Source organism: Anguilla anguilla, chromosome 6 (genome assembly GCF_013347855.1).
Source record: "Anguilla anguilla isolate fAngAng1 chromosome 6, fAngAng1.pri, whole genome shotgun sequence".
NCBI classification, from domain to species: Eukaryota; Metazoa; Chordata; class Actinopteri; order Anguilliformes; family Anguillidae; genus Anguilla; species Anguilla anguilla.
In genome coordinates this window covers 15,022,177-15,094,265 of record NC_049206.1, presented here as the reverse complement: position 1 = coordinate 15,094,265, position 72,089 = coordinate 15,022,177, and the positions used below count along the sequence as shown (strand labels likewise).

The window sequence follows — 72,089 nt, the reverse complement described above, 5'->3', positions numbered from 1 at the left end:
TCCCCCGCTGTAAATTTATCCCGTCTCAGCATGTACTTCAGAAAGTCGTTTGGATATTGTATGTACCAGAAAAGATCAATTTGTGTACCGATTGTGCTGTAAGTACAGCGAAGTGTCACAGATTGTCCTTCAATAGCAATCACATCTTGTGTGGATTGGGTAACTGTGTCTTCAGCTCTGCATTCTGTTAAAAGAATAAATACATATCTGAAACGCAAATCAGGAGTAATAAGCAGGAGGATAAATGAGGAAAAGACTCACAACATACCGAAGGAAGTGGCACACATAACAAGTAAAATCTTCAACCCAGTGTCCATGACTGTCCTCTAAAATTAAAATTATTGGTACAGCAGGCCAGTCTGTGCAGTATGGGAGCTGCAGCAGTGAACTCTCACTAAAAGCTGTTTCCACTCGTTGTGTTTCTAACAGTGTCAGGCTTTAAGGGGAGGGGCTTATGAGACTGTAGAACAATGAGAATTGGTGCCTGTATCACAATGTGACCCGTCTGTGGAATTATTTGTGACTGCATCTTTTTCTCATATCCAGTGGCCATTTTGCATATTAATTAGTGATCCAGTCATTCACATAAAAATTCAGCACAATTTGGCATAACTTTAATAATAAATAAATAAATAAATAAATAAATAAATAAATAAATAAATAAATAGTTATTATTATTATTATTATTATTATTATTATTATTATTGTTATTGTTATTGTTATTATTATTATTATTATTATTATTATTATTATGTCCATGTAGTGAAGCACTGAAAATCATTCAAACATCTATCTCTAATGGAGAGGTCCACTCAACTTCATCACTCACTGAAACCGGAGAAAGAACTACATAGTGAAATGATGACATCTAGTGGAAAAATGAATACACTACAGTCTGTTGGGGCAAAGCAGTGACTGTAGCTAATAGAAGCACACCTGAGTGAGTAAAGAAAATATTTTAAGGTTCTTCGTTTATTAAATATTTTCTTTTTTTTTTGTTTGTTTTTTTTAAGTGCCATTTAGATATTCTTCAGGATGTTTATGTATTTTGGTATGAGGGGCCACTACATTACAAATTAAATGAGTAACCTGACATATTTATACACTGCAAACTTTTTTTACTTAACTTAACTGCAGACTATTACACTTCAAATTCAAGTTTATCTTGGTAGAATTACATACAAATCTATTTGTATTGTATTACTGATGACAATATCCCACATGAGATAAAGATTTACCCAAGAAAATGACAAATTGCTCCAATATATTCATATAAGGTAACCTACCACAGAATGTTGTCCACAATATGATCACATGGAGGTAACTAAATTCTCAAATTAAATCAATTCCTCTGCAGGACTGGACTTTAATTGTCAAAATATAACATGGTACATGATACTGTAATTCACGGAAATATATGACTGGAAATGGGCAGCACAGTGGTGGAGTGGGGAGCATTATATTCTCATATAAGATCTGATTTTCATTTGTCCTTTGTGCAGCTCTTGTCTTTCATGTATCCAATTTCCAAAAAATCGAATAGCTGTTGCATTTTATGGTTGTGGTGGGAAATACATGAAATTATATATGGATCAGATTTTGAATTGACTGGCAGCCTGTTGCATAAATTCTGTTATATGGCATAGAATGCAGATGAGCCAAAGCATCACAGGATGTTGTATGAATTCTGCCTGCTTTTAGTTTTTTACTGAAGAAATTAAATAGGAGTGTGTGATCTGCAAAAAACCAAAGCAAAGCAAGGTAATACATACTTGCCTAGTGATGGAAACATTGCTCTGTTTATGCATTTTGTTTTTCAATGTTGTCTCAGGCAGTGTCAGGTTTTTGTACAGAGAAAATGTGTTTCCTGTCACTGTGGGCTGCAGGGCACAGTAGTACAGAGCAGAGTCTGTCACTTCAGCAGAGGAGAGCTTCAGTTGTACAGTGTTTTTGTTTTCATCAAGTTTAATAGTGAACTGTCCGACTGTCTTTTCTCCGCTTATAGCCATGAGGATGAGGAATTCAGGCTTGGATTCGGGGTATCGCCGATACCAGTGTAGACTGTTAGCGCTACCGGAATAGTTGCATGACAGTGTAGCATTGCCACCCTCCATGAGATGAAATTCCTTGGTTGCTGATGTAATTATGTTTTCAAAACTGTCACCTGCAGTGAAAACATATTTGTATTTACACTCAGTACATACTTAATCAGTTGCTTTAAAACAACATAATTAAAGCAAATTCAGCTTTCACACGAAGGCTCTCAAACTTACCCACCATTGTTGAAACCAGAAGAAATAAACAGTGTAACATCATGATAGCTGTTAGAAAGAAACATTGACTTTAAGCACAGCTAGAACAGAAGAAGTCCTCCACTCTAAAGCCCTCTGCAGTTTTAACAGGAAACTCCTCCCACTCACTGAATATTAAGCACGTCTGGGCACAACCGAGCATCAGACTCTCTACTGCCATATAAAGCAAATTTTGTATTGATGCCCTCATTTGTGTAAACATTAGTGGTAATAGCTATTGTAAAAGATTCTTTGGTCTGATATTTTCAAAAATATAGAAAACAGCTTTTTTATCACTTATTTTGTGATTCAAACCCAGGACCTCTTTGCTGTGAGGTGACATTATTATTATTATTATTATTATTATTATTATTATTATTATTATTATTATTATTATAGTTGTCAGTGAATCCAAATTAATTGGCAGCAGGTAAAATAATTTACAATATTATTGATTGAGTAGAATATTTCTCTTAATGATATCACAACAATTAAATTAGTGGGGATAAATTCTTGCCATTTGTAACAGTTGAGCATTTAAGGAATAACATTACAGAGAGAGGAAGATGAATATTATGATTCATTTCATATCGCAAAACACATCACTTTCAGCACAAACACACTGCATGTGCGTTGGAACAGGGCCAGATTTATGAACAATATGCTGAGAGGTATTTCCTGTTGAGGTTATCTCAAAACTCTTCAAAGCAGTGGAAGTTATTAGGTATTTTTTGCAGCTTAGTGGGTTTTTGTATGAGTCCTGTCATTAAAATATCACTGTGGGTCTCAGAGCACAGTAATAAACAGCAGTGTCTTCTGGGGTTAATTTTGAAATAGTTAAAAATGCTTCACTGCTGGAAACTGTTGACTCAAATTTCTCTTTAGCAAAATCTGCTGCGTGGCTGTATCCTTGGGATCCTCTTTGCAGTATATACTGCAGGGCTGACTGCGGGTACTGGCGGTACCAGTAGATGTAATAAGCACTGCTCGTGCTCTTGAAGGAACATTTCAAGGAGACTTCTTCTTTTTCTGTCTTTTGTACAGATGGCTGCTCCTGTGTGACTTCATCTCCAGAGGAAAAACCTAAAAAAAGAAAAGAAGGTAAACAAATAAACGTAGATAGTAAATTATACAAATTATGGATTTATGAGTGAATTTCCAGGAAATTCACTAATGAAAACTTACAGAAGAATATAGCCAACACCAGCCCTGCAAAAAAGTGCATCTTGTTAATAGGTGAACATTCAGGTTATCTGGGGAGACTGAACCTGAGGCAGGAAACGGTACTCTATGTGTCTTTTTTTGTGATTAGTGGGAGGTGCTATGTTGCTGCGATGATAATTTAAGAGAGACTAAAACAGTTAAACTATACACTTTTGGTTGTGCTTTTCCAACAGATAAATGATGCTGGCATATAATTATTTTACAATACAGCGAACTTGATTATGATTTTTATCCCTTTTTAAGAAAGATTTATCCAAATTATGAAATTCATTTTGTCACTGTCTTGGGTTGTCTTTTGATCTTTGGTTTTTATTACTTTTTTTTAATTATTTTATTGTCCTAAAATTTTGTGATTTTGTTTCCAAATGCCATCCCATTGACTATAACAATCAAGAAAAAAAATGCATCTGGATTGTTAGAAACAAATATTTGAAAGTCATCCTGTTATTCACATCATCAGGGAATTGTCATTTAGTTTCATTGAGTTTCATTTTATGGCTGTTTTTGTACCAGAAACCAAAAAGCATTGCACAACGTCTGGCTGCTGGATGGCTCATTTGGTTAATCTTCATTGAAAAACTCATATTTGTGAACCTAGGATCATTTTCTTTTTTTTTTTGTTTTTTGTTATGCGGTGGTGAATGCATCTGATTGACTGACAATAAAACCAGATTTGTATTTGAAAAGCACTGCTACTTTTTGCTAAATTTCGGCTGTTTCATCACCGACAGTAATAGCTGCTGCTGAAAGCACACAGGGAGCACGGAGCACGGAGCACTGCAGCTCTAATTCTTCAGAAACATGCCTCACAAAGAAATGTTATCAGTAGAACTTCAACTTCAGGTAGTTCTTCATTCTAATGATGAAGATAATGGTTCAGGAGGTGAAAGTGAAAGTGCACTCACTCGATTCCTGTTAATTGTTTTAGTCACAGTTGCAGGGCACACTATTGGAAACAGTTCAACTTGTCCCTTAGATTATATGACAGATTATATGAAAGATAACTATGTAAACCAGACTGCACTAGTTAATGATAAAAAGCTACATTTCAAAATCTTCAAAATAATGTATGATATGGTATTGGCACATTATCCCAAAAATATAGACTAAAACATTGCATCATAATCAATTTAAGATTATATAATAACTAATAATATGAGTGTCTACTGTATAATAGACTGCAATAGTTGATAATAAAAAAGTCACAATCTAATTGTAGATTTCATAATCTTAAAAAGTATCCTGTGAATTATACAACATTGCATAAGAAGACAGCAAACAGACCCCTGTATGTTCCCTTTTGTACTCAGTGTTTTTGTAAGTGAGGTGAATACTTCATCATCACTGTGGGCCTCAGTGCACAGTAATATACAGCAGAGTCAGACAGCTGCACCTTCTGTATTGTTAAAGGTACGCTGCTTGAGGTTTTGTTGAGGTGAGCATCAAATCTCTCGAACCCTGGCACAGTTTCCCCAGCTGTAACTGTGTCTCGTCTCAGGATGTACTTAGGAAATCCATTTGGATATTGTATGTACCAGAAGAGATACTTTTGTGTACTCATTGCGCTGTAAGTACAGCCAAGTGTCACTGATTGTCCTTCAATAGCAATCACATCTTGTGTGGATTGGGTAACTTTGTCTTCAGCTCTGCATTCTGTAAAAAGAATAAAGATATATCTGTAGCATGAAGCAGGGGTCAGACAAAAACAATGAATAAATGAGGAAAAAAATCACAACATACCGAAGCAACTGGCACACATAATAAGTAAAATCTTCAGCCCAGTGTCCATAACTGCACTCTTAAATTAGTTTAAAGTACAGGAGCCCAGTCTATACAGTAGGGGGGCTGCAGCAGTGAACTCTCACTAAAACCTGTTTCCATTCTTTGTGTCTGTAACTAACCAATGCGTCAGGATTTAAGGGGAGGTGCTTATAAAACTGTAGACCTATGAGAATTGGTGCCTGTATCACAATGTGGCCTCTCTGTGTAAAAATTTGTAAAATAAAAAATTCTCATATCCAGTGGGCTTTTTGCTTAATTAATTAGTGATCCAGTCATTCGCGTATAAATTCTGACCATTTTGGTTTGACTTAAGTTTTATATATATATATATATAATGGTTAAGTTAGTTGTCTTATCACATAAATAATGTTTAAAAGCATTACCAATTAGTGCCTAGCACATTGTAGACATTGTACCAGAACACTTAAATTGTTTCAGTTGCTATGATAATGTATGATTCAAATTCCATAATATTTTCTAGTACTTTAATTGTCCATAATATATATTCATTTGCATTTAAAATATACAGGAATTTGCAATCTCACCGTACATTTTTGTACAGAAATAAATAATACAGATCTTGTTTGTAAGACAGATACATTGTCTGTGCACACCCCTACTAGCAACAGTCCAACACGTATGAATATTCAAGCACTGAAAATCATCCAAATGCCTATCCCTAATGGAGAGGCCCACTCAACTTCATCACACACAAAAAGTGGAGAAAGTACGACATAGTTAAATGATGACATCTTGTGGAAAAATGAATGCACTACAGTCTTCTGAGGCAAAGCAGTGACTGTGGCTATTAGAAGCACAGTCTTTTTATTTCATTTTTTTAGTCTTTTAGGGACAATTTCATTGCAAATATGTGAATAACCTGATATATTTATACATGGAAAACTCTTTTTTAACTGAACTTAAAAATGTAACTGCACACTCTTACAGTTTTACAAATTCCAGTTTATATTGACAGCCTTATATCTGTTTGTATTCTATTTGTGATGACAGTATTCAACATGAGGTGAAGATTTACTCCAGTAAATGGTATATGGCTCCAATCTAATTATATAATGTAATCAACCACTGAATGTTGGCCAAATTATGATTCCACTGCCATTCCTCTGCAGGACTGGATTTTAATTTCCAAAATAAATTTTAGGACATGCTAATATAATTCATGGAATTATATAGCTGGATATTATCAGAGCATCAAAACAATATTTATGAATTTATTTTGTAATTTTTGTGTTTTTGCTTAGAGCAAATATCACTCAACACTGTACTACTGGCACCAGGTAACAGTAGTACAGTACACAGTCTGTCACTTCAGACGAGGAAATCTCCAGATTCATATTTTTTCATGTTTAACTGTGAACTAACTGTATCTTTCTCCACCTGCATGTGAAAATATGTATAAGAAATTCACATTAGAGTCTGTGATATTAACAGCACTATTGTAGGCAGTTTTTGGCATTGGTTCAGCATATGTCCCTTCCTCACCACCGTCTCTGCTCCAATCCAAGTACGGGCCCTTGTTCTCCTTCATCTGCACCAGTTCAATTCTCTCCATGCCAGTGGCAGCAAACCACTGCAGCTTATCCACAATTCTGAGTCAGAACTTACCTGAAACCTTTCTAAAAACTCTTGATACTAGCCTAGAGGTCAGATCTACAATAGCTTCAGTCTCTCTTTAATCCTTATATGACAGACAGGCCGCTCCAGTCTGCAACCTCAGGCCAATGCATTGTAATCTAATGTAGGTGCGGTTACCTATGGCTGAATGATTGTAGTTCATGTTCACTAGGAGAAGATCCCATTTACACTTGTTTTTCATGCAGCTCTTCTCTTTAATGTATCCACTTTCCTGAGAAATCTGATATTGCATTTTATGATTTTGGTAAGAACACAAGAAATTGTATATGGATCAGATTTTGATTTGATTGGTAGGCTGTTGCATAAATTCTGTTTTGTGGTAGAGAACCAAGACGAGACAAAACATCACAGGATATTGTTTGAATTACGCCTGCTTTTAGTTCTTTACTGGAGAAACTGCATAGGAGTGTGTGGCCTGCAAAAAACCAAAGCAAATCAAGGTGATACAAACTTGCCTAGTGATGGAAACATTGCTCTGCTTATAAATGTAGTTTTTTCTATCATGTCTCAGGTGCTTTCGGGTTTTTGTACAGAGTAAATGGGTTTCCTGTCACTGTGGGCTGCAAGGCACAGTAGTACAGAGCAGAGTCTGTCACTTCAGCAGAGGAGAGCTTCAGTTGTACAGTGTTTTTGTTTTCATCAAGTTTAATAGTGAACTGTCCGACTGTCTTTTCTCCGCTTATAGCCATAAGGGTGAGGAATTCAGGCTTGGATCTGGGGTATTGCCGATACCAGTGTAGACTGCCAGCTCTACCAGTATAGTTGCAAGAGAGTGTAGCATTGCCACCCTCCATGAGATGGAATTCCTTAGTTGCTGATGTAATTATGTTTTCAAAACTGTCACCTGCAGTGAAAACATATTTGTATTTACAGTCAGTACATACTTAATCAGTTGCTTTAAAACAACATAATTAAAGCAAATTCAGCTTTCACATGAAGGCTCTCAAACTTACCCACCATTGTTGAAACCAGAAGAAATAAACAGTGTAACATCATGATAGCTGTTCGAAAGAAACACTGACTTTAAGCACAGCTAGAACAGAATAAGTCCTCCACTCTAAAGCCCTCTGCAGTTTTAACAGGAAACTCCTCCCACTCACTGAATATTACACGTCTGGGCACAACCGAGCATCAGACTCTCTACTGACATATAAAGCAAATTTTGTATTGATGCCCTCATTTGTGTAAACATTAGTGGTAATAGCTATTGTAAAAGATTCTTTGGTCTGATATTTTCAAAAATATAGAAAACAGCTTTTTTATCACTTATTTTGTGATTCAAACCCAGGACCTCTTTGCTGTGAGGTGACATTATTATTATTATTATTATTATTATTATTATTATTATAGTTATTATTATAGTTGTCAGTGAATCCAAAAAAATTGGCAGCAGGTAAAATAATTTACATTTATTATTGATTGAGTAGAATATTTATCTTAATGATATCACAGCAATTAAATTAGTGGGGAAAAATTCTTGCCATTTGTAACAGTTGAGCATTTAAGGAATAACATTACAGAGAGAGGAAGATGAATATTATGATTCATTTCATATCGCAAAACACATCATTTTCAACACAAACACACTGCATGTGCGTTGGAACAGGGCCAGATTTATGAACAATAGGCTGAGAGGTATTTCCTGTTGTGGTTATCTCAAAACGCTTCAAAGCTGTGAAAGTTATTAGGTATTTTTTGCAGCTTAGTGGGTTTTTGTATGAGACCTGTCATTAATATATCACTGTGGGACTCAGAGCACAGTAATAAACAGCAGTGTCTTCTGGGGTTAATTTTGAAATAGTTAAAAGTGTTTCACTGTTGGTAACTGTTGAATCAAATTTCCCTTTGGCAAAATCTGCTGTGCGGCTGTATGCTGCACTGGATCCTCTTCGCAGTATATACTGAAGCGCCGACTGCGGGTACTGGCGGTACCAGAAGATGTAATAAGCACTGCTCGTGCTCTTGAAGGAACATTTCAAGGAGACTTCTTCTTCTTCTGTCTTTTGTACAGATGGCTGCTCCTGTGTGACTTCATCTCCAGAGGAAAAACCTAAAAAAAAAAAGAAAAGAAGGTAAACAAATAAACGTAGATAGTAAATTATACAAATTATGGATTTATGAGTGAATTTCCAGGAAATTCACTAATGAAAACTTACAGAAGAAAATAGCCAACACCAGCCCTGCAAAAAAGTGCATCTTGTTAATAGGTGAACATTCAGGTTATCTGGGGAGACTGAACCTGAGGCAGGAAACGGTACTCTATGTGTCTTTTTTGTGATTAGTGGGAGGTGCTATGTTGCTGCGATGATAATTTAAGAGAGACTAAAGCGGTTAAACTATACACTTTCGGTTGTGCTTTTCCAACAGATTAATGATGCTGGCATATAATTATTTTACAATACAGCAAACTTGATTGTGATTTTTATCCCTTTTTAAGAAAGATTTATCCAAATTATGAAATTCATTTTGTCACTGTCTTGGGTTGTCTTTTGATCTTTGGTTTTATTTACTTTTTTAAAATTATTTTATTGTCCTACAATTTTGTGATTTTGTTTCCAAATGCCAGCCCATTGACTATAACAATCAAGAAAAAAAATGCATCTGGATTGTTAGAAACAAATATTTGAAAGTCATCCTGTTATTCACATCATCAGGAAATAATAGAGTGTATAATAGAGTGCAATAGTTGATAATAAAAAAGTCACAATCTAATTGTAGATTTCATAATCTTAAAAAGTATCCTGTGAATTATACATCATTGCATAAGAAGACAGCAAACAGACCTCTGTATGTTCCCTTTTGTACTCAGTGTTTTTGTAAGTGAGGTGAACACTTCATCATCACTGTGGGCCTCAGTGCACAGTAATACACAGCAGAGTCAGACAGCTGCACCTTCTGTATTGTTAAAGGTACGCTGCTTGAGGTTTTGTTGAGGTGAGCATCAAATCTCTCGAACCCTGGCGCAGTTTCCCCAGCTGTAACTGTGTCTCGTCTCAGGATGTACTTAGGAAATCCATTTGGATATTGTATGTACCAGAAGAGATACTTTTGTGCACTCATTGTGCTGTAAGTACAGCCAAGTGTCACTGATTGTCCTTCAATAGCAATCACATCTTGTGTGGATTGAGTTACTTTGTCTTGAGCTCTGCATTCTGCAAAAAGAATAAAGACATATCTGTAGCATGAAGCAGGGGTCAAACAAAAACAATGAATACATGAGGAAAAAAATCACAACATACCGAAGCAACTGGCACACATAATAAGTAAAATCTTCAGCCCAGTGTCCATAACTGCACTCTTAAATTAGTTTAAAGTACAGGAGCCCAGTCTATACAGTAGGGGGGCTGCAGCAGTGAACTCTCACTAAAACCTGTTTCCATTCTTTGTGTCTGTAACTAACCAATGTGCCAGGCTTTAAGGGGAGGTGCTTATAAGACTGTAGACCTATGAGAATTGGTGCCTGTATCACAATGTGGCCTCTCTGTATAAAAATTTGTAAAAATAAATATTTATCATATCCAGTGGGCTTTTTGTTTAATTAATTAGTGATCCAGTAATTCGCTTAAAAATTCTGACCATTTTTGTTTGACTTTCATTAAAAAAAATAATAATAATAAAAAAAAAAAATAAAAAATAAAAAAAAATATATATATATATATATATATATATATATATATATATATATAAGTTAGTTGTCTTATCACATAAATAATGTTAAAAAGCATTACCAATTAGTGTCTAGCACATTGTAGACATTGTACCAGAATACTTAAATTGTTTCAGTTGCTATGATAATGTATGATTCAAATTCCATAATTCTTTCCAGTACTTTAATTGTCCATAACATATATTAATTTGCATTTAAAATATACAGGAATTTGCAATCCCACTGTAAATTTTTGTACAGAAAAAAATTATACAGATCTTGCTTGTTAGACAGATACATTGTCTGTGCACACCCCTACTAGCAACAGTCCAACACGTATGAATATTCAAACACTGAAAATCATCCAAATGCCTATTCCTAATCGAGAGGTCCACTCAACTTCATCACACACGAAAAGTGGAGAAAGTACTACATAGTTAAATGGTGACATCTTGTGGAAAAATGAATGCACTACAGTCTTCTGAGGCAAATCAGTGACTGTGGCTATTAGAAGCACAGTCTTTTTTTTTTTTTTCTTTTAGTGTTTTAGGGACCATTTCATTGCAAATAAGTGAATAACCTGACATATTTATACATGGAAAACTCTTTTTTAACTGAACTTAAAAATGTAACTTCACACTCTTACAGTTTTACAAATTCCAGTTTATATTGACAGCCTTATATCTGTTTATATTCTTTTTGTGATGACAGTATTCAACATGAGGTGAAGATTTACTCCAGTAAATGATATATGGCTCCAATCTAATTATATAATGTAATCAACGACTGAATGTTAGCCAAATTATGATTCCACTGCCATTCCTCTGCAGGACTGGATTTTAATTGCCAAAATAAATTATGGGACATGCTAATATAATTCATGGAAGTATATAGCTGGATATTATCAGAGCATCAGAACAATATTTCTGAATTTATTTTGTAATTCTTGTGTTTTTGTTTAGAGTAAATATCACTCAACACTGTACTACTGGCACCAGGTAACAGTAGTACAGTACACAGTCTGTCACTTCAGATGAGGAAATCTCCAGATTCATATTTTTCATGTTTAACAGTGAACTAACTGTATCTTTCTACACCTGCATGTGAAAATATGTATAAGAAATTCACATTAGAGTCTGTGATATTGACAGCACTATTGTAGGCAGTTTTTGGCATTGGTTCAGCATATGTCCCTTCCTCACCACCTTCTCTGCTCCAATCCAAGTACGGGCCCTTGTTCTCCTTCATCTGCACCAGTTCAATTATCTCCATGCCAGTGGCAGCAAACCACTGCAGCTTATCCACTATTCTGAGTCAGAACTTACCTGAAACCTTTCTAAAAACTCTTGATACTAGCTTAGAGGTCAGATCTACAATAGCTTCAGTCTCTCGTTAATCCTTATATGACAGGCAGGCTGCTCCAGTCTGCAACCTCAGGCCAATGCATTGTAATCTAATGTAGGTGCGGTTATCTATGGCTGAATGATTGTAGTTCATGTTCACTAGGAGAAGATCCCATTTACACTTGTTTTTCATGCAGCTCTTCTCTTTAATGTATCCACTTTCCTGAGAAATCTGATATTGCATTTTATGATTTTGGTAAGAACACAAGAAATTGTATATGGATCAGATTTTGATTTGATTGGTAGGCTGTTGCATAAATTCTGTTTTGTTTTAGAGAACCAAGACGAGACAAAACATCACAGGATATTGTTTGAATTACGCCTGCTTTTAGTTCTTTACTGGAGAAACTGCATAGGAGTGTGTGGCCTGCAAAAAACCAAAGCAAATCAAGGTAATACAAACGTGCCTAGTGATGGAAACATTGCTCTGCTTATAAATGTAGTTTTTTCTATTATGTCTCAGGTGCTTTCGGGTTTTTGTACAGAGAAAATGTGTTTCCTGTCACTGTGGGCTGCAAGGCACAGTAGTACAGAGCAGAGTCTGTCACTTCAGCAGAGGAGAGCTTCAGTTGTACAGTGTTTTTGTTTTCATCAAGTTTAATAGTGAACTGTCCGACTGTCTTTTCTCCGCTTATAGCCATAAGGGTGAGGAATTCAGGCTTGGATCTGGGGTATTGCCGATACCAGTGTAGACTGCCAGCCCTACCAGTATAGTTGCAAGACAGTGTACCATTGCCACCCTCCATGAGATGGAATTCCTTAGTTGCTGATGTAATTATGTTTTCAAAACTGTCACCTGCAGTGAAAACATATTTGTATTTACACTCAGTACATACTTAATCAGTTGCTTTAAAACAACATAATTAAAGCAAATCAGCTTTCACATGAAGGCTCTCACACTTACCCACCATTGTTGAAACTAGAAGAAATTAATAGTGTAACATCATGATAGCTGTTCGAAAGAAACACTGACTTTAAGCACAGCTAGAACAGAATAAGTCCTCCACTCTAAAGCCCTCTGCAGTTTTAACAGGAAACTCCTCCCACTCACTGAATATTAAGCACGTCTGGGCACAACCAAGCATCAGACTCTCTACTGACATATAAAGCAAATTTTGTATTGATGCCCTCATTTGTGAAAACATTAGTGGTAATAGCTATTGTAAAAGATTCTTTGGTCTGATATTTATAGATATAGAAAACAGCTTTTTTATCACTTATTTTGTGATTCAAACCCAGGACCTCTTTGCTGTGAGGTGACATTATTATTATTATTATTATTATTATTATTATTATTATTATTATTATAGTTGTCAGTGAATCCAAATTAATTGGCAGCAGGTAAAATAATTAACATTTATTATTGATTGAGTAGAATATTTCTCTTAATGATATCACAACAATTAAATTAGTGGGGATAAATTCTTGCCATTTGTAACAGTTGAGCATTTAAGGAATAACATTACAGAGAGAGGAAGATGAATATTATGATTCATTTCATATCACAAAACACATCACTTTCAGCACAAACACACTGCATGTGCGTTGGAACAGGGCCAGATTTATGAACAATAGGCTGAGAGGTATTTCCTGTTGAGGTTATCTCAAAACGCTTCAAAGTTGTGAAAGTTATTAGGTATTTTTTGCAGCTTAGTGGGTTTTTGTATGAGACCTGTCATTAATATATCACTGTGGGTCTCAGAGCACAGTAATAAACAGCAGTGTCTTCTGGGGTTAATTTTGAAATAGTTAAAAATGCTTCACTGCTGGAAACTGTTGACTCAAATTTCCCTTCAGCAAAATCTGCTGTGTGGCTGTATCCGTAGGATGCTTTTTGCAGTATATACTGCAGGGCTGACTGCGGGTACTGGCGGTACCAGTAGATGACATAATCACTGCTCGTGCTCTTGAAGGAACATTTCAAGGAGACTTCTTCTTTTTCTGTCTTTTGTACAGATGGCTGCTCCTGTGTGACTTCATCTCCAGAGGAAAAACCTAAAAAAAAAAGAAGGTAAACAAAAAACGTAGATATTACATTTTACAAATTATGGATTTATCAGTCAATTTCCAGGAAATTCACTAATGAAAACTTACAGAAGAAAATAGCCAACACCAGCCCTTCAAAAAACTGCATCTTGTTAATAGGTGAACATTCAGGTTATCTGGGGAGACTGAACCTGAGGCAGGAAACGGTACTCTATGTGTCTTTTTTGTGATTAGTGGGAGGTGCTATGTTGCTGCGATGATAATTTAAGAGAGACTAAAACGGTTAAACTATACACTTTCGGTTGTGCTTTTCCAACAGATAAATGATGCTGGCATATAATTATTTTACAATACAGCAAACTTGATTGTGATTTGTAGAAAAAAAAAGAATCTCCTTTTAAGAAAGATTTATCCAAATTATGAAATTCATTTTGTCACTGTCTTGGGTTGTCTTTTGATCTTTAGTTTTTATTACTTTTTTAAAATTATTTTATTGTCCTAAAATTGTGTGATTTTGTTTCCAAATGACAGCCCATTGACTATAACAATCAAGAAAAAAAATGCATCTGGATTGTTAGAAACAAATATTTGAAAGTCATCCTGTTATTCATATCATCAGGAAATTGTCATTTAGTTTCATTGAGTTTCATTTTATGGCTGTTTTTGTACCAGAAACCAAAAAGCATTGCACAACGTTTGGCTGCTGGATGGCTCATTTGGTTAATCTTCATTGAAAATATTTGTGAACCTAGGATCATTTTCTTTCTTTTATTTTTATTTTTTGTTATGCGGTTGTGAATGCATCCGATTGACTGACAATAAAACCAGATTTGTATTTGAAAAGCACTGCTACTTTTTGCTAAATTTCGGCTGTTTCATCACCGACAGTAATAGCTGCTGCTGAAAGCACACAGGGAGCACGGAGCACGGAGCACTGCAGCTCTAATTCTTCAGAAACATGCCTCAGAAAGAAAAGTTATCAGTAGAACTGCAACTTCAGGTCGTTCTTCTAATGATGAAGATGATGGTTCAGGAGGTGAAAGTGCACTCACTCGATCCCTGTTAATTGTTTTAGTCACAGTTGCAGGGCACAGTATTGGAAACAGCTCAACTTGTCCCTTAGATTATATGACAGATTATATTACATTACATTACATTACATTACATTACAGGCATTTAGCAGACGCTCTTATCCAGATCGACGTACAAGTGTATCAGTTCAAAGTGCAGAAGTGCAGAAAAACACACTAGAGAGAAGTAACGATCGTAGTGCCAGAAGTGACCACACAGATCAGGACTCGAACCCTGTAGGGTAACCTGTTCAGCAAACAAACAAAACAATCCTGCCAAGTACAAGGCTTGCACTGAAATCACATTTGCCTAATCAGAATCAAACAAAACAATCCTGCCAAATACAAAACTAACGTGATCGCATTAGCCTAACTTGGTACATTGAGCTAAACTAGAGGTTAGGGAGGGGTGGGGAGAGGTGCAGCCTGAAGAGATGAGTCTTTAGTCTGCGCTTGAAGGTAGTCAGATTCTCTGCTGTTCTGACAGCCACGGGAAGGTCATTCAACCAGCGAGGGGCCAGGACAGACAGCAGACGTGAACGGGAAGTACAGACACGAAGAGGGGGAGGTGCCAAGCATCCAGAAGTGGCAGAACAGAGAGGTCTGGCTGGTGTGTAGGGTCTGATGATCCTCTGGATGCATCATATATGAAAGATAACTATGTAAACCAGACTGCACTAATTAATGATAAAAAGCTACATTTCAAAATCTTCTAAATAATGTATGATATGGTATTGGCACATTATCCCAAAAATATAGACTAAAACATTGCATCATAATCAATCTAAGATTATATGATAACTAATAATATGAGTATCTACTGTATAATAGAGTGCAATAGTTGATAATAAAAAAGTCACAATCTAATTGTAGATTTCATAATCTTAAAAAGTATCCTGTGAATTATACAATATTGCATAAGAAGAAAGCAAACAGATTCATGTATGTTCCACTTGGTACTCAGTGTTTTTGTAAGGGAAGTGAATACTTCACCATCACTGTGGGACTCAGTGCACAGTAATACACAGCAGAGTCAGACAGCTGCACCTTCTGTATTGTTAAAGGTACGCTGCTCGAGGTTTTGTTGACATGAGCATCAAATCTCTCCTTGAACTCTGTCTCAGTCTTTTTGTTCCCATATGTGCTCCGGGTCAGCATGTGTTTTGGAAATCCGTTTGGATATTGTATGTACCAGAAGAAATTTGGTGTTTGAGCATTTGTGCTATAATTACAGCCAAGTGTCACAGGTTCTCCTTCTAAAGCAATCACATCTCCTGTGGACTGAGTCACTGTGTCTTCAGCTCTGCATTCTGAAAACAGAACAAAGTTATCTAAAAAAAAGTTTATGAAAAAGAACAAAAACAAATGATCTGTAGTAATATATATATATATATATATATATAAAACAATGAAAAAATCAAATAAGGAATCACACATACCAAAGCCACTGGCACAAATAATCAGTAAAATCTTCAGCCCAGTGTTCATAACTGCACTGTAAAATTGGTTTAAATAGCAAACCAGTCTATTCAGTATGGGAACAGCAGCAGTGAATTCTAACTAACAGCTGTCGGCACTCATTTAGCTTCTCTTTGCTGTAGTCTCAGGCTTATGGGGAGGAGTTTATAAGGCTGCAGAACAGGGTAGCCAGTACTGGCTCTGGAAAGATGCCTTGGTATTTATTGATCTTCGGCACATAATTGGTTTTAGGAACAATCATTATACAGTTAACAGATCTTACCTCATTCTTTAAGTCTAAACTAGTTGCTAATTTTAGGCTAAAATTAAAAGCTAGAATACCATGTTGGTTCTCCAGGACTACAGTAATAGTATCCATCTGTGTTCTACAACTAATTGTGCTGCAGTGTTACATCTCCTCTGATGACTTGTCCTCTCTCACCTTCAGTTAATTATTATGAGTATTAATATGTTATCCATACATGAAGAATCTATTGCACAATAAATAAAATGTCCAAATATATAGTACTGGCACAAATTATGGAATCGCTGCATTTATAAACAGAGTTTGATGATTTATTAAATATTCTACAATAATGTCTCTTTTGGCACACCATGTGTAATATGTAATGTAATAACAACATGAAACAAAAATAAATAACTCATTAGCATTTGTTTTTAGCAAGTAATAATCATTGCACACTTTCTATATTTATTAGTTTATACCTACATAATTGAACAATATAATGCATCTTACTGCTAGAAATTTTACTATCTGCTTGAACTGATTTTTCTTGTCCAGTATTTTTCTATAGAAAATACAATATTCAAACACGTTTTCTTGGTTCATAAGCTTTATTTCAAATTCTTGACCTCACATCTTGAATATTGAACACTCATTTACAATCTCCTCCATTTTTATGGAATGGCGACATCTTGTGGGAAACTGAAGACACTACAGTGCACTTCATCAATGTAAAGTTCGTGGACATATGTTTACCCCGTTTTATATAGTATTTTACGCATTAAATAATTTATAGAAATGATAACAAGTGAGTATCTTATTGATTACAAACAGGTATACATTTGGATAAATAGCTTGATTTAAATGTTACTCTACCAAGCCAGCCATAAATGAAAATCTATTTGTGTTCTTGTAATCATAATATTTCAAATGAGCTCCATAAAAATTACTCCAGTATAATTAAAGAAGATTTCCATTCATTTGTAAATATCTGCATGATAGTAACTTTATTTACACTTCTCATGCATTACATTTTCATGTAGATACAAGTGAGTGTCATTTACCTGTGAATTACTTATGAATTATTTAAAATAAAGAAGATACTTTTTTATTTACTATCAATGGGACTGTGCATTGCAACCTGAAACATACAAGACAGGCTTATACTAATATCTATAGTTCTGTCTTGATGTAGACAGTGTCAGGTTTATGTACAGAGTAAATGGGTTTCCTGTCACTGTGGGCTGCAGGGCACAGTAGTACAGAGCAGAGTCTGTCACTTCAGCAGAGGGGAGCTCCAGATGCACATGTTTGTTGTTTTCATCAAGTTTCATAGTAAACCGTCCTTCTGTGCTTTTCCCACTTGTGTACCTGAGGATGAGGAATTCGGGCTTTGAGCTGGGGTATTGCCGATACCATTGTAGATTGCTTGCTGATCCAGTGTAGTTGCATGACAGTGTAGCATTGGCACCTTCCATGAGATGTACTGCATTAGTTGCTGTTGTGATCATTTCCTCAAAAGTGTACCCTGGAGTTTAAAAAAACACAGTTACTCAATTGCTATGCAATCTCAAAATGTATTAATGCAATTAGACAAATTCAGCTTTAACGTGAAGGCTTTCAAGCTTACCCACAATTGTCAAAAATATAACAAAAAAACAGTGCAACATCATGATAGCTCTCAGAAGGAAACACTGGTTTTAACCACAGCTAGAACAGAATAAGTCCTCCACTCTGACTCCCCCACATAGATTTAAAAGGGAACTCCCTCATTGACTATCTCGCTCCTCCTCTGGGAGCAAAACAAAACTGTGCATCACATCTTCAAACATCCTCTACTGTTCACACAGAAATTGAATTTTGTGTTGGCGACTTGATTTAACATAGCATATTTGCGTAAGACACCGCTCAAAAAATAGACTTTGTCATAAGGAATCAAAAACATCTGTTTTGGCCACATTGTACTGAAATGAAGGAGACGCATACGCTGTAATAAAAAGTGCACACCAAGCTGGAGGAGAGGATCACACAAAATGTACCGCAAAGTTTCTTACATGGTACAGTGTGAATTGCACAAGTGGAAAAAATTATAATTTTTCATAGATGAACTGTCATAGGCGTCTGGTGACATTTGGCCCCCACAGTAAATGGGGACCAAATGGTGTCTGGTAGAGCTGAATTAACACTGTTAGAGTAGAATTAGCACTCGAAATTATCACTGGAATGCACAGCAATATTACTTATTTTTTATGAATACTATCACTTGTTTCAAACAGACTTTTGCTCTCTAATTGTATAACAATCTAGTTCTTTGTATGAGACACATGAATATTTTTGTTCATAATATTGAAGTGAGTTGAGTGCTATAGCATCACAGGAAGTAGTACAGGAAAAATACTATACCGTATAATGGCGATATCTTCTGGAAAACTGGAGAAAATAGTGCACTGGGTAGTGAGAGAGCCTGATGAAATGACATCAAAACCTACAAAATATTTATTTATTTATTTATTTCAGGAACCATTTATAATGTTTGACATTTTCAGTGTTGTTCAAGACTTAGCCAAGTCTAATTTTAGTCTGCAATCCTTGTGCAAGTTTCAGTAATGGGACACAATATCTGAGTAACAAGGAAATCACAGATGCACATAGAAGACATAACAACATCAACAACAGACAATATAGTTTGCATAAAATTAATTTGGTGCATTAAAATTCAGTATCAAGCTGCAAACTGCAAAAAAAATGAAAAGAAAGATGGAATAAAATTAAATAAGAATAAAGAGTAAAATCTGAAGCTGTCAATAATTTACAATCACTTTATTGACACATTTTATGTTTGGAAAATTTTAGAATCTGTTTATGAACAGGTCCCAGTGGCTTTATAACAGCCCCTCTAGCATGAGACAAGCTCGTCATCAAAATGCCACGTGAGAAGAAAATCACATAAATATGATGCATGCACATAAATATCGTACAAAGTTTTAAAACTGCTTTTGCTTTTATGGGTGCCATTATAACTTAATTTAATGAGCAAACTATAACATAATAGTATATGTTTTATTTATGGGAATGTATTACGGGAAACAATCATAATTGAATATTGAACTTTGTCTTTGTATTTTGTTCAAGAATCAAGTCAGGTTTTAGTACAGGGTAACTGGGTTTCCTGTCACTGTGGGCTCCAGGGCACAGTAGTAGAGAGCAGAGTCTGTCAGTTGAACAGAGGAGATCTCCAGGTGCACACGGCTGTTCTTTTTATCGTGTTCAGCAGTGAATCGCTTGTCTGTCTTTGGCTCAGCAAAGACGAGGATGAGGAATTCTGGTTTAGATCCAGGGTGCTGGCGATACCAGTGTAGACTTCGTACACTAGCAGCTGAGTAGTTGCATGACAGAGTAACGTGGTTTCCATCCAAAACATGCTCTTCTTTAGATGTGGAAGTAATTGTATCCTGTCCAATGCTGTCACCTGGGGACAAATTTGTATGTGTTGTTTAGCTTATAACTTACAATAATATAACAAATTAAAGGCACCAGATATCAGTCCCAGAAATGTATTTTCATGTTCAGTTTTAATATTGCGTTTTTCAAATCTTAAAACCATATGTCTGAATGACATAAACACACCACTGATGTGAAATAAATTTGGACACTTACCGATCATTGTTGAAAATAGAAGAAACAAATAATACAGTATCATGATAACTGTCTTCAATAAACACTGCCGTTAAGCACAACTAGAGCAGAATAAGTCCCCCACTCTGACTCCCTCTGCATTGTTTTCACAGGAAACTCCTCATGAATTGACTATTTAGCTCCTCCTCCTTTGGGTACAATTGCCTTTAAATCAAATTTATTGGTTGGAAATGGTTCAAATAAAGACTGATCAGGATTAGAAAAGCAAGCTTAATGTAACTGAACTTATGCACACACACACACACACACACACACTCACACACCTCTTGTTTAAAGTTGATGGTTGGTTCACTTTCAATCTTGGATCAGACATTATACCCCAGAGATGATTAAAAAGAATCGTATTGTCATTATTTTTACACAACAAAACGTATTACATTCAGTCCAAACAGTTTACAGGTGCATTGGACTGGGACCAAATATGTAGATAACATATTGAGAGGCATTTCCTCTTGAGGCTTAGTTGAACATCTTGTTTGTTTTGATTAAAAGCACCTTCAAAGTTGTGGAATCCTAGCAGGTTTTTGTATTAGAGTTGGCATTAATATATCACTGTGAGCCACAGTGCACAATAATAAAATGCAGTGTCTTCCGGAATTAATTTAGAAATTGTCAAAATTGTTTTGCCACTGATTTTGCCAGCAGTTGCTTCAAACCGCTGTTTGGCAAAGTTTGATGTGCCAGTGTGGTCCCCAGTGTGCAGTATATACTGAAGAGCTGACCCAGGGTACTGACGGTACCAGTAGAATAAATAATAGCCTGACGGGCTGGTGCTGAAGGTACATTCCATGAAGACGTGTTGTTCTTCCGTCTTGTTTATTAATTTGACTTCTCCTGAGGAAATGCCTAAAAGTGAAACAGTTAACAATAGCCCCAAAAAAGGCTGCATCTTCTTGTGAAGTGAACATTCAGGTTAATAGAGGAGAGAGAACCTGGGGCAGAGTATGTGCCTTTCTTTGTGAAAATATGTGGGAGGAGCAACAGTGACCTGATGAGAGTGCAAAAGAACTACTACTGAATGTGTCATTTATAAATAAGGCTGGCTTTTTGCCACAGGAAACAGGCCTATTTTCTAATGTCATGGAGCAATCACAGCAAAATTACATTTAAACTACATTTAGGTTGACAGGTGCTCACATGAGCTTTGAACCAACGGTTTGTGTTGTAATACTGTCACTCACTGAACAAACACACTATATAGCCGTTTAACTAAAATGCATTACCTTCATATTATTATGGGATCCATCAAAATATAATCAAAACATACAGTCCATGAAATATCATCCATATGAAGCTCATCTCAGTAATCAATACAATGAATTGAACAAGTACATGATTATAAGTCACATACCAGTAACAATGAACAGGCACATGCTGAAAAGTGGAGCAATGAAAGGAAGACTGTTTAAAGGAAAAAATAAACTGAAATATATATTTTTATTATGATTGTATCATAATAATGCTGTTTTAAATGTTCAATTATATAACACATTTGTCATTTATTATTCATCATATTCAGGCATATTTAATAATTTTATCCAAACACATTTGATAACTCTCTATAAGATCAGATGTGGTCACTGTTTAGTTTTTAATGGCAACTTCTTGGTGACTTGAGTGCTCTGACATGACAAGAAGCAGAGTAATTGAGCAAAAAATGTGACCTAGTAAAACAGTGACATCTTGTGGGAAACTGAAGACACTACAGTACAGAGTCTGGCACTGCATTCACTTGGGTTAAATAGACAAGTACGCTAACCCACAACCTCGTGAATATCTCATAAACCATTGGTCACACAGTACTACAGGAGAGTTAGCATAGCGGGTCTGCAAAGTCTCAGCTATAGGACTCATCACACTCTCATGGCAATCTTGAATTGATTGAAGATACAATGTACTATTTGGGCAACACTGGTTTATATTGTCTGTTTTATCTTAATTTTTCAACCAGTTATAAATTTCATGAATTATATTATTATGGGAGCATTGTATTAGGCAAGTTGTTCATTACACATACATACTCCCACACACACACACACGCACACACACAAACTCATATACACACATACAATAATATTTAACTAAATGGATACAATATTTTATGCATAGATTTATTGATTTATTGAAGTGAAGTTTTGAGACAGTTTTGACAAATTGGTTGTTTTTCCTCTGTTCTAATCAAATTCAGGGAGCCAAGTCCCTCATTTTATCAAAGTATCTCTAGCTACATTTATTTGTGTCAGATACATTTATTTGTGAACCAATAATTCAATTTGTTACTACAAGAATCTCATTTTATTTGTGGAATGTTCATGGTATTTATTTATTCATTCATTTATTTATTTTTCAGATAATCATACCACATAAGTGTTGATTATAAGTAACTTATGACACCACAGTTCATGAGTTCATTTCTAATTCAACTGTTAGCGTTCTGCTACAGTTCATCTGCAATAGTGTTAAATATGACATGAAGAATAAATTACTTATAGAAGTACTGTAAGCACATATAATAATACAAACACATCACCCAAAGGTTCAAGTCACAAAACTGGGTTTTGTCTTAAAATTGTCAGAATACAGTTTGATAAATGAATATCTAGTGAATATAAAACTTGAAACACTCAAAGCGGAGAGGTAAAATTTGAACAGTGTTTCTATGCTTGCCATTTAGGTAAATGCAGTGTGGATGGGCTGAATTGCAAATTTGCATCATTATGCCTTCATACATTGTAATGTTCTTATGTTGCAACTGGTTTCAAGTGCTGTCAGGTTTTTGTACAGAGATGATGGGTTTCCTGTCACTGTGGGCTGCAGGGCACAGTAGTACAGAGCAGAGTCTGTCACTTCAGCAGAGGAGATCTCCAGATCCACGCGGCTGTTCTCAAGTTTAACATTAAATCGTCCATCTCTCTTCGTCTCACTCCCACGAACATCTCCAATGAGAATGAGGAATTCTGGTTTGGATGTGTCATATTGACGATACCAGTGCAGATACTTTGTAAGGCCTGCAATGCCAGTGTAGGTGCATGACAGTGAAACATTGCTATCCTCCATGGCATGTACTGTGTCCTTTAGTGGAGTTATTGAATCTTGAAAACTATCACCTGCAAAAAATTCACAAACAGTGCACAATAATTCACACATACATACATAATATGGTTCAAGTATTCTAGTTCAAGTACAATAAAATAAAACCTCTCGCCAACATGAAACATGAAAATACAGGTTTGTATTCAGATTTATGAAATACTTGGTAGGCTATGAGTTAAAGTTAAATTACTTTGATACATAACTTTTATTTATACAGTATGTCTATTTAAACTTAGCAGCATGATGTTTTAAACAACCAGCCCAAATGAAGTGAATGTGGGATGTTACTTACCCACCATTGTAGAAAACAGAAGTAATAGACAGTGTAGCATCATGATGAATGTTAGAAAGAAACACTGACTTCAAGCACAGCGACAAGAGGTTAAGTCCTTCACTCTGACTCCCTCTGCAAACTTATATCAGGAACCACCCCTCACTCACTAACCTGGTAGCTCCTCCTCTGGATACAAAAACACTATTGAGCATCATAATCCAGTTTCCACAGAAAATATATTTTTTTTTAAACAACAACACGACAGCACATACTGAGTATGAAAAGGGAGACTTCTGTCTGTCAGTTGTGTTTCCATCATGGAAACAGCATCCATATCTGATTGTTAAGGAAAATCAGGTTCACATGGTAGATCACTGGGCCCATACAGATGTCTTGGATCAAAGCTGCTTTCTGCTTGTGCTATTTGGGAATTTAACACTTTAGTAACACAATGTTTGAAAGAATGAAATTCCAACTGAAACACTTGAACCCATATTTTATTTCTTCAGAGAGGAAACTTTGAAACACAGAGATTAAATGTATTCCCATTACAGAATTTTCAAAATTAAATCCTTTGAATGATTCATTTCTTTATTCCACTGTAGTAACTGAATGCACACACACCAATTTAAAAAGTAATTAAACAAATCCCCCTTTTTGACATATTCATATAGACAGGAGTGGGTGCACAGCAAAATGTTCAGTGTTAAATCAACTTTTACAGAGTACATGTGGTCCTGCTCTGGTCCAGTTGAATTGACACTGGACATTTTACCATGAGCTTTGGTTACATAAGCGGCCATTTTGCAGAAAATAATAATATAAGAAGAAATATGTGATGACATCTAAAATTAAATTATATTTCTTTGTTTCTATCTTGTCTCAGGCAGTGTCAGGTTCATGTACAGCATAAATGGATTTCCTGTCACTGTGGGCTCCAGGGCACAGTAGTACAGTGCAGAGTCTGCCACTTCAGCAGAGGAGATCTCCAGATGCACACGGCTATTCTCTTTGTCAGGTTTAGCAGAAAACCTCCCATTTTTATTTTCTTTGCTTGTAACAAGGACGAGGAATTCAGGTTTAGAGTTGGGGAACTGGCGATACCAATGCAGACTGTATGCAGTGCCAGTGTAGTTGCATGACAGAGTAACTTTGCTGCCCTCCAACGATTTCACTGCATTAGTTACTGGTGTAATTGCATCCCCCAAACTGCCTCCTGCAGAAATAATGGGTTGAAATTAATTCACTATGACTGCTTATATTTCACATTTATCGCCAATACAATAGGATGAAAATATTAATATACAGTATAGTTAGCTCAATGAGCTATTCCAGGTAATAACAATAGCAAATTTGGATTTAATTGGATTTGGAATTTATTTGGAAAAGATTATCGTACCAGGCATAAGAACTTAAGCATGTTACTTACCCACCATTGTTGAAAATATAAGAGACAAACACTGCAAAATCATGATAGCTTTCAGGAAGAAAAATAACTCAGACTTTAAGCACAACTAGAACAAAATACATCATCCACTCTGTCTCCCGCTGCATAGTTTTAACAGGAATCCCCTCCCACTTGTTGAATATTAAGCTCCTCCTTTGGAGTTCAAAAAATTATATATGGTTCTAGAATAGCAGTGATAATTATTACATAATAATTAAACAAGAATGGATGAAACTTTGTATTTATATGGCACTGGCCTTTCCAGATGCTCAAAGTGCTTTACAGTGATGAGGGGGAACTCTCCACATCCACAACCAATGTGTAGCACTCTCCTGGGTGATGCACAGCAGCCATTTTGCACCAGATCAATCACCATACATCAGCTGAGGAGGGGAGGGAGAGAACATTTTTTGGCCAAATAAAACAGCGAATGATTAGGAAGCAGGATGAGAGAGCCAGGATGGGACTTTAGCTAGGACACTGGGAACCACTTATTATTATTATTATTATTATTATTATTATCATTATTATTATTATCATCATCATCATCATCAGAAACACAGAAATCCAGACAATTCCCAAATGCAGGCACAAGAGGCAAGAAGCCAAGTTAACACGTTATGTTTGTCAGTGTTCATTTAAAATTACAAAATGTCTGGAAAAATCTAGGTTGTTAAAAATTACTTTTTTATGTATTTTGATGCTGAGGTGTGGGTTATGTAAGCGGTCTCATTACAGGCCCCTGGTGGACTCTATTTCCCAGAGTATCCTGCGTATATGTGATCTGTTACTTTACCCCTTCTGTCTTGCAGCTAATTTTTATTTCATATTGAGAGAAATCCCTTCTGCAGAAAGACCAGATACATAAATAGCTTTAAAAGCAATATGATAAATAGATTCTATTAAAAGACAAATGTATGCTAATACCTTTGAATATGTCATTAGTTGAACATGACACAGGGGCTTAGGCAAAGAGGGAGGTTTTGCTATGAGGTGAGAAACAGACTCACACAATGTGGGCCTCAGGGCACAGTAGTATGTGGCAGAGTCAGACAGCACAGCTGCAGCTATCTTCAGATTATAGGTCTTGTTAGACCTTTCATGATTTGCTGTGAGTCCTTCCTTATATGCATTTCCATGGGCATTAAAGTTACTGAGGATGAGCTCTGGTGATTTATTCTCCTGCTGGATGTACCAGAAGAGACGAGGAGTACTGTCAGTAGTTTCATATTGACAGTACAGTGATGCTTTCTCCTTTTCCATCAGGTATAAGGAGTGATTTTGATGGATGGAGTCACCTTGTGTGTTGCCTAAAAAACATAAAACAAGAACACGGTAACATTGAAATTCTATATTTCAGTTGAAGTATTGATATTTTGTAAACAAGTACTACATTATAAGTTTAAAACAAATGTTTACGCTTCAATCAGCAAGTAAATTACGAAAACAGCCAGATCTGAAAAGTGGACAGAATGAAAAAATACTTACCAATTAAAAAAAGTAGAATCCCACAGAATAAGGGAAGCATTTGTGTTTGTAGTCTCAGTGTGTTTAAGTCCCTGTATGTGTTCTCTCTCTCAGTGAGGCATAACAGCACAGTGCTGAAGAGGTTTTGTTCTTCTAGCTCCTGTATTACCCACCCCCTGGGATTTTGCATCTGCCAGTCTCTGGTGGTTGTGGCTGCTCATATCCATATAATGCTCATATTCATCACATGCTCATTACTGTTTTTTTACTTAAGCTATTAGCAGTTTCAATTATACCATCTAAGTTAGTATTTTCTGTGCTACTACTCTCCTCACATGATTTTTCTAACACTGGCAATCATATTTCTGGTATTTTCATTGTTCACTATGAAACTTAGGTTGTCTGAGTCTGTGCCACAGCTTCTGAAAACAACACAGTGAATTAATGGCAGCATCTTGTGGCCAACTGAAGACACTACACTGCAGTAGAGTAGGCCCAGTAGAGTAGTGCTTTTCAGCAAGTGCACTTCTATGACTGGTTGATTAGGACCTGAGTGATTTGCTTGACTGATGCAAATTTAAAAAATACAAAGCTACATCTCGGTATTATGATGGTGTCAAACACTAATCATCTAAATACAATAGTGCAATCTTAGCACAATTTTCTCTGAAGTGCATGGCGAATTCTTCGCATTCAGCTGGAAAGAATGTTTTTCTATCCACAATGGGAATAAGATGAATCAATTGATCTATAGTTGAGAATAAAAATCTAGGATTGTCCTAGGATAGAGCTACTGCAGAGTTTATAATTAGTGTCTAAAATAGGAATCTTCTTCAGATTTGTGGTACTGTATAACCACCTGTGTGGCTACGGCTAACAGCATTTTGAAGAGAAGAGAGTCACACAGAGATAAAAGCAGGGATATGGCAGACAGGAGTAAACTGGCTCTGACCGGTCACAACATGATGATGCCAAACATGTGGCAGTACAAGGTAGTCCCTGGTGAGAGAAAGTATGAATTAAATGAAGAATTTTTGCTTTTAAACCGCGAGCTGGGGTGAATGGGCTACAATCTCTTCTAGAAAAGTATACACACTCCCAGAAGAGATTAAAATTACCAATTGAACCATTTGTAGCCACATGTGGAGACTAAGAATTTACCTGAAATGCTGTATTCCTCATACACTTGAGTATTTCGGACTGTTGATTTGTGGTATCATCATTAGAACAACAATATTATGAACGTAAATGTTTTAAACCGTGGCACTCGGGAAGCAGTGAGTTACTGCAAATTTAGACCGAATGTTCCTGAAAATGGAGTCCCCTACAATCAGTGATGCAGGCGGGGTGTCATAGCCCCCGAGAGGGATCTGCACCCCAGCCCGAGAAGCAGTCCACACGCACGGTTGCGCAGGAGTAGCGCGCATCTTAACACGATTGAGAGTAAGGAAGGGCGCCTGTCTGGCCACAGGTGCTGGGAGGGGGGCTGCCTGTCTCAGAGGAGCCTTCCAGTTCATCCAAAATGGTGAACTTGTTGCTCAGTTGAAAGTCCCGAGGCGGAGAGGGACAGGAGAAGCGCCTACCGCAGCATTTACCCCCACCGGCTACAGTCCAAGGCTATGTTGGGCATGGTGCAGAGCTGACCAGGGCCTTGGGTCTTGCTCCCAGCCGGGGGGCTTCGGCCTGGATCAGAGCCGCTTCACGGTGCGGGATGGCATAATCCAGCCCTCCTGCGGATGTTGTAGCGGTAGTTGGGGTCTATTGAGTAAATCAGCTGTTCATCTTCCGTGTGATAAGGGATGGAGAATCTCCCTTCCAGCTCAGAGATGTTATTGCGTAGGTGAATACAACTCTCACCCGGACTGAGAGGTGAGTGGAGGCATTATCACTTTCAAAGGTTGTCCGTCCTTCACAAAAGGGGCCCCTTCTGTGTTCAAGAGATGGGGTTTAAGACATATAGCCTCATACTGCTAAATTGTTTAGGACCAATGTGTATTTCATTGTTCCAGTAAAGTTTTACTGTTACAATATCCCAAGTAGTTACCCTTACATGTAGAATGTTGCATTAAGATTGAACCCTTTTGCGATTTGATGGAATACAAATTCTTAGTATTATCACATTTCATCAGTTATAGTCTAGAGCTGGATCACTGGCAAGCTTTGTGAAAAACGAATGCAGAAATTATACCCAATAGCAAAAAATCTCATCATCATTATTTTTACACCACAAAGTGTATTACATTCAGTACAAACAAGTCACAGGTGCATTGGACTGGGACCAAATATGTAGATAACACGTTGAGAGGCATTTCCTGTTGAGGCTTCAACATCTTGTTGTTTCTGATTAAAAACAGCTTCAAAGTTGTGGAATCCTAGCTGGTTTTTGTATGAGAGTTGGCATTAATATATCACTGTGACACTTGTGAGCTGCACCAGTGCGCAGTAATAAAATGCAGTGTCTTCTGGAATTAATTTTGAAATAGTCAAAATAGTTTCGCCACTGGATTTGTCAGCGGTTGCATCAAATCGTCCTTTGGCAAAGTTTGACGTGTGAGAGCTGTACCCCCTGCGCAGTATATACTGAAGGGCTGACCCAGGGTACTGACGGTACCAGAAGAAGTAGTAGTCGTTTGAGCTGCTTGTCCTGAAAGTACATTCCATTGAGACTTGTTCTTCTTCTCTCTTGCTTAGTAATTTGACTTCTCCAGTGGAAAGGCCTAGAAGTAATACATACAGAAATAAAAATAACAATTAAGTAATCACAAGAATGATTAGTAACTGTAACACACCAATGTCTTCTGATGAGGTCTCTAAATGTAACTTACAGAAGGTAACAGTTAACACCAGCCCTGCAAAAAGATGCATCTTGTTGTGAGGTGAACATTCAGGTCATTAGAGGAGAGAGAATTTGAGGGAGAATATGTGCCTTAGTTTTTTTGTGAGGATGTGTGGGAGGGGCAACAGTGGCCTGATGAGAGTGCAAAAGAAAGTAAAAATACTGACTGTGTCATTTTTAAATGAAACAGAGAATTTGGCTCTTTCGATTACTGTATTCTCCGATTATCCACCACATTTAAAAACGAACCTTCCAGTTTAGAACATATGTTTTGGGTTGCCTCACAAATGCGACATCTGTTCAGTAGAGTTCAGATAAGTGAGTCCATCCAGTTGCCACTTTTTATTTTGCATTCCAGCAGCTTTGCAGTGCTGTCAGTGTGGGTGGCTGATTCACCCTGACTGCTGGTGCACTATGAGATGCAGACAATCCCACCGACTGAACCCTCGCTCCTTGGGTGATGTTATATTACCCTGTGGGGCTGTGGGCCTGTAATTTTGCTTCCAGCTTATGAAGGACATCAGTGCGCTTAAAGCTCATGGTTAAGCTGGATGGGCTGGGCCTTTTAACTACAGATGTGCCTTTGGCTAAAAATGCTTCTATTAAAATATTAATCGACCACTGAAACATTTAAAATCATATACTGTAACAGTGGATGTATCATTCATTCTGATGTAGGATAATGGGCTTTTAGCTTTGCTGTATCTAATAAAATATTCAGCAGGAAGAGCATGCATATTATGAAATATAATTTAAATTCCTTAATTATACCTGTTTTTGGTATTTTGTATTTTTATAGTGAACATAGCTTCAGAACATCAATGTTCTGTAAACTGGCTTGCTTAGCTAATGAAGGTTGCATTTTTTTAATTGTAAAGGGCTTGCTAGGGCTTGGGCTATGATGCACCATCAACAGCCGTTCTATGTTTGTTGGCTGTATTGTTTGTTTCTTATTTCTGCTTATTTATGTGTTAATGTTGCACTCTGGTGTGAGAACACAGAAACACTCCCTCATCATTACTAAGTTTTCATTTCACTTGTTTCTCCCATATTGTCTCATGAAAAGGTCCCTACGGAATTTTTTTTAATTGCTTTTCGTTCACTCCAGATAAGATTATCTGTGAATTCAGTTGAATTTTGAGTAGGCCAATGCCTAAATTTTTACTTCTGGATTTGGTCATTGTCAGAAACTCAAATATATATTTAGTGTTCATGAACAGACACATAGCATCAGTGTAAATATGATCAATATTTATTTTCAACGACCGTTTGTGGTTTGGTTTTAAAATGATACTTTCGAAAGATGTGTAATATTTAATATTTGTAATGTAATATTTATTCTAATTATGTCATACTAATGTTTTTAAAATATTCAATTGTATATCTTCACAGTTAAACATCTCATAATTTTGTCAAATGTCATTTGACATTTGAAATCTTTATCTCTATCTAAAAATTTCATTTTTAATTGTAGCTTTGTGGGGATTTTGTTGCCGTGGCATGACAAAAAGCTAAGTGATTGAGGGTAAAATACTACCTGGTCAAATAGTGACATCATGTGGGCAGCTGAAGACACTACAGCGCAGAGTCCAAATGAAGTACTGTTATTCCAGCAGGTGCACTACAGTGCGTGTAATTGGAAGCACACCTGAAAGCTTCAGGTGGCTTGTAAAAAGAACATAAAATACAAAACTGTTTTAAAATGCTCTTGCAATGTCTGACTCAGAATGTGCTTCACTAATATTAAATGCCTTTATAAAGTTATATTTTAAACATGTGTATGAAATTGGATAGATTTTCATTCTATTATCAATCTGAAACTTAAGATAAATGGAATCAGAGATACTAGGAATATTTTATTATATGGGAAATGTCTTCCCACATCCTAATACACATTAAACCACTTAATATAATTTGAGAACCAGTTGAATGTCACAGCATGACTAAGCATTGTTGCTATGCGCAACCCTTTGCTATGCGCCATGTCAGAAAACATTGATCATCTCAAGCTCAGTCCACAAATGGGACAGTTACTTCAGTTTACTCTAATGGCCTGCACAGTTCCCAGATCTCAATACAATAGAGCTCCTGTCGGGAGGTTTCTCTAATGTGTGGCTGAAAAATCTGCAGGAACTGCGTGACGCTGTCGATCAGCATGGACCAGAATCCCTAAGGAATGTTTCCAGAATATTCTTGAATCCATGTCACAAATAATTCAGGCTGCTGTACATGTGAAGTAATGCATGTGAAGTAACTAATCCCACCACATTCATGTTTTATGTAAACAGTGCTTGGCATTTAGGGAAATGTATAGTGTGGATGGGCTGATGATTTGCTCTTCTGCATTATTATGTCTGCATGTGCTGTAATGTTTTTATGTTGCATCTTGTGCAGGTTAGAGTCAGGTTTTTGTACAGAGTAAATGGGTTTCCTGTCACTGTGGGCTGCAGGGCCCAGTAGTACAGTGCAGAGTCTGTCACTTCAGCAGAGGAGATCTCCAGATGCACACGGCTGTTCTTTTTATCATGTTCAGCAGTGAACCGCTTGTCTGTCTTTGGGTCAGCAAAGACGAGGATGAGGAATTCTGGTTTGGATCCAGGGTGCTGGCGATACCAGTGTAGACTTTGTACATTAACAGCTGAATAGTTGCATGACAGAGTTACGCGGCTGCCATCCAAAACATGCTCTTCTTTAGATGTGGAAGTAATTGTATCCTGTCCAATGCTGTTACCTGCGGAAAACATGATGTGTTTTATGATTACACAGTAATTAAAGGCATCAAATACTAGTGCCAGTAATTGTTTTCATATGTGGTATAATGCAATTTTTATTGCATTGCTAATATTTGGGCTTTCAAACCATACGACCTCTTGTCTGAACTCTGAATGACATAACAGTAGCTCAGAAGACTGAAATGCAGTTGGTCACTTACCCACCATTGTTAAAAATAAAAGAAATAAACAATACAGCATTGTAATAGCTGTTAGAAAGAAACACTGACTTCAAGCTCAGCTAGAACAGAATAAGTCTTCCACTCCACCTCACTCTACAGTTTTAACTCGAAACTCCTCCTAGTGCTTGACTATTTAGCTCCTCCTCTGGAGACAATACGCAACTACATCAGACCTACAGTTTAAAAATAAATAATTTTGTGTTAAAGTGATCATATGCAGCGCATACCGAGCTACTGTCTTGAAATTAAATGCATTATTTGATTGAAAATGGTTCACATATAGAATGAAATAAGTATGACATTTGATTATAATACACTGGTATGCATGAAAAAAAGTAGTGAGCTTTCTGTACAGGGGAACAGTGAATAAACGACAGCTGTAATTACTTGCTCTCATAGCGATTTGTTGCAAAGCACTGTGACCAACCTGGTCTTCTGTGTGCAGTGATCCATCTCATCATTGTTCATATAATCTTAATTCTCAAAAGCATATGAACCATTTAATAACCCCGCGTCAAGGTACAAGTTTATTTTACACACCATAGACCCACCTAGAGTACAAAAAAGCTAACTTAATGTAACTGACCTTACACATAACCTACTACCTTGCTTCCGTCAGCTTACTGGAGGATTCTGATAGATAATTAGCTTTGGGAGCCAATTTCATTGGCTCTTCACAGAAGGAGCTCCAAAGATAGGTAAAGACATACAGAATAGCCTCATACTGCTAAACAGTTTAGGACCCATGTGTTTCCATTATTCCACTGAAGCTTTACTGTTACAGCGTGTAAAGCAGTTATACTTGCATGTAGAATGTTGTATTCATATTTAACCCTTTGATGTTTAATTTATATTTCTCATCTCATCAGTGGTAGTCTGGGTTTGGAGCACTGCCAATCTTTGTGACTAATGAATGCATCAGAAATTATACCCAAGAGAAGAGAGAGTAAATCTTATCTTTATTTTTGTAATAAAATGTAGTGTATTACATTCAGTATAATTAGGTTACAGGTGTATTGGACTGGGACCAAATATGTAGATAACACGCTGAGAGACATTTCCTGTGGAGGCTTTATCATCTTTTTGGTTCTGATTAAAAACAACTTCAAAGCTGTGGAATCCTAGCAGGTTTTTGTATGAGAGTTGGCATTAATATATCACTGTGAGCTGCAGCAGTGCGCAGTAATAAAATGCAGTGTCTTCTGGAATTAATTTTTTAATTGCCAAAATGGTTTTGCCACTGGATTTGTCAGCAGTTGCATCAAATATATCTTTGGCAAAGTTTGATGTGTGAGAGCCGTCCCCCCTGAGCAGTATATACTGAAGGGCTGACCCAGGGTACTGACGGTACCAGTAGAAGTAGTATTCGTTCAAGCTGCTTGTGCTGAAGATGCATTCCATTGAGACTTGTTCTTCTTCTCTCCTGCTTAGTAATTTGACTTCTCCAGTGGACATGCCTAGAAGTAATACATAGAGAAATAAAAATAACAATTAAGTAATCACAAGAATGATTAGTAACTGTAACACACCAATGTCTTCTGATGAGGTCTCTAAAGGTAACTTACAGAAGATAACAGTTAACACCAGCCCTGCAAAAAGATGCATCTTGTTGTGAGGTGAACATTCAGGTCATTAGAGGAGAGAGAATTTGAGGGAGAATATGTGGCTTAGTTTTTTGTGAGGATGTGTGGGAGGGGCAACAGTGACCTATGAGAGTGCAAAAGAAAGGAAAAATACTGACTGTCATTTTTAAATGAAACAGAGAATTTGTCATTCTCCTTCGATTACTGTATTCTCCGATTATCCACCACTTTTAAAAATAAGGTTCTGACTGACCTTCCAGTTTAGAATGTATGTGCTGGGTTGCTTCACAAATGTGACATCTGTTCAGTAGAGTTCAGATAATTGAGTCCATCCAGTTGCCACTTTTTATTTTGCATTCCAGCAGCTTTGCAGTGCTGTCAGTGTGGGTGGCTGATTCACCCTGACTGCTGGTGCACAATGAGATGCAGACAATCCCACCGACTGAACCCTCGCTCCTTGGGTGATGTTATATTACCCTGTGGGGCTGTGGGCCTGTAATTTTGCTTCCAGCTTATGAAGGACATCAGTGCACTTAAAGCTCATGGTTAAGCTGGATGGGCTGGGCCTTTTAACTACAGATGTGCCTTTGGCTAAAAATGCTTCTATTGACATATTAGTCGACCACTGAAACATTTAAAATCATATACTGTAACAGTGGATGTATCATTCATTCTGATGTAGGATAATGGGCCTTTAGCTTTGCTGTATCTAATAAAATATTCAGCAGGAAGAGCATGCATATTATGAAATATAATTTAAATTCCTTAATTATACCTGTTTTTGGTATTTTGTATTTTTATAGTGAACATAGCTTCAGAACATCAATGTTCTGTAAACTGGCTTGCTTAGCTAATGAAGGTTGCATTTTTTTAATTGTAAAGGGCTTGCTAGGGCTTGGGCTATGATGCACCATCAACAGCCGTTCTATGTTTGTTGGCTGTATTGTTTGTTTCTTATTTCTGCTTATTTATGTGTTAATGTTGCACTCTGGTGTGAGAACACAGAAACACTCACTCATCATTACTAAGTTTTCATTTCACTTTTTTCTTCCTTATTGTCTCATGAAAAAGTCCCTACGAAATTTTTTTTAATTGGTTTTGTTCTCTCCAGATAAGATTATCTGTGAAGGCATTCAGTTGAATTTTGAGTAGGCTAATGTCTAAATTTTTACTTCTGGATTTGGTCATTGTCAGAAACTCAAATATATATTTAGTGTTCATGAACAGACACATAGCATCAGTGTAAATATGATCAATATTAATTTTCAACGACCGTTTGTGGTTTGGTTTTAAAATGATACATTCGAAAGATGTGGTTCCACCACCATTCTCCTTCCCTGTCGACCAGGTAGCTGTTCATCAACCCTACTTACTCAGTTCAGAGATTCCTGTGTGTTCCCCTTTGTACTCAGTGTTTTTGTAATGGAGCTGAATGCTTCATCATCACTGTGGGCCTCAGTGCACAGTAATACACAGCAGAGTCAGACAGCTGCACCTTCTGTATTGTTAAAGGTACGCTGCTCGAGGTTTTGTTGAGATGAGCATCAAATCTCTCCTTGAACTCTGGCGCAGTGTCTTTTGATCCATATACATATCTTCTCAGCATATACTTAGGAAATGCATTTGGATACTGTATGTACCAGAAGAGATATGGTGATGTATCACTTGTGCTATAATTACAGCCAAGTTTCACTGAGTGTCCTTCTAAAGCAAACACATCTCCTGCGGATTGAGTCACTGCGTCTTCAGCTCTGCATTCTGTAAAAACAAAGATATATCTGTTCCACAAAGCATGCATCAAACAAAATAAATGTAAAAAAAAGTTTAAAAAAAGAACAATTCAAAAAGTTAAATCATACCTAAGCAATATGCACAAATGATAAGTATAATATTTCTCCCAATATCCATAACTACACTCCAGGTCATAAGTTATGTATATATTTATCATCTATCTAATGGTTTAAAAAGAAAGAAATCTGTAAATAATGTGGCATGCAGCTGTGAATGTCTCACTGTGGACTCCTCTTGCTTTAGTCCCACATACTCTTTTGTCAGGCTGTAAGGGGAGGTGCTCATATGAGTTTTGAACCAAAGTTTGCATTGCTCTACTGCCACTCACTTGGCAAATATACAATATAGCTTTTAACTGAAATGCTTTCCCTTCATATTATTCAGGGACTGAGTAACATAATAAGCACAAGTTTAATGACCATACAGCCCATCAAATGTCATCAGTATGGAGCTCCTGTCAGTAATCAATGCAATGAACTGAATATGTGTGTGTTTATTAGAGATGTAATATTAGTAACATGCTGTAAGATGGGGCAATATAGTTTATTTCTGATTATGACATAATAATTCAGTTTCAAATGTTCAGTTATGTGGCAAATTCATCATCATTTGTTATTCATCATATTCAGGGGTCTTTAATGACTTTATAAAATCTCATTTGACATCTCTCTCTCTCTCTCTCTCTCTCATAAGACGAAGTGTGGTATTCAGTAATTGAGGGGAGAATACTGACATCTTGTGGGTACTACAGTGCAGAGTCCAAATGAATTAGTGCTTTTTTCCACTGCACTCCAGTGAGTGAGGCTGGTGAGAGGCATATCTGAGTGTTTTGGGTGGCTGATGAAATCGAAATTCTGTAGAATGGATTTACACTTAGCCTACATTTTTATATTTATATTAATATTTCATATTTACATTTTTAAATTACATTTATATTGAATGTTTATGTTTATATTTAAAATTTACATTTAATATTTTAATTTACATTTATATTTAACATGTATATTTTTATATCATATTTTTCAGTCTTGCTTTAATGCAGAACACTGCTCTTGGAATACTGATTGCAATGTTTTAGACAAATTTCTCTGTTTTACAAATTGTAGTGCACGTTTTACATTGGGCAATGCTAAATGTGGAAAAACTGAGCAACATTTTACAAACGTCACCCAACGTCCTCCTCTCTGACTCCCTCTGTGTAGTTTTAATAGGAAACTCCTCCCACTCATTGATTTTTTTTATAGCTCCTCCTCTGACTACAAAACACTATTCAGCATCATAATCCACTGTTTCCACAGAAAGAAAAAAATTGATAGCACATTTAATGCATATAAAAAAGTTAGGTCTATGTCAGTCAGCTGTAATTAGTATTCTGTACTGGCAGACAGTGAACAAACATCAGCATCTGTATTTACTGGCAAAAAAAGTGAGACTGTCTGTCACCTGTGTTTTCGTCATGGACATCTGTAGCTTCCATAACATATAACTCGGGTTAACATTTTATGGAGATCAATGGGCCCCTACAGATGGATTATTTGAAATGGTTAACCCTTCCATTCACTGATTCATATGTTCATGCCATGGCAATAACTGTCCCCAAACCCCCAAATTAAAAACATGTTAAACAAATCCCCCCCCACCTCCACCATATCAGCCAGACAGACAGGAGTGCGTGTTTTTGTTAACACAAATGATGTATTTATAAAATATGCTATTTGCTAGAACATTTAAAACGGGGGTTTTTGTACAGAGTTTACATGTTTCCTGTCACTGTGGGCTGCAGGGCACAGTAGTACAGAGCAGAGTCTGTCACTTCAGCAGAGGAGATCTCCAGATGCACACGGCTGTTCTTTTTATCATGTTTAGCAGTGAATCGCTTGTCTGTCTTTGGCTCAGTAATGACGAGGATGAGGAATTCTGGTTTGGATCCAGGGTGCTGGCGATACCAGTGTAGACTGCTTACTCTATCAGATGAGTAGTTGCATGACAGAGTAACGTGGTTGCCATCCAAAACATGCTCTTCTTTAGATGTGGAAGTAATTGTATCCTGTCCAATGCTGTCACCTGGGGACAAAATTGTATGTGTTGTTTAGCTTATAACTTACAATAATATAACAAATTAAAGGTACCAGATATCATTCCCTGAAATGTATTTTCATATTCAGTTTTAATATTGTGTTTGTCAAATCTTAAAACTATATGTCTGAATGACATAAGCACACCACTGATGTGAAATAAATTTGGACACTTACCGATCATTGTTGAAAATAGAAGAAACAAATAATACAGTATCATGATAACTGTCTTCAATAAACACTGCCGTTAAGCACAACTAGAACAGAATAAGTCCCCCACTCAGACTCCCTCTGCATTGTTTTCACAGGAAACTCCTCATGAATTGACTATTTAGCTCCTCCTCCTTTGGGTACAATTGCTTTTAAATCAAATTTATTGGTTGGAAATGGTTCAAATAAAGACTGATAAGGATTAGAAAAGCAAGCTTAATGTAACTGAACTTATACACACACACACACACACACACACATACCTCTTTTTTAAAGTTGATGGTTGGTTCACTTTCAATCTTTGTGACAAATGCATGGGTCAGACATTAAAAAGAATCGTATTGTCATTATTTTTACACAACAAAATGTATTACATTCAGTCTAAACAGTTTACAGGTGCATTGGACTGGGACCAAATATGTAGATAGCATATTGAGAGGCATTTCCTCTTGAGGCTTAGTTTAACATCTTGTTGGTTTTGATTAAAAGCACCTTCAAAGTTGTGGAATCCTAGCAGGTTTTTGTATTAGAGTTGGCATTAATATATCACTGTGAGCCACAGTGCACAATAATAAAATGCAGTGTCTTCCGGAATTAATTTAGAAATTGTCAAAATTGTTTTGCCACTGATTTTGCCAGCAGTTGCTTCAAACTGCTGTTTGGCAAAGTTTGATGTGCCAGTGTGGTCCCTAGTGTGCAGTATATACTGAAGAGCTGACCCAGGGTACTGACGGTACCAGTAGAATAAATAATAGCCTGACGGGCTGGTGCTGAAGGTACATTCCATGAAGACGTGTTGTTCTTCCGTCTTGTTTATTAATTTGACTTCTCCTGAGGAAATGCCTAAAAGTAAAACAGTTAACAACAGGCCCGAAAAAAACTGCATCTTCTTGTGAGGTGAACATTCAGGTTATTAGAGGAGAGAGAAACTGGGGCAGAATATGTGCCTTTCTTTGTGAAAATATGTGGGAGGAGCAACAATGACCTGATGAGAGTGCAAAAGAACTACTACTGAATGTGTCATTTATAAATAAGGCTGACTGTTTGCCACAAAAAATAGGCCTATTGTCTAATGTCATGGAGCAATCATAGCAAAGTTGTTGAAAATACAACAACTACATTTAGGTCGACAGGTGCTCACATGAGTTTTGAACCAACGGTTTGTGTTGTAATACTGTCACTCACTGAACAAACACACTATATAGCCTTTTAACTAAAATGCATTGCCTTCATATTATTATGAGATCCATCAACATAAAAAATGTAATCAAAACATACAGTCCATGAAATATCATCCATATGAAGCTCATCTCAGTAATCAATACAATGAATTGAACAAGTACATGATTATAAGTCACATACCAGTAACAATGAACAGGCACATGCTGAAAAGTGGGGCAATGAAAGGAAGACTGTTTAAAGGACAAAATAAACGTAAATATATTTTTTATTATGATTGTATCATAATAATGCTGTTTTAAATGTTCAATTATATAACAAATTTGTTATTCATCATATTCAGGCATATGTAATAATTTTATCCAAACACATTTGACAACTCTCTCTAAGATCAGACGTGGTCACTGTTTAGTTTTTAATGGCAACTTCTTGGTGACTTGAGTGCTCTGACATGTCAAGAAGCAGAGTAATTGAGCAAAAAATGTGAGGCAGTGAAACAGTGACATCTTGTGGGAAACTGAAGACACTACAGTGCAGAGTTCAAATGAAGCACTGTTTTTGGCTGGACCGCAACAGCGGGGCCAGCCATACAAATGCGAATGTCTGTGACTGAGTGAGTGATGAAGTTACACCATTGGTTGGCCGGATGAAGTGTGCGAGGTCCAGCCATATACTAGGTTTTGACCTGGTCTTGTTTCCCCAGTAACTAACACTCTGGTGAGTAAAGCTGATGGGAAGCACATCGAAGTGCTTTGGGTGGCTGACAAATACAAAATCAAATTCAAAAACTGTTTCAAAATGCTGTTATAATGCCACATAACACATGTCTATACTAATGTTTTAAGTTTAAAACTAATTATTACTTGAGTTATGGTAGAAGAAATGGGAAAGATTTGCATTCCATTTTCAGTATGAAAATATAGATAACCAGAATCTCAGTGATATCAGAATGCTTTAATATGTTTTTTACTGATAAGTCTGGCACTGCATTCACTTGGGTTAAATAGACAAGTACGCTAACCCACAACCTCGTGAATATCTCATAAACCATTGGTCACACAGTATTACAGGAGAGTTAGCATAGCGGGTCTGCAAAGTCTCAGCTATAGGACTCATCACACTCTCATGGCAATCTTGAATTTCTAGAAACAGGATCAAGATACAATGTACTATTTGGGCAACACTGGTTTATATTGTCTGTTTTATCTTAATTTTTCAACCAGTTATAAATTTCATGAATTATATTATTATGGGAGCATTGTATTAGGCAAGTTGTTCATTACACATACATACTCCCACACACACACACACGCACACACACAAACTCATATACACACATACAATAATATTTAACTAAATGGATACAATATTTTATGCATAGATTTATTGATTTATTGAAGTGAAGTTTTGAGACAGTTTTGACAAATTGGTTGTTTTTCCTCTGTTCTAATCAAATTCAGGGAGCCAAGTCCCTCATTTTATCTAAGTATCTCTAGCTACATTTATTTGTGTCAGATACATTTATTTGTGAACCAATAATTCAATTTGTTACTACAAGAATCTCATTTTATTTGTGGAATGTTCATGGTATTTATTTATTCATTCATTTATTTATTTTTCAGATAATCATACCACATAAGTGTTGATTATAAGTAACTTATGACACCACAGTTCATGAGTTCATTTCTAATTCAACTGTTAGCGTTCTGCTACAGTTCATCTGCAATAGTGTTAAATATGACATGAAGAATAAATTACTTATAGAAGTACTGTAAGCACATATAATAATACAAACACATCACCCAAAGGTTCAAGTCACAAAACTGGGTTTTGTCTTAAAATTGTCAGAATACAGTTTGATAAATGAATATCTAGTGAATATAAAACTTGAAACACTCAAAGCGGAGAGGTAAAATTTGAACAGTGTTTCTATGCTTGCCATTTAGGTAAATGCAGTGTGGATGGGCTGAATTGCAAATTTGCATCATTATGCCTTCATACATTGTAATGTTCTTATGTTGCAACTGGTTTCAAGTGCTGTCAGGTTTTTGTACAGAGATGATGGGTTTCCTGTCACTGTGGGCTGCAGGGCACAGTAGTACAGAGCAGAGTCTGTCACTTCAGCAGAGGAGATCTCCAGATCCACGCGGCTGTTCTCAAGTTTAACATTAAATCGTCCATCTCTCTTCGTCTCACTCCCACGAACATCTCCAATGAGAATGAGGAATTCTGGTTTGGATGTGTCATATTGACGATACCAGTGCAGATACTTTGTAAGGCCTGCAATGCCAGTGTAGGTGCATGACAGTGAAACATTGCTATCCTCCATGGCATGTACTGTGTCCTTTAGTGGAGTTATTGAATCTTGAAAACTATCACCTGCAAAAAATTCACAAACAGTGCACAATAATTCACACATACATACATAATATGGTTCAAGTATTCTAGTTCAAGTACAATAAAATAAAACCTCTCGCCAACATGAAACATGAAAATACAGGTTTGTATTCAGATTTATGAAATACTTGGTAGGCTATGAGTTAAAGTTAAATTACTTTGATACATAACTTTTATTTATACAGTATGTCTATTTAAACTTAGCAGCATGATGTTTTAAACAACCAGCCCAAATGAAGTGAATGTGGGATGTTACTTACCCACCATTGTAGAAAACAGAAGTAATAGACAGTGTAGCATCATGATGAATGTTAGAAAGAAACACTGACTTCAAGCACAGCGACAAGAGGTTAAGTCCTTCACTCTGACTCCCTCTGCAAACTTATATCAGGAACCACCCCTCACTCACTAACCTGGTAGCTCCTCCTCTGGATACAAAAACACTATTGAGCATCATAATCCAGTTTCCACAGAAAATATATTTTTTTTTAAACAACAACACGACAGCACATATTGAGTATGAAAAGGGAGACTTCTGTCTGTCAGTTGTGTTTCCATCATGGAAACAGCATCCATATCTGATAGTTAAGGAAAATCAGGTTCACATGGTAGATCACTGGGCCCATACAGATGTCTTGGATCAAAGCTGCTTTCTGCTTGTGCTATTTGGGAATTTAACACTTTAGTAACACAATGTTTGAAAGAATGAAATTCCAACTGAAACACTTGAACCCATATTTTATTTCTTCAGAGAGGAAACTTTGAAACACAGAGATTAAATGTATTCTCATCACAGAATTTTCAAAATTAAATCCTTTGAATGATTCATTTCTTTATTCCATTGTAGCAACTGAATGCACACACACCAATTTAAAAAGTAATTAAACAAATCCCCCCTTTTGACATATTCATATAGACAGGAGTGGGTGCACAGCAAAATGTTCATTGTTAAATCAACTTTTACAGAGTACATGTGGTCCTGCTCTGGTCCAGTTGAATTGACACTGGACATTTTACCATGAGCTTTGGTTACATAAGCGGCCATTTTGCAGAAAATAATAATATAAGAAGAAATATGTGATGACATGTAAAATTAAATTATATTTCTTTGTTTCTGTCTTGTCTCAGGCAGTGTCAGGTTTATGTACAGCATAAATGGATTTCCTGTCACTGTGGGCTGCAGGGCACAGTAGTACAGAGCAGAGTCTGCCACTTCAGCAGAAGAGATCTCCAGATGCACACGGCTATTCTCTTTGTCAGGTTTAGCAGAAAACCTCCCATTTTTATTTTCTTTGCTTACAACAAGGACGAGGAATTCAGGTTTAGAGTTGGGGAACTGGCGATACCAATGCAGACTGTATGCAGTGCCAGTGTAGTTGCATGACAGAGTAACTTTGCTGCCCTCCAAAGATTTCACTGCATTAGTTACTGGTGTAATTGCATCCCCCAAACTGCCTCCTGCAGAAATAATGGGTTGAAATTCATTCAGTATGACTGCTTATATTTCACATTTATTGCCAATACAATAGAATGAAAATATTAATATACAGTATAGTTAGCTCAATGAGCTATTCCAGGTAATAACAATAGCAAATTTGGATTTAATTGGATTTGGAATTTATTTGGAAAAGATTATCGTACCAGACATAAGAAATTAAGCATGTTACTTACCCACCATTGTTGAAAATATAAGAGACAAACACTGCAAAATCATGATAGCTTTCAGGAAGAAAAAAACTCAGACTTTAAGCACAACTAGAACAAAATACATCATCCACTCCCGCTGCATAGTTTTAACAGGAATCCCCTCCCACTTGTTGAATATTAAGCTCCTCCTTTGGAGTTCAAAAAAATTATAAATGGGTCGAGAATAGCAGTGATAATTATTACATAATAATTAAATAAGAATGTATGAAACTTTGTATTTATATAGCACCTTTCCAGATGCTCAAAGTGCTTTACAGTGATGAGGGGGAACTCTCCACATCCACAGCCAATGTGTAGCACTCTCCTGGGCGATGCACAGCAGCCATTTTGCACCAGAACAATCACCATACATCAGCTATGGGGAGGGAGAGAACATTTTTTGGCCAAATAAAGCAGCGAATGATTAGGAAGCAGGATGAGAGAGCCAGGATGGGACTTTAGCTAGGACACTGGGAACTTATTATTATTATTATTATTATTATTACTATTATTATTATTATTATTATTATTATTATTATTATTATTATTATTATCATCATCATCATCATCAGAAACACAGAAATCCAGACAATTCCCAAATGCAGGCACAAGAGGCAAGAAGCCAAGTTAACACGCTATGTGTGTCAGTGTTCATTTAAAATTACAAAATGTCTGGAAAAATCTAGGTTGTTAAAAATGACTTTTTTATGTATTTTGATGCTGAGATGTGGGTCATGTAAGCGGTCTCATTACAGGCCCCTGGAGGACTCTATTTCCCAGAGTATCCTGCGTATATGTGATCTGTTACTTTACCCCTTCTGTCTTGCAGCTAATTTTTATTTCATATTGAGAGAAATCCCTTCAGCAGAAAGACCAGATACATAAATGGCTTTAAAAGCAATATGATACATAGATTCTATTAAAAGACAAATGTATGCCAATGCCTTTGAATATGCCCATGACACAGGGGCTTAGGCAAAGAGGGAGGTTTTCCTATGAGGTGAGAAACAGACTCGCACAATGTGGGCCTCAGAGCACAGTAGTATGTGGCAGAGTCAGACAGCACAGCTGCAGCTATCTTCATATTAAAGGTCTTGTTAAACCTTTCATGATCTGCTGTGATTCCTTCCTTATATGCATTTCCATGGGCATTAAAGTTACTGAGGATGAGCTCTGGTGATTTATTCTCCTGCTGGATGTACCAGAAGAGACGAGGAGTACTGTCAGTAGTTTCATATTGACAGTACAGTGATGCTTTCTCCTTTTCCATCAGGTATAAGGAGTGATTTTGATGGATGGATTCACCTTGTGTGTTGCCTAAAAAACATAAACATAATAACATAGCTGTACAAAATAAGTATTGTACTTTACTGAACCCGTGTTTAGCAGTTGTCTACGACCATGAAATGCACTTTTTTGTACGTCGCTTTGGATAAAAGCGTCTGCCAAATGAATGTAATGTAATGTAATGTAATGTAATGTATTGAGTTAATCAGCTGTTCATCTTCCGTGTGATAAGGGATGGAGAATCTCCCTTCCAGCTCAGAGATGTTATTGCGTAGGTGAATATAACTCTCACCCGGACTGAGAGGTGAGTGGAGGCATTATCACTTTCAAAGGTTGTCTGTTCTTCACAAAAGGGGCCCCTTCTGTGTTCGAGAGATGGGGTTTAAGACATATAGCCTCATAGTGCTAAATTGTTTAGGACCAATGTGTATTTCATTGTTCCAGTAAAGTTTTACTGTTACAATATCCCAAGTAGTTACCCTTACATGTAGAATGTTGCATTAAGATTGAACCCTTTTGCGATTTGATGGAATACAAATTCTTAGTATTATCACATTTCATCAGTTATAGTCTAGAGCTGGATCACTGGCAAGCTTTGTGAAAAAAGAATGCAGAAATTATACCCAAGAGAAAAAAATCTCATCATCATTATTTTTACACCACAAAGTGTATTACATTCAGTACAAACAAGTCACAGGTGCATTGGACTGGGACCAAATATGTAGATAACACGTTGAGAGGCATTTCCTGTTGAGGCTTCAACGTCTTGTTGTTTCTGATTAAAAACAGCTTCAAAGTTGTGGAATCCTAGCAGGTTTTTGTATGAGAGTTGGCATTAATATATCACTGTGAGCTGCACCAGTGCGCAGTAATAAAATGCAGTGTCTTCTGGAATTAATTTTGAAATAGTCAAAATAGTTTTGCCACTGGATTTGTCAGCGGTTGCATCAAATCGTCCTTGGGCAAAGTTTGACGTGTGAGATCTGTACCCCCTGCGCAGTATATACTGAAGGGCTGACCCAGGGTACTGACGGTACCAGTAGAAGTAGTATTCGTTCGAGCTGCTTGTGCTGAAGATGCATTCCATTGAGACTTGTTCTTCTTCTCTCCTGCTTAGTAATTTGACTTCTCCAGTGGACATGCCTAGAAGTAATACATACAGAAATAAAAATAACAATTAAGTAATCACAAGAATGATTAGTAACTGTAACACATCAATGTCTTCTGATGAGGTCTCTAAATGTAACTTACAGAAGGTAACAGTTAACACCAGCCCTGCAAAAAGATGCATCTTGTTGTGAGGTGAACATTCAGGTCATTAGAGGAGAGAGAATTTGAGGGAGAATATGTGGCTTAGTTTTTTGTGAGGATGTGTGGGAGGGGCAACAGTGACCTGATGAGAGTGCAAAAGAAAGTAAAAATACTGACTGTGTCATTTTTAAATGAAACAGAGAATTTGGCATTCTCTTTCGGTTACTGTATTCTCTGATTAATCCCACCACTTTTAAAAATAATGTTCTGACTGACCTTCCAGTTTAGAATGTATGTGCTGGGTTGCTTCACAAATGTGACATCTGTTCAGTAGAGTTCAGATAAGTGAGTCCATCCAGTTGCCACTTTTTATTTTGCATTCCAGCAGCTTTGCAGTGCTGTCAGTGTGGGTGGCTGATTCACCCTGACTGCTGGTGCACAACTGGATTCAGACAATCCCACCGACTGAACCCTCGCTCCTTGGGTGATGTTATATTACCCTGTGGGGCTGTGGGCCTGTCATTTTTCTTCCAGCTTATGAAGGACATCAGTGCGCTTAAAGCTCATGGTTAAGCTGGATGGGCTGGGCCTTTTAACTACAGATGTGCCTTTGGCTAAAAATGCTTCTATTGAAATATTAGTCGACCACTGAAACATTTAAAATCATATACTGTAACAGTGGATGTATCATTCATTCTGATGTAGGATAATGGGCTTTTAGCTTTGCTGTATCTAATAAAATATTCAGCAGGAAGAGCATGCATATTATGAAATATAATTTAAATTCCTTAATTATACCTGTTTTTGGTATTTTGTATTTTTATAGTGAACATAGCTTCAGAACATCAATGTTCTGTAAACTGGCTTGCTTAGCTAATGAAGGTTGCATTTTTTTAATTGTAAAGGGCTTGCTAGGGCTTGGGCTGCTATGATGCACCATCAACAGCCGTTCTACGTTTGTTGGCTGTATTGTTTGTTTCTTATTTCTGCTTATTTATGTGTTAACATTTAAAATCATATAACAGTGGATGTGTCATTCATTCTAATGTAAGCTAATGAGCTTTTAGCTTTGTTTTATCTAATAAAATATTCTGCAAGAAGAACATGCATATTATTATGAAATTTAATTTAAATTCCTTAATTGTACCTGGCCCTAAAGGTGTATTTTGTATATTGAACATGACAGTTTCAGAAAATCAATATAAACTTGCTTGTTTAGCTAATGAAGGTTGCATTTTTGAATTGTATAAGTTTGCTAGAGCTGTAATATCAGTAACATGCTGTAAGACAGGGCAATGAAATGAAGGACCTTTTAAATGGAAGAATAAACAAAAAATATGAACTAAAATATAGTTTATTTATGATTATGACATAATTCTGTTTTAAATGTTCAAATGTAGAGCAAATGTCATCACTTGTTATTCATCATCTTCAGGAGTCTTCAATAACTTCAAATGTCATTTGACATTTCTCTCTCTGTCTCTGTCCCATAAGATCAAGTGTGGTACATTTAGTAATTGAGAGGAAAATACTACATGGTAAATACTGACATCTTTTGGGTACTACCAGTGCAGAGTCCAAATGGAGTGTTTTTCCCACAATGTGCAGTAACTGGTGCCGTGGGCTATGTATGGGAAATTGTGGTCACTCACTCACTCATGCACTCACTCGCTAACGGACGACCTGAGAGGGACGTTTCGTAAGACGCATGCGCAGGTGGTGCTTCGTTTAGTTGGAGTAGGCGAAACGCGAACATGTTGGGGTTAGCTGAAGTGACGTTAGGCGATAAAGCTGTGCTTAAAAATGTCGTGCCATGTAACATACTCTCACCTACTGAATAAATAATTCATTTATTCAGTAGGTGAGAGTATAAGCTTTCTAACTATGTATAACATGTCTAATTTTGCTTTTGGAATAGCGTTTTTATGTCAGCGTAACCAAAAAATTTCTTACAATCTCATTCACTTACGCATTCACTCTGGTAGCAGTAAAAGTCACTGCACCTAACAAAACATGGTCAACGATTTTTCGTTATGTCTTGGAAAATACTATTGTTTATTAAGGACTTCTGGACATAGCTATGCCATATGTTTGCTGATAGACCTAGCTGACATCGTTTTCTGGAGCAAAACAGAAGTGAACAGAACAGTAAGTAACATTAATTTACTGTCTCTGTCTGCATCTACTGAACATAGATAAGCTTTCATCATTGCTATTTAAGTATTACTGCTCAAAATAATTTGGTTATATACGTTCTTTTTGAAATTGAGTGTCTTTAAATAGGTCAGTGGTATTATATAATGCGGATATTTCACAGTACTTGACTGTCGGGACAGATTTTGCTGGGTAGGAGTTTAATTATGTTCAAGATCTCGCTTAGTGCCCAACTACAGACCCACAGGCCGGCCCTGCTTCACAGCACAGTTATTGCCGTTCTCATGCTTGTAGTATGAAGTGTCTCTCTTAAATCCATTTCAACCATTCACAAATGACCTGGGACTTTGAAGTTATAAGGCGGTATCAAGTTTCCAGTGAAAATATTGCCCTGGCTATATCAGTCAGAATTCAAGTTGTACTGTAGAATAGATTTACAATTAGCCTACATTTTAATATTTATATTAATTTTTCATATTTACATTTAAAAATTGCATTTACATTTAATATTTAAATTTGCTTTAACATTTTCATTTATATTTAATATTTACATTAAACATGTGTATTTGTATATAATATTTTTTCAATCTTGCTTTAATGCAGAACACTGCTCTTGGAATAGTGATTGCAATGTTTTAGATAAAATTCTCTGTTAAAAATTGTAGTGCACTTTTTACATTTGGCAATGCAAAATGTGGAAACATCATTGTAAAGGGAAATGAACAGGCTTTCCAATGATATAAGATACAATGCTAATAATACAGTGACAACAGAGATATGATCGACCAAACACAAATTTCCAAACTTTTTTTGAGGAGTTTATATTATTTGGAAAGTTGAAATTCATGCTCTTTTCAGCACTTTATATATAGTTTGGTTTGTTTGTTGGCTCGACTGAGTTTACAGTAGTTCTGTACCATCACAAAAACCAGAGAATTTGAGGGAGAATATTATGCAGTGAAACGGCACCATCTTGTGTGAATCTGGAGACATTTCAGCACACTGCGGCCAAGTGCAGTGGTGTTTTTTTCAGTTGATGCTCCCTTTGTGAATGTGGGTAATTAGAAGAGCAAGTCAAAGAAGCATGAATTACTAAAACACAAAATTTGTTACAGTTGCTGAGTGATTTGGGCTCAGCCTGCAATGTTCCAGCCTCTACTGCTGTCATGCATCTTTACTGGCTGGACTCTGCAGAAAGTTATACGGTAGCAAACAAATTGAGCAATGTCAGTTTATATTCCATTGTGCCTAACTTCTTTATTGTTATACAAATATTGATTTTATTGGTTTGTAATGGTCTTTTTAGATTTGTTTTAGTGTCAATAATTTATATTTTGTGGTGTGTGGGTCCAATATGAAGTCAATATGTGATTATTTAAGGAAGCATATAACAATTTACAGGAAAAAGTGCTTATGGGTTTCTATCTTGTCCCAGGTAGTGTCAGGTTTTTGCATGGAGTAAATGGGTTTCCTGTCTCTGTGGGCTCCAGGGCACAGTAGTACAGAGCAGAGTCTGGCACTTCAGCAGAGGAGATCTCCAGATGCACACAGCTGTTCTTTTTATCATGTTTAACAGTGAACCGCTTGTCTGTCTTTTCCACAGAACTTATAAGGATGAGGATGAGGAATTCTGGTTTGGATCCAGGGTGCTGGTGATACCATTGAAGACTGTATGCATTAACAGCTGAGTAGTTGCATGACAGAGTAACACTGTTGCCATCCAGAACATGCTCTTCTTCAGATGCGGGTACAATTGTATCCTGTCCAAGGCTGTCACCTGGAGCCAAAATTATATGTGTTTGATATCTTTACAATAATATATGAAATTAAAGGCACCAAATGATATAATGCAATGATATAACATAACTTTCAATTTTAATAATGGGGCTTTCAAAACTAAAAGCCCGAACAGCCTAATGTCTGAATGAAAAAACAGCTGAGAGAAACAGATGAGATAAATGCAATTAGCCACTTACCCACCATTGTTAAAAATAGAAAAAATAAACAGCGCAGCATCATGATAGCTGTTAGAAAGAAACACTGACTTTAAGCGTAGAATAGAATAAGTCCTCCACTCTGACTCCCTCTTCAGTTTCAACAGGAAACTCCTCCCACTCACTGACAACGTAGACCCTCCTCCAGACAAAACCACAACTACATCTGACCTCCACAGTTTAAAAAGAAAAGAGTATTTTGTATTATAGGAAAGTGATCATGTCAGCCTACAACACAGACAGATCTTCTGCATTGAAATCAAATACAGTATTTGATTGGAAATGGTTCAAATAAAGAATAAAATAAGTATGCCATCTGTTCATTACGCTGTGGTATGCATGAAAATACATCAATACGCATTCTATGCAGGTGAACAATGAACACACAACAACAGCTGTATTTGGTTGCGCTCGTGGAGATTTGCAGTAAAGTGATTTGACCATTAATTTTGGTCTTCTGCAAGCAGCAATCCATCCCATCTTGCTTCATACAATCCAAAAACGTATGAACCATTTAATAACCCCCGTATAAGTGCAAGTTAGCTGTATGCGATAGACCTTACACATACCTAGAATAGGAAAAAGCTAACAATGTAATTGAACTTACACACACCCCATTACCCTGCTTCCATCAGTTTACTGGAGGATTCTGATAGACAGTTAGTTGGGAGCTAATTTGATTGACTGAATGTGCCCAAATGATGGAGTTTTAAGACCAATGTGAATTTTATTGTTCCACTGGAGTTTTTCTGTTATAATGTGACAAGCGTACTCACACATTGAATGTAGTATTCAGATTTATCTGTTTTGTGATTTGATGGAATACAATTTCTTTCTTAATATTATCACATCTGTTCAATTGTAGTCAGGGGTTGGATCACTGCCAAGCTTTGTGACAAATAAATGCATCAGAAATTATACTCCAGAGGAGAAAATATGATCTTATCATCTTTATTTTTACACCAAAAAAAAAGTATTACATTCAGTACAAACAGGTAACAGGTGCATTGGACTGGGACCAAATATGTAGATAACACGTTGAGACACATTTCCTGTTCAGGCTTCAATATCTTGTTGATTCTGATTAAAAACAACTTCAAAGTTGTGGAATCCTAGCAGGTTTTTGTATGAGAGTTGGCATTAATATATCACTGTGAGCTGCACAAGTGCACAGTAATAAAATGCAGTGTCTTCTGGAATTAATTTAGAAATAGTCAAAATTGTTTTGCCACTGGATTTGTCAGCGGTTGCATCAAATCGTCCTTGGGCAAAGCTTGACGTGTGAGAGCTGTACCCCCTGTACAGTATAATCTGAAGGGCTGACCCAGGGTACTGACGGTACCAGTAGAATATGTAGAAGTCTGAGCTGCTTGTCCTGAAAGTACATTCCATTGAGACTTGTTCTTCTTCTCTCCTGCTTAGTAATTTGACTTCTCCAGTGGAAAGGCCTAGAAGTAATACATACAGAAATAAAAATAACAATTAAGTAATCACAAGAATGATTAGTAACTGTAACACACCAATGTCTTCTGATGAGGTCTCTAAATGTAACTTACAGAAGTTAACAATTAACACCAGCCCTGCAAAAAGATGCATCTTGTTGTGAGGTGAACATTCAGGTTATTAGAGGAGAGAGAATTTGAGGGAGAATATGTGCCTTAGTTTTTTTGTGAGGATGTGTGGGAGGGGCAACAGTGACCTGATGAGAGTGCAAAAGAAAGTAAAAATACTGACTGTCATTTTTAGATGAAACAGAGAATTTGTCATTCTCCTTCGATTACTGTATTCTCTGATTATCCACCACTTTTAAAAATAATGTTCTAACGAACCTTCCAGTTTAGAACGTATGTTTTGGGTTGCTTCACAAATGTGACATCTGTTCAGTAGAGTTCAGATAAGTGAGTCCATCCAGTTGCCACTTTTTATTTTGCATTCCAGCAGCTTTGCAGTGCTGTCAGTGTGGGTGGCTGATTCACCCTGACTGCTGGTGCACAATGAGATGCAGACAATCCCACCGACTGAACCCTCGCTCCTTGGGTGATGTTATATTACCCTGTGGGGCTGTGGGCCTGTCATTTTTCTTCCAGCTTATGAAGGACATCAGTGCGCTTAAAGCTCATGGTTAAGCTGGATGGGCTGGGCCTTTTAACTACAGATGTGCCTTTGGCTAAAAATGCTTCTATTGAAATATTAGTCGACCACTGAAACATTTAAAATCATATACTGTAACAGTGGATGTATCATTCATTCTGATGTAGGATAATGGGCCTTTAGCTTTGCTGTATCTAATAAAATATTTAGCAGGAAGAGCATGCATATTATGAAATATAATTTAAATTCCTTAATTATACCTGTTTTTGGTATTTTGTATTTTTATAGTGAACATAGCTTCAGAACATCAATGTTCTGTAAACTGGCTTGCTTAGCTAATGAAGGTTGCATTTTTTTAATTGTAAAGGGCTTGCTAGGGCTTGGGCTGCTATGATGCACCATCAACAGCCGTTCTACGTTTGTTGGCTGTATTGTTTGTTTCTTATTTCTGCTTATTTATGTGTTAATGTTGCACTCTGGTGTGAGAACACAGAAACACTCACTCATCATTACTAAGTTTTCATTTCACTTGTTTCTCCCATATTGTCTCATGAAAAAGTCCCTACGGAATTTTTTTAAATTGCTTTTCGTTCTCTCCAGATAAGATTATCTGTGAAGGCATTCGGTTGAATTTTGAGGCCAATGCCTAAATTTTTACTTCTGGATTTGGTCATTGTCAGAAACTCAAATATATATTTAGTGTTCATGAACAGACAAATAGCATCAGTGTAAATATGATCAATATTTATTTTCAATGACGTTTGTGGTTTGGTTTTAAAATGATACATTCGAAAGATGTGGTTCCACCACCATTCTCCTTCCCTGTCGACCAGGTAGCTGTTCATCAACCCTACTTACTCAGCAGAGATACCTGTATGTTCCCCTTTGTACTCAGTGTTTTTGTACAGGAGGTGAATACTTCACCATTACTGTGGGCCTCAGTGCACAGTGATACACAGCAGAGTCAGACAGCTGCACCTTCTGTATTGTTAAAGGTACGCTGCTCAAGGTTTTGTTGAGATGAGCATCAAATCTCAGTGTGCAGTGTCTTTTGATCAATATACATATCTTCTCAGCATATACTTAGGAAATGCATTTGGATACTGTATGTACCAGAAGAGATATGGTGATGTATTACTTGTGCTATAATTACAGCCAAGTTTCACTGAGTGTCCTTCTAAAGCAAACACATCTCCTGTGGATTGAGTCACTGTGTCTTCAGCTCTGCATTCTGTAAAAACAAAGATATATCTGTTCCTCAAAGCATGCATCAAACAAAATAAATGTAAAAAAAAGTTTAAAAAAAGAACAATGCAAAAAGTTAAATCATACCAAAGCAATATGCACAAATTATAAGTATAATATTTCTCCCAATATCCATAACTACACTCCAGGTCATAAGTTATGTATATATTTATCATCTATCTAATGGTTTAAAAAGAAAGAAATCTGTAAATAATGTGGCATGCAGCTGTGAATGTCTCACTGTGGACTCCTCTTGCTTTAGTCCCACATACTCTTTTGTCAGGCTGTAAGGGGAGGTGCTCATATGAGTTTTGAACCAAAGTTTGCATTGCTCTACTGCCACTCACTGGACAAATATACAGTATAGCTTTTAACTGAAATGCTTTCCCTTCATATTATTCAGGGACTGAGTAACATAAGAGGCACAAGTTTAATGACCATACAGCCCATCAAATGTCATCAGTATGGAGCTCCTGTCAGTAATCAATGCAATGAACTGAATATGCGTGTGTTTATTAGAGATGTAATATTAGTAACATGCTGTAAGATGGGTAAATATAGTTTATTTCTGATTATGACATAATAATTCAGTTTCAAATGTTCAGTTATGTGGCAAATTCATCATCATTTGTTTTTCATCATATTCAGGGGTCTTTAATGACTTTATAAAATCTCATTTGACTCTCTCTCTCTCTCTCTCATAAGACGAAGTGTGGTATTCAGTAATTGAGGGGAGAATACTGACATCTTGTGGGTACTACAGTACAGAGTACAAAAGAATTAGTGCTTTTTTCACTGCACTCCAGTGAGTGAGGCTGATGAGAGGTATATCTGAGTGTTTTGGGTGGCTGATGAAATCGAAATTCTGTAGAATGGATTTCTTGAAACAGAGAGATAAAGAAAGTTACTCTTGGATTATTTGAAATGGTGAACCATTCCATTCACTGATTCTTATGTTCATGCCATGGTAACAACTGTCCCCACAGCCCCAAATTAAAAACATGTTAAACAAATCCCCCCCCCCCCCCCCCCCATATCAGCCAGACAGACAGGAATATCTGTTTTTGTTAACACAAATGATATATTTATAAAATATGCAATTTGCTAGAACATGTAAAACAGGGGTTTTTGTACAGAGTTTATGGGTTTCCTGTCACTGTGGGCTGCAGGGCACAGTAGTACAGAGCAGAGTCTGTCACTTCAGCAGAGGCAAGCTCCAGATGCACTTGTTTGGTCGTTTTATCAAGTTCAATTGAGAGCCTGGGATATGGCGGGTCAGCTTTTATAACATAGTTAGAGGATTCCACAATCAGGAGGAGGAACTCAGGTTTAGATCTTGGAAATTGTCGATACCACTGTAGATTGTTTGCTGAGCCAGTGTAATTGCATGACAACATAACACTGCTACCCTCCAATGCATGAACTGCATTAGCTATCGGTGTAACTGCATCTTCAAAGCTGTTACCTGCAAAAGAAAACCACAATTGTGGTTTCATCCGTAATTAATTTTCACAGAAATGAAAAATCTCCTTTTTAAATTAATACTGTAGATCATAACTGAATCAATTTCAGAATTAATATGAATGTTTTCAAGCAGCAGTCTGAGTACAGTTCCCCCTCAAATGAGAAACAAATACAGCATGCCACTCACCCACTATTGTTGATAACAGAAGAAATAAACAGTGCAACATCATGATAGCTGTTAGAAACACTGACTTCAAGCACAACTAGAAGAGAACTAGAAGTCCTCCACTCAGACTCCTTCTGCAAACTCCTCCCACTCACCAACTATTTAACTCCTCCTCTGAATTTTAAAAAACAGTTTGAGAATCTTAAACCAGTGTTCGCCAGTGTTTTTTTTTAACACGTTTAAATATTTTAAAAAACACTCCACTATCCCATTAACCACAAAAACTTTACAAAATGTCCAATTGTGGTGGATTACTCCTGGTAAGGTTGGACAGCCCACTTGCTGAAAAACTCTGTCTTAAACAATTCCAATCAGTTGATCAAGAATGAATCTTGAGCGGTGTGATGTTTTTATTGAATTCAAGTAATGTTTCTCATTTTTTCTGAAGGGCTTTAGGAGAGGCAACAGGACCGGGAATGTGAATTAAAGTAAAATTATTGAACCTGTCATTTGCAGGTTTTGCCAGCGATAGGGTTTGTAACTTGTACTTTGGTTTCTCGACCCCCAATTAAATATACACACCCTTTTACATTCATCTTATTTTCGTCCTAACTCTGCTCATTCTTATGTGGTGGTCGAGACATCCCAAGCAATGAAGCATTATCACAGCACAATTGCAAATTGGAAAACACCATAACAAAATAACAAATAGAACAAAAAAGCATAATAAAAATTGCATTGTGACTGCACATTGCAAATCAACTGCAAATTTAAAAGACAATGACATCACAGAAATGCACTGCGTTTCAGAATAAGAACAATGGAAGTGTTTACTTCTGACCCAAATACAAGTCATACCAGACCAGATGGTAGAATTAGAGAATTAATTATATGAATTCATTATAACAATTTGTTATAAATAATTAATACATTCAGTATGCAAATTTTAACATGTTTTAACCTTGAATTGCAATATATTTTATTGCACTGCAGAAGAGGAAACCCAGCAGAGATTCCTGTGTGTTCCCCTTTGTACCCAGAGTTTTTGTACAGGAGGTGAATACTTCATCATCACTGTGGGCCTCAGTGCACAGTAATACACAGCAGAGTCAGACAGCTGCACCTTTGGTATTGTTAAAGGTACGCTGCTTGAGGCTTTGTTGAGCTGAGCATCAAATCTCTCGAACCCTGGCACAGTTTTCCCAGCTGTAAGTGTGTCTCGTCTCAAGATGTACTTCGGAAATCCATTTGGATGTTGTATGTACCAGAAGAGATACGGTGTATAGCTTGTGCTATAATTACAGCCAAGTGTAACCGATTCTCCTTCTAAAGCAATCATATCCCCCATGGGCTGAGTCACTGTATCTTCGGCTCTGCATTCTGGAAAAAAGAACAGTGTTATCAGCAACAAAGCGGACTAAAACATGAAAACAATATGGATGAATGAATGAATGTGGAAAAATACTCTAAAAAGTTTCATCATACCAAAGAAATAGACACAGATAATTAAAATCTTCAGCCCAGCGTCCATAATGGCACTCTAAAATGCACTGCAACACACTGTAAAAAATTCAGCTGACCAGTCTGTACAGCATGGGAGCTGCAGCACTGAACTCTCACAGCTGTTTCCACTCTTTGTGTTTGTAACTGCAGCATCAGGCATCAGGCTTGATGGGGAGGTGCTCAGACTCTAGAGATGAAAGGATTTGTGCTCTTTGCAATGTTACTTCCTCGTAGCAGGATGTAACTGTTCGGTACTTGATGTGATCATCACACGCAGAGCAATTGAGGTAAAATACAACATAGGGAAATTGTGACACCTTGTGGGAAATTTAAGGTCCTGCAGTGCATTGAGCCATTGTTTTTCTAACAGGTCCAGGCAGTAGTGATCAGGGATTGTGGCAAATTAGCGACACACGTGAGTGCTGTGGGTGGGCAATCAAAACTACCTGTCATGAACAAATTATTTCAGCCTTGACATGCTTGATACAATAATTTCTCTATCTCATCTTTGAAAATGGTTCTGCTATTAAATTGACAATATACTGCTCAAACATGGATGGTGTGGTTGAATTGCTGAATGTATTAGCACCCAATTGTTGTCATTGTTGATATGGGCTGGTGGGCACTTAAAAGACCTTGGGACACCATCACCATGAAAAAGGGAATGGTGGGATACACATTCAAAGTGACACAGAGAGATCGTTTGTTCATTTTTGTTGCTTCATTATTGTTCTCTTGAGATTGTGTCTTGTTATTTGTAACATGGTTCCCACAGGCTCTGGTCCTGTTTTTCATGAGCTTTTCTCTGATGATTGGGTGTACTGGGGGCAAATATGAATGGTTTGGGGAGTACAACCTCCTACACCTCATTTGTAGGTTTGTCTAGTCATTCTGTGTGCAGATCCAGTCAGGGCTGTAATGCACCCAAAACTTTTGAGGGGGCACAAACTCAGACGTTGCCACGTCCACTCATTCCTATCTGGATGCTAATGTTGATTGTGCATCAACGTACAATATCTTGTGACTGTTTTATTATCTCTGATGCCAACTGACTTGTCGAGGGAACTAGCAACATGGGAAAAAGGGGGTTGGGGGTTTACTGTCGTATGTTCCACGCCATGTTTAGAAGAATGCCTTTGGCTCATATTCCGAAGTCATCATAAAAATTACAAATGACAAATTCAAAGAAATATAAAAATATACTGATTGTATATCTGAAAGAGGCCCAAATTTAAAAATCTGAGGGAACACGTGTCCCCTCAATTTGCTTTGCCACGATGCCACTGGATGCAGTGATTCTGTTTGCTATTCAATGTAGAATTGTGCTGTGTTCCCTATTGTCTAAATATTTTGATCATTTTGGTGCATGTGTTTATTAGAATGAACTGTGTCCCTCAGCCACACATTGCGGTTTTAAGGACACAGTTACTGTACACACTGCGTGCAAACACATAGAATTCTATGTAGATGCACTACGTAATCACTGGTCTACACATACTGCTGTCACTAAATTCACAGTGCTTTGAAGGATAAATATGGCCACAGACACATCCACATCTCCCAAACAGACAGCAAGAACTCGTATAGAGCTACACATATGGTCTTACAGCAGCCACAAATGCTAAGTGAATTGTTAAAATGCAGCTATTTAGAATAAAGAAAAAACTGAATGGCCCCCGCATCATTTGGCTAGGTAACCCATCAAAGATAGTTGAATGACTTCTCTTCACTGCATGATCTCTTTATGGCAGAAATTAAATTCTCTAAATGAAATAAATTCATCTGGAGATGGGGGACATTTTCCCAGTGAAATTCATTCTGGTGATGAAATAAGATTATTATTAATGGGAATGTCTACCTTCAAGGAGCCATAGAGGACCATAGGAACCGTTCAGTATTGTACCGTTCAGTATTGTACTTTGTACTGCATTGCAGTTTTGTTTGAGATGCTGTCAGGTTTTTGTACAGAGTTTATGGGTTTCCTGTCACTGTGGGCCTCAGGGCACAGTAGTACAGAGCAGAGTCTGTCACTTCAGCAGTGAACTCCAGACGCACATGCTTGTTGTCTTTATCATTTCTAACAATAAACCGTCCTTTTTCATCTTTTTTACTGAGGGTTCCCGCGACCATGATGAGGAATTCAGGTTTGGATCGGGCGTATTGACGATACCAATACAGAGTGTTTGCAGCAGCTGTGTAAGTGCATGAGAGTGTAACATTGTTTCCCTCCAAAACATGCACTTCTTTAGCTGCTGGTGTTATTTCATCCTGAAAACTGTCGTCTGTGGAAGAAAATATGTACAGTTATATTCTATGTTTATGACTATACAAAATTGACATCATTCAGATAAAGTACATTTTTATGTATACAAGATATTAATAAGCAGCAAAAAAAAAAATCCTTAAATTTAACTAAACACAAATGATAATTTTTCTTCAATGTTCAGCAATGATCAACAATATCTTGCCAAGTTATGTTTTGTAAAGAAACAAAATTTTCATTGTTTATGTTTACTTTATAAGAACAGAAAAAATGCACATTTTATAAAAAATCTGTTGATCAGGCATACATGGCTCTCAAATAACAAGTCTGACCGGAAGTAGCAGCACTACAGATAAGAAAAATGGAACGGTCACTTACCCACTATTGTTGAAAACAGAAGTAATAAACAGTAAAACATCATTCTGGCTGTTTGAAAGAAACACTGACTTTAAACACATTGAACAGAATAAGTCCTCCACTCTGACTCCCTCTGCATTGTTTTTACAGGAAACTCCCCCACTCTCTGAGTATTTAGCTCCTCCTCTGGACACAAAACACAAGATAATCCAATCCTCTATGGTTTTCGGAAAGGTTATTTTCTTTTAAGATAAAAATAGTCCTGTAAAAGTAATGCATTAAATATATGAAATGAACATATGGTGGTTAAAGAAACTGAATATCTTTCATCATTAAAATTATATATTGAAAAATTCACACGTTGGTTTGTGTTTATCGGAAATGATATAGTTCACACAACTGCCTCTGCAATTAATTGCCTGATTTTGAGGTTCATTGAATGAAAAATGGAGCATCGCATAGTTCTGGCAGGCCACAAGAGTCAAGCGCTCCGGCTGAATCAGCTGATGGCTCAGCTGAGTGATGTTCGCCTATCACAGTACATTCACTAACAGGGCGGTCTACTTAAACAGCCTCCCTCTACTCATTCGGCTGCTCCTCCTGCATGCAAGCGCTGCACGTTGCTTCGTAAATCCCCTCCACCACCCCAGCTCCATCCCGATGCGTCAAGAATTTGCATTTCTCCATTCCTATTTGTTAAGAATTTGTATTGCTCCATCCCTATGTGTTAAGGAATTGCATTGCTCCATTCCTATGTGTTAAGAACTTGCTTTGCTGCTGGATCTGTTCTGTGTGTACCCCTCTAGGGGGGTTTGGCTGCTGGCCTCCTGGCCTTATCCACGCGGGCTGCGTGGTTGGCGGGAGAGCTCCAGAACAGAGCCATACCGCCAAACATAACTGTATTACCTTTATTGTTAATAAAGTTCTACTTTGATGACAGTGGTCCTGACAGAAGTAGTGTTATGCAAAAATGGATCCAGGTGGGTTGATTTTTACATGACCCTAGTAAATGCTTTTGTACTGGGGACACTTTTTATAAAACATTTTTATTGCTTTATTGGTAACTTAAAAGTGACACTAATATCCAATGTTTCCTGAGCCATCAATAAAGAGAAGTTCTCCATTTAATATCTGTTTCAGAAAGATGGAGTGAGAAAATGATAGAAGCTTGTTTGAAGACTCATTTTAATTTGATGAAGACTTTAAATTTACTCTGCTTATTTCAAATTTTTATTCAAATTGATTAGGGTGCCAAGCTGTTATAGCATCGTGTCTTGCGTCCAATTCCACGCAATTTAAACATCAGCTCAATGCTGAGCAAATGTAGCTTGGCTTGCAGTTGTATGCTCACTTATAACTGAAACAAAAATAATGGTTCCACATATGTAGAGCCACATACTGCATGTAGATAACATATTTCCTGTGTAGCCAACATCAGCGTTTGTCATTTCAAAGCTATAGAGACTTAACAGGTTTTTGCACGGATGCTAAGTTTTCTGCACCACTGTGGGCTGCAGCGCACAGTAATAAATGGCTGTGTCTTCTGGAATTAATGTCGAAATGGTCAAAACAGATTTAGAGTCATTAACAACCGAGGAGAATCTCGCACTGGCAAAATCTTCTTTGTAGTCCTTGTACCTGTGAAAGAGAATGAACTGAAGGGCTGACCCAGGGTACTGCCGATACCAGTATATTAAATAATTAGTGCTGCTGGTCCTAAAGGGACATTCCAGGGAGACTTCATGTTCTTCTCTCGCTGATTTAAATGCCTCCTCCTGTTTGACTTCATCTCCAGTGGAAAAATCTAAAAAGAAAAACATTTATAAAAATGATTGTTAAATAATTGCAATTACAGAAGAGTGTCAGGATTACACTGCAGTAACTAATGCTTACAGACAGTAGCAGTTAACACCAGCACTGAAAAAATCTGCATCTTGTTGTGAAGTTTACATTCAGGCTATTGGAGGAGAGAGAACCTGGGACAAAATATGTGCCTTAGTTTTTCTGTGAACATGTGTGGGAGGGGCAAAACTACTCTGATGTGAATTCAAAAGAAACTATTCCTGGTGAAGCTGAGAATGTGCGCTAGGTCTTAATATGCCCTTGAATGAATGCATTCCTTTTTAGGCCTGGTTGTTGTCCTACATTGTAAATCACTCAGTATTTTAGTAATGAATGGAAACAAAGTACCATACAATTTGAGGTTCCTGGTAAACTTTTCCCTATCCTCAGTCCACCATTCACTTATATTGCTGTCATGGTTCTAGGGTGTAGTGGCCTTGTGCTGCCACTAGAAGGCACCCGGCCTTTGAGAATTTCTTAATTTGTTCCAGGTGTCTGATTCCCAATTATTTTCACCTGGGGAGGTGCCTTTATCAGCACTGACAGAACAGCCATCAGCGCTTCTGTGTAAAACCCCATTATCACAAAGCCGGTACGGTATTGGTATAGGTGCTCGTTGGACGGTTTACAGAATTGTGTTTGTGGTTGGTTCTTTGTTCTCTTTTAAGGCGATTCAGTCTCTTAGCGCAGTGAGCGCATTCTGACGCCTTTAGAGTATTTTATACTTTTCTTTTGAGCTTGTGTGAGCCGGTGGGTATTGGGACGTTGTCCCGGGTACTGTATTTTGTTTGTGTTTTTCTGAGCTGTGTCTCACGTTTTTCTTTTCGCTGAATAAGTTTTGCTACTCAGTTGTCCATTTTCTTTTAAGACCAGTTTTGGGTTTGGTACCAGAGCTTCGCCTCTGTACCACTGGTCCTCTTTTTCGCCCTGTTTTTCACGGGTCGCTTTTGGTTTCGCGAGCCAGTTTTACGGCTGGACAAGGTGGTCCTTCGGAGTGGCTTTACTCCGTGTTTTTTTTGGTTGTTGTTTATGATCCTTTGTGTGCGGGAGTTGCTCTCCCAAGGATCTTATTTGTTTTGTGTTTTACTTGCGGGTGTTCCCTTTCCTTTGTCCTTCGGGAATTTGTGGCTAACGCTTCCAGTAGCGTTAGCTTTTCATTTACCTATATTAGTCGCTTCTGGTTCTCCAACACCCCCACACCATTATCTGCCAGTCTCTTATTAACCAGTCTCTGGGTTTCAAACCTCTGAACTTGATTTAAACCAAAGCACTGTACCACCAAATAACCTGTCTGTCAAATTGTATGGAAATATTCTAACAAGCAAAAGCATATTTTTTCTAAATTATCACCTCTAAAATCATAATTGCTTCAATGTGTTGTACAGTGCATGCAATGGTTACTGTGTTTGAGAATTTGAGGAAAAATGCTATGCAGCAAAATGGCGACATCTTGTGTGAAACTGGAGACATTACAGCACACTGAGGCCAAGTGCCTTGGTCTTTTTTTACCTGCATTGTAATGTTCTATTCAGACTTCAGTTTTTCTGTCAAAAAATAATGTTTCAATTTTTGGTGTGTGGAATCATTTTTAAGACAATACAAGACTATTTATGGAAGCATATAACAATTTACAGGAAATGGAACTTTGCACTCTTGTCTCAGGTGGCAGCTATCAGGTTTTTGTACAGAGTTTATGGATTTCCTGTCACTGTGGGCTGCAGGGCACAGTAGTACAGAGCAGAGTCTGTCACTTCAGCAGTGAACTCCAGATGCACATGCTTGTTGTCTTTATCATTTGTAACATTAAAACGTCCTTTTTCGTCTTTTTTACTGAGGGTTCCTGCGACCCGGATGAGGAATTCTGGTTTGGATCGGGCGTATTGACGATACCAGTACAGATAGTTTGCAGCAGCTGTGTAAGTGCATGAGAGTGTAACGCTGCTTCCCTCCAAAACATGCACTTCTTTAGCTGCTGGTGTTATTTCATCCTGAAAACTGTTGTCTGTGGAAGAAAATATGTACAGTAATATTCTATGTTTATGACTATACAAAATTGACATCATTCAGATAAAGTACATTTTTATGTATACAATATATTAAGCAGCAAAAAAAAAAATGCTTAAATTTAACTAAATACAAATGATCTTTTTTCTTCACAATGTTCAGCAATGATCAACAATATCTTGCCAAGTTATGTTTTGTAAAGAAACAAAATTTTCATTGTTTGTTTACTTCATAAGAACAGAAAAAATACACATTTTATAAAAAATCAGTTGATCAGGCATACATCATGGCTCTCAAATAACAAGTCTGACCGGAAGAAGCAGCACTACAGATAATAAAAATGGAACGGTCACTTACCCACTATTGTTGAAAACAGAAGTAATAAACAGTAAAACATCATTCTGGCTGTTTGAAAGAAACACTGACTTTAAACACATTGAACAGAATAAGTCCTCCACTCTGACTCCCTCTGCATTGTTTTTACAGGAAACTCCCCCACTCTCTGAGTATTTAGCTCCTCCTCTGGACACAAAACACAAGATAATCCCATCCTCTATGGTTTTCGGAAAGGTTATTTTCTTTTAAGATAAAAATAGTCCTGTAAAAGTAATGCATTAAATATATGAAATGAACATATGATGGTTAAAGAAACTGAATATCTTTCATCATTAAAATTATATATTGAAAAATTCACACGTTTGGTTTGTGTTTATCGGAAATGATATCGTTCACACAACTGCCTCTGCAATTAATTGCCTGATTTTGAGGTTCATTGAATGAAAAGTAGTGTTATGCAAAAATTGATCCAGGTGGGTTGGTTCTTACATGTCCCTAGTAAATGCTTTTGTACTGGGGACACTTTTTATAAAACATTTTTATTGCTTTATTGGTAACTTAAAAAGTGACACTAATATCCAATGTTTCCTGAGCCATCAATAAAGATAAGTTCTCCATTTCACATCGGTTTCAGAAAGATGGAGTGAGAAAATGATAGAGTTCTTGTTTGAAGACTCATTTTAATTTGATGAAGACATTAAATTTACTCTGCTTATTTCAAATGTTTATTCAAATTGATTAGGGTGCCAAGCTGTTATAGCATCGTGTCTTGCGTCCAATTCCACGAAATTTAAACATCAGCTTGATGCTGTGCATCAAAACAGATTTAGAGTCATTAACAACCGAGGAGAATCTCGCACTGGCAAAATCTTCTGAAAAAAATATTACAGTATTTTAGTAATGAATGTAAACAAAGCGCCATACAATTTGAGGTTCCTGGTAAACTTTTCCCTATCCTCAGTCCACCATTCACTTATATTGCATAATATATTCCCTAGTTGACCAAAGTTTATGTGGCTAAGATTTTAAATGATCATGCTTTTAATATGGCAGAATAGGCTACAAAACATTACAAACATATTTTTTTAATTATGCAATATGTTAAGATACATTTCAATGTTTTAAATTCTATAGATCAGTCTCTGGGTTTCAACCCTCAGAACTTGCTTTAAACCAAAGCACTGTACCACCAAATAGCCTGTCTGTCAAATTGTATGGAAATATTCTAACAAGCAAAAGCATAGTTTTTATAAATTATCAGAATTGCTTCAATGTGTTGTACAGTGCAAGCAATGGTTACCGTATTTGAGAATTTGAGGGAAAATGCTATGCAGCGAAATGGCGACATCTTGTGTGAAACTGGAGACATTACAGCACACTGAGGCCAAGTGCCTTGGTCTTTTTTACCTGCATTGTAATGTTCTATTCAGACTTCAGTTTCTCTGTCAAAACATAATGTTTCAATTTTTGGTGTGTGGAATCATTTTTAAGACAATACAAGACTATTTACAAAAGCATATAACAATTTACAGGAAATGGAACTTTGCTATCTTGTCTCAGGTTGTAGCTATCAGGTTTTTGTACGGCATAAATGGGTTTCCTGTCACTGTGGGCTCCAGGGCACAGTAGTACAGAGCAGAGTCTGTCACTTCAGCAGAGGAGATCTCCAGATGCACACGCCTGTTCTTTTTATCATGTTTTACGGTGAACCACTTGTCTGGCTTTTCCTCAGAAGTTGCATAGATGAGGATGAGGAATTCTGGTCTGGATCCAGGGTGCTGGCGATACCACTGTAGACTGTTTACATTAACAGCTGAGTAGTTGCATGACAGAGTAAGACTGCTGCCATCCAAAACATGCTCTTCTTTAGATGTGGAAGTAATTGCATCCTGTCCAATGCTCTCACCTGGGGACAAAAATATGTTTTTCATGACTTTAAAGTAATATGAGAAATTTAGGGAGCCAGCAGTCAGTCCTAGTAATTTATGTTCATACATGATGCAATAAAACTTCCATGTTCTGATTTAATATTGGGGCTTTCAAAAATTTTTAACCGTATATCCGAATATAATAAGGGCACAATAGATGAGAGAAATGCAACCAGTCACTTACCCACCATTGTTGTAAATAGAAGAAATATACAGTACAGCCTCATGATGGCTGTTTGAAAGAAACACTGACAACTACTGTAGAACAGAATAGGTCCTTCCCTCTGCATGGATTTAACAGGAAACCCCCCTACGCATTGACTATGTTGCTCCTCCTCCAAGCACATCATAACTACCTATCAGACTTCTACTAGTAAAAAAGAAATCAGATTTTGATTGCACGCAGCACAAACAGACTTATTTTACACATTCATCAGTTGGTTGAAAATGGTTCAAATAAAGACTGATGAGGATTAGACCCTAGCATAGGGAAAAACTGGCTTAATGTAGCTGACATTACACACAGCCCACCTTCCTGCTTCCATCAGCTTACTGAAGGATTCTAGTCGATGATTAGCATTGGGGGCCAGATTTAATCTCCAAGGGAGAGTGAAACTCTTGCAGGTACATACAGCTGTTATGGGGACAACAACAAACATTTGGCTCAACCTTGTGACCAGCAACATATAAAGAGGACGCCACACCCAAGGATTAGTATCAAAGCAAAGAGACTTTATTTACAAACAGTTGCCATTAATTAACCAAAACTATGGGAGTCTGGAGGCCTGGCCAAACAGAACAAAAGAATGGGGAAGTCTGGGCCAATCACACAATGGCCTATCGAACCCAGAACTGCCCCCCCCCCCCCCCCCCCCCCCGTGACAAATTAACTCTTCAGAAACACCCCAGATATGAAAAAAGGAATCTTATCATCATTATTTTTACACCACAAAATTTATTATATTCAGTATAACACAAGCTGTTTGTGCTGAAAGTATATTCCATGGAGACTTGTTATTCTTCTGTCATGTTTAGTAATTTCACTTCTCTATTAGAAATGCATAAAAATAATACATACAGGAATAAAAAATAACAATTAAGCAATCACTAGAAAGATTAGTAAGAGGTGCAAACCAAGGCAACAGTTAACACCAGTCCTGCAAAAAGCTGCATCTTGTTGTGAGGTGAACATTCAGGTTATTAGAGGAGAGCGAATCTGAGGCAGAATATGTGCCTTAGTTTTTCTGTGTGGTGTGTGGGAGGGGCAACAGTCATCTGACTAGAATGTAAAAGTAAGCAAAACCACCAAACGTGTCATTTGTAAATGAAACAGAGACTTTTGGTTGTTCTTTCATTAATCCACATGTCCATGGGTCATGCAGTATTACCCTGTGGGACTGCAGGCATCAGACAGCACTGGCACAACTGTAATTTGTTTGATCTGGCTAGGCTGTCTGCACATTTTAACTACTGTAGACATGTGCCTTTGGCAAAAAAAATCTTCTATTGGCTTATCAATTAACTGCTCAAACAAGTTTGACCACAAGCAAATGTCAATGAACAGCATTTTTAATTATATAACAGTGGATGAATGATCCATTCTATCATAAGCTAATGCTAAGCTAACTTAAACTTTGCTCTGTACAATAAAATATTCAAAAAAGGAGTGTACATATTGTTATGAAATATAAGTATAACTATAAATATAAGTATAAATATAACTTCCTTTATTATACCTGATCCTAAAGAAGTATTTTTACAGTTACCATGACAGAGAAAATAAATGTCAGAAAATAAGTGGACCCAGGTTTGCTTAATAAATGACAATTGCATTTTTTAATATTTATTCATACAAGCAGCATCAGACGAAATATTTATGTTGAATGACCGTTTATGTTTTGGTTTTAAAATGATACATTCGAAAGATGTGGTTCCACCACCATTCTCCTTCCCTGTCGACCAGGAAGCTGTTCATCAACCCTACTTACTCAGTTCAGAGATTCCTGTATGTTCCCCTTTGTACTCAGTGTTTTTGTACAGGAGGTGAATACTTCATCATCACTGTGGGCCTCAGTGCACAGTAATACACAGAAGAGTCAGACAGCTGCACCTTCTGTATTGTTAAAGGTACGCTGCTCGAGGTTTTGTTGACATGAGCATCAAATCTCTCCTTGAACTCTGCCACAGTCTTTGTGTTTCCATACGTGCTCCTTGTCAGCATGTGCTTTGGAAATCCATTTGGATATTGTATGTACCAGAAGAGATCTGGTGATGGATTACTTGTGCTGTACTTACAACCAAGTGTCACAGATTGTGCTTCTAAAGCAATCACATCTCCTATTGACTGAGCCACTGTGTCTTCAGCTCTGCATTCTGTAAAAAAAGAACAAAGACATATGTGTATCACACAGCAGGCATCAAACAAAATGACTAAAAAATGTAAAAAAAAAAAAAAAAAACAATAAATGAAAAAGGTCAAAGCGTACCAAAACAATAGGCGCAAATGATAAGTATAATATTTCTCCCAATATCCATAACTACACTCCAGTTCATAAATTATGTATACATTTATCATCTATATAATAGATTGAGAAGAAATAAAGCCTTAAGTAATGTTGCATGCAGCAGTAAATTTTTCACTGTGGCCTCCTCTTGTTTTAGTTGCATATAATTTTGTGTCAGGCTGTAAGGGGAGGTGCTTGTATGAGTTTTAGACCAACGGTTTTGTGTTGCACTGCTGCTGCTCACTGGACAAATACACTGCATAACTTTTAACTGAAATGTATTACTGTTCCTATTGTTCAGAGATCCAACAACATAAGAATCACAAATTTAATGACCAGAACATAGAGCCCATCAAATATCATCAATATGGAGCTCCTCTCCGTAATCAATGCAATTAATTGAAAATGTGCATGATCATAAGAGACATCATATTAGAAGCAATGTACAGATTTATGCTGTAAATCAGGTCAATGAAATAAGGACCTTTCAAAGGATGTAATGAACTGAAATGTAATATTTATTCTAATTATGTCATACTAATGTTTTTTTAAATATTCAATTGTATATCTTCACAGTTAAACATTTCATAATTTTGTCAAATGTCATTTGACATTTGAAATCTTTCTCTATCTAAAAAATTTTAATTCTAGCTTTGTGGTAATTTTGTTGCCGTGGAGTGACAAAAAGCTGAGTGTTTGAGGGTAAAATACTACCTGGTCAAATAGTGACATCTTGTGGGCAGCTGAAGACACTACAATGCAGAGTCCAAATGAAGTACTGTTTTTCCAGCAGGTGCACTACAGTGCGTGTAATTGGAAGCACACCTGAAAGCTTCAAGTGGCTTGTAAAAAGAACACAAAATACAAAACTGTTTTAAAATGCTCTTGCAATGTCTGACTCAGAATGTGCTTCACTAATATTAAATGCCTTTATAAAGTTATATTTTAAACATGGGTATGACATTGAATACATTTTCATTCTATTATCAATCTGAAACTTAAGATAAATGGAATCAGAGATACTAGGAATATTTTATGATGTGGGAAATGTCTTCCCACATCATAAAACACATTAAACCCCTTAATATAATTTGAGAACCAGTTGAATGTCACACCATGACTAAGCATTGTTGCTATGCGCAACTCTTTGCTATGCGCCATGTCAGAAAACATTGATCATCTCAAGCTCAGTCCACAAATGGGACAGTTACTTCAGTTTACTCTAATGGCCTGCACAGTTCCCAGATCTCAATACAATAGAGCTCCTGTCGGGAGGTTTCTGTAATGTGTGGCTGAAAAATCTGCAGGAACTGCGTGACGCTGTCGATCAGCATGGACCAGAATCCCTAAGGAATGTTTCCAGAATATTCTTGAATCCATGTCACAAAGAATTCAGGCTGCTGTACATGTGAAGTAATGCATGTGAAGTAACTAATCACATTCATGTGTGACGGGAAATGTATAGTGTGGATGGGCTGATGATTTGCTCTTCTGCATTATTATGTCTGCATATGCTGTAATGTTTTTATGTTGCATCTTGTGCAGGTTAGAGTCAGGTTTTTGTACAGAGTAAATGGGTTTCCTGTCACTGTGGGCTGCAGGGCACAGTAGTATGTGGCAGAGTCAGACAGCACAGCTGCAGCTATCTTCAGATTAAAGGTCTTGTTTGACTTCTCATGATCTGCTGTGAGTCCTTCTTTATAACCACTTCCATGGGTATTATAATTACTGAGGACGAGCTCTGGTGATTTATTCTCCCGCTGGATGTACCAAAAGAGGCCAGAAACACTGTAGGTAGTTTCGTACTGACAGTACAACGATGCTTTCTCATGTTCTGTCAGGAATACTGAGTGATTTTGAAGGACAGAGTCACCTTGTGTGTTACCTGGAAGACATTACATAAGAACAGAGATTCCATGTATGAATTTGTTTTAATTTATCATAAAAAATGGCAAACAATTTAATTAAAAGTCAATGTTAAAATTAAAAAAAATAATCTAAGGCTTAGTAAAATAAAATAAAAATTATTTTTCTATTTTTTTGCATTTCTGTTTCCATAGAACAAGACCTGGTTAAATGGAAATTCCAATATTTTCTTACCTATAGCATGAAAGAGCATCACGAATAAAGGCAGCATTTGTGTTCCTTATCTGAGTGTGTTGAAGTCCCTGTATGTGTTTTCTCTCTCAGTGAGGCATAACAGCACAGTGCTGAAGAGGTTTTGTTCTTGTAGCTCCTGTATTACCCACCCACTGGGGTTTCACACCTGCCAGCCTAGTAGTATTAGGTAGGTAGTATTTGCTGCAATTATTGATCATAGATTCATTAACATTTTCAGCATTGGTACTTGCAGTGAGACAACTCTCCACACACTATTTTTTGTAATTCTGCCAATAACACAAATTGAATTTTTATTTCTTACTTTAAAGCTTGGATTAGCTTGATACAGCATCAGAAAAAATCAGTTTGAGGGGCAATTCAACACATTGAATTAATGGCAACATCTTGTGGCCAACTGAAGGCACTGCACTGCACTGAGGCCCAGGACAGTAGTGCTTTTTTAGCAGGTGCACTTCAGTGACTGGTTGATTAGGCCCTGAGTGCTATGCCTGACTATTGAAAATGTCATAAAATACAAATCTATTCTAAATAGTATTATGATGTTAAGTACTAATTATTTAAATGCTACATTTTAATATAATTGCTTATTTTGATTTTCCAAGTTGTGATTTTTTTATGTTGAGGCAGTTTTGCTTTCATTTTCATTCATTTGTGTTCATTTATTTTTCAGGATATCTGGCATTGCAGAGATGGCTAGTGGTGCTGATCTGCAGGTGCTTTTATATTACAAAGGCATTATTATTATTATTATTATTATTATTATTATTATTATTATTACATACATATTATTAATGGGCCTGTATACTGTAATGTGGCACATGTAAAGAAAACACTTAATTGAGCTTTATTTGATTGCCATCATGACTGTTGTGTTAGGGTTAGTTTTTGTACAGAGTAAATGGGTTTCCTGTCACTGTGGGCCACAAGGCACAGTAGTACAGAGCAGAGTCTGTCACCTCAGCAGAGGAGATCTCCAGGTGCACACGCCTGTTCATTTTATCATGTTTAGCAGTGAATCGCTTGTCTGTCTTTGGCTCAGCAACGACGAGGATGAGGAATTCTGGTTTGGATCCAGGGTGCTGGCGATACCAGTGTAGACTTTGTACACTAACAGCTAAATAGTTGCATGACAGAGTTACACGGCTGCCATCCAAAACCTGCTCTTCTTTAGATGTGGAAGTAATTGTATCCTGTCCAATGCTGTTACCTGTGGAAAACATGATGTGTTTTATGACTATACAGTAATTAAAGGCATCAAATATTAGTGCCAGTAATTGTTTTCATATGTGGTATAATGCCATTTTTATTGCATTGCTAATATTTGGGCTTTCAAACCATACGACCTCATGTCTGAACTCTGAATGAAATAACAGTAGCACAGAAGACTGAAATGCAGTTGGTCACTTACCCACCATTGTTGAAAATAAAAGCAATAAACAATACAGCATCGTGATAGCTGTTAGAAAGCTCATCTAGAACAGAATAGGTCTCTCACTCTGCCTCGCTCTACAGTTTTAACTGGAAACTTCCCCTTAACTATTTAGCTCCTCCTCTGGAGACAATATGCAATACATCAGACCTCTACAAGAAATAGAATTTTGTATTAAAGCGATCATGTGCAGTGCATACAGAGCTACTGTCTTGAAATTAAATGCATTATTTGATTGAAAATGGTTCACATAAAGAATGAAATAAGTATAAGTATGACATTTGTTTATAATACAGTGGTATGTGTGAATAACGTAGTGAGCTTTCTATACAGGCGAACAGTGAATAAACAACAACAGCTGTATTTACTAGTGATTTGAAGCAAAGCACTTTGACCGACCTGGTATTCTGTGTGCAGTGATCCATCTCATCATTCTTCATATAATCTCGGTCCTCAAAAGCGAACCATTTAATTATCCCCGTCTAGGAACAAGTTAGCTTTATTTTACAGCGCTTACACGCAACTAGAATATAATAAAGTTAGCGTAATGTAACTGACTTTACACATACCCTACTGCCTTGCTTCCATCAGCTTACTGGAGGATTCTGATAGATAATTAGCTTTGGGGGCCAATTTTATAAGGGGCTCCAAAGATAGTTAAAGACATATAGCCTCATACTGCTAAATAGATTAAGACCCATGT

The 72,089-nt window shown here is 37.0% G+C and overlaps 1 protein-coding gene and 5 gene segments (V, D, J or C); all 6 read right to left on the bottom strand.

Moving 5' to 3' along the window:
• Positions 1-2,376, bottom strand: part of LOC118229031 — a 2,379-nt gene extending 3 nt beyond the window's left edge. Inside the window, 3 exon segments of the V gene segment in view lie at positions 1-184; positions 1,773-2,164; positions 2,274-2,376. The exon segment at positions 1-184 is cut by the window's left edge and continues 3 nt beyond it. Coding sequence covers positions 140-184; positions 1,773-2,164; positions 2,274-2,316 — 480 coding nt within the window.
• Positions 2,377-3,080: 704 nt separating this feature from the next.
• LOC118229032 lies at positions 3,081-5,393 on the bottom strand. The segment is given in 3 exon segments: positions 3,081-3,374; positions 4,909-5,168; positions 5,256-5,393. Coding segments are annotated over 3 exon segments (384 nt in total).
• A 13,918-nt stretch (positions 5,394-19,311) lies between these two features.
• LOC118229363 lies at positions 19,312-20,517 on the bottom strand. The segment is given in 2 exon segments: positions 19,312-20,229; positions 20,418-20,517. Coding segments are annotated over 2 exon segments (366 nt in total).
• A 2,329-nt stretch (positions 20,518-22,846) lies between these two features.
• Positions 22,847-25,406, bottom strand: LOC118229362. The segment is given in 2 exon segments: positions 22,847-23,563; positions 25,253-25,406. Coding segments are annotated over 2 exon segments (435 nt in total).
• A 15,620-nt stretch (positions 25,407-41,026) lies between these two features.
• Positions 41,027-63,658, bottom strand: LOC118229626. The gene is made up of 4 exons (XM_035421754.1): positions 63,426-63,658; positions 62,767-63,066; positions 43,433-43,480; positions 41,027-41,743 (listed from the first exon to the last, which is right to left on the bottom strand). The coding sequence occupies exons 1-4, from the start codon at positions 63,466-63,468 to the stop codon at positions 41,352-41,354; spliced, it is 783 nt and encodes a 260-aa protein (XP_035277645.1). The 5' UTR covers positions 63,469-63,658; the 3' UTR covers positions 41,027-41,351.
• Positions 63,659-64,274: 616 nt separating this feature from the next.
• LOC118230796 lies at positions 64,275-65,573 on the bottom strand. The segment is given in 2 exon segments: positions 64,275-65,310; positions 65,517-65,573. Coding segments are annotated over 2 exon segments (393 nt in total).
• Positions 65,574-72,089: the final 6,516 nt, after the last annotated feature.

Bases quoted from the DNA above. Each gene is read 5' to 3' on its own strand.
- LOC118229626 (XM_035421754.1), bottom strand. From the start codon at position 63,468: ATGATGTTTTACTGTTTATTACTTCTGTTTTCAACAATAGTGG. The intron at 63,067-63,425 runs GTAAGTGACCGT...TTTCTTCCACAG, and splicing joins TCTGTTTTCAACAATAGTGG to ACAACAGTTTTCAGGATGAA. The intron at 41,744-43,432 runs GTAAGTAACATG...AATTTTTTGCAG, and splicing joins TATATTTTCAACAATGGTGG to GTGATAGTTTTCAAGATTCA.